Source organism: Harpia harpyja, chromosome 1 (genome assembly GCF_026419915.1).
Source record: "Harpia harpyja isolate bHarHar1 chromosome 1, bHarHar1 primary haplotype, whole genome shotgun sequence".
Taxonomy (NCBI): Eukaryota; Metazoa; Chordata; class Aves; order Accipitriformes; family Accipitridae; genus Harpia; species Harpia harpyja.
The window spans coordinates 72,427,366-72,499,454 of record NC_068940.1 but is presented as its reverse complement, the minus strand read 5'-3'; the positions used below and the strand labels follow the sequence as shown (position 1 = coordinate 72,499,454).

Here is a 72,089-nt window from a genome sequence, read left to right as displayed (position 1 = left end):
TAGTGCTAACAAAATGATGGCTGAAGCAGATTTTAAGTGCCTTGTTCTTTATTGAGCACTGCCCATGATCTCCTGGAAGATGCCAGGGGAGCCCAACCAATTTACACAAACCAGAAATCTGCCTGTGAGAAATTATAAACAGAAGCTGTGGTATAGGAGACTGGTCATATGAAGTTAGGGATGACTGGCAGGATGGGATTACAACTTCCAACAGCACCTTGAATTTGGAACCTGTATCCTGATTTTTCTAAAGATATGTTGGCATTTTTAAAAACAGTACTCCAGAATTTAACTCAGGAAAATAAGCAGCTGTCCTAGCAAGACAGGGAAAAAAATAAAAGGAATTTTTCAATATTCCTCTTTCGCCATTGCTCAATGGCATAAAATTATAAATCATAAAGTGTTGGTATGAGCCATCGTATTTCCTGGTCATTCAGATCACTACAGTATGGAGAAATCTCTTCATTTACCTCCTGTATATCTCCAGTCATTCTAGCTATCACAGAGACCCCCCCACCCCCCGCTTCTGCACGGTTCCTGTGCTGTAACTCCACGTGAGTTACAGCCAAGAGTGCAACTACAGAAACCTAAGTTTAGATCTTTTGTTTCTGAAGCTGTGCTGCTGCCAGCAGAAATCCACTGAAAGAACAGCTTAGAAGGACACATTTCTCCTTATACTACGTATTTTTACCATTTTATAGCTCATTGCCAAATGCAACAGTTGAAGCAAGCTGATGGAGATGGGCCAATTTTTACGACTGAGAATCCTGGCTCTATTTCCACATTCCTGTCCACCCACTTGTTCTGTATTGTTCCACAAAACCACCTCATGCCTGGGCTATTTATTTTCAAATGTGTTACATTTCTCTCCAATTACAGTGAGAAAGTAGATGGACTTGCTAGTTCTAAGTGAAATATGCTAATTGTAGCATCATCTAAATAATTTTGGAAAAAAAGATCAGCTCTATAAAGAACACAGTGAATGAAGGAGTAAAACACAACCATGAAGTAGTCCTGATAATTCAGGAATGTGAGTCAAGTATTTCAGAAAGTTTGAAGATCTGGGAAAATTGGTTTCTGGCAGTGTACAGAAAAAAAAAAAACCAAACCAAAACCCCTCCAGGCTGCTTGCTAATACAGTTGAATGCAATTTGTTTCTTTATATAGCTTGCAGCGTACAAAACTTTACAGAGAGAGTCAAGAGTTGACGAAAGGGATGAGTCAGTGACTTAGAGAAGGAAAGAGGATTGGGTACACGTGGGGTAGCAGGTGTGACGCAGCAGTCCTTTGTTGCAGGACACCGCAAAAGTGCAAAACAAAGGAGACTTAGGGTTTGTCTGCAAGGGGACACTTGGTAAATTAAGCCAATTCATCTGACCATGGGAAACCAACATGCATTAAAGCCCCAAATGGGTGTCCTCATTTAGGATTACAGTGGTCCTAATGAGACTAAAGTGGTCTTTAATCCTCATAGATTTATTCCTTGGTGAAAGACTGCTCTGAATTGATTCAAAGGCATTTTGTAGGATGAATTCTTCAACATGCAGGTTTCTCCCTTTATAAGTTATGCCAACTGACTTCAATACTTCTTCTTGACTCACCATAACGTTGCTGATTTTCCCCACGAAACACAGCCTTAATTTGAAATAAGAGCATGTAGACTGACAGGACAGAACGAGTATTCGGCAAACTGCAGCCAAGCACTGCATTGGGAGCACTGGAGACTGCATAACACCAATCAGAGAACAGGTAAAACCAGAGCAAAAGCACTAACGAATCTTGCCCTGAGATAAAAATTTCCAGGCAAAAGCCCAGAGGTAGCTGCCCTAGACCAACAGCACACAAGCTACTGTTCCCAGGTTAAACCACCTTTGCTAACACAGGAATCACCTTGTGGTTTGGCTGGGGTAAAAATTTCCAGCCAGGGCAGATTTGCCTTAAGAAATTGTGTCACGTTCTTTACGGTGGAAAGTGGGGAGTAGGAGGTAGTTATGGTTTTCCAAAGGTATCTCATCTATGTGTCCATAGCTCAGGGTTAGTTATAAAGCAGTCACGATGGAGCTTTGGGGGAGAAAGCAGTGCCTGCCACGGTCACTTCCCCATCTCATGGTACAAAATACGCTATGGTACTTATAGATGAGGAGAATTACACTCCTCCTGATTTCCCCCCGCAAATCCATCTCTGTGAGGCCTAAGAAGATAAACCCGGAGGAAGTCAGGACATACTGATCTCCAGGGCATATCCAGCTTTCAGCCTTCTGCACTCAGCTTCAAGATGGGATGTCAGCACCAAATGCGTCAGCTTGTGCAGAGCAGCACCCGTCTGCTAGAGCCTGGACATGGCTCAGGTTAATTTTACACAGTCCCAGCAGCTGTTTCAGGCTAGCGGCTTCCTTATGAACTGCCAGCAAATTAAAAATTACGTAATTAAAGGAGGAAAAATGTTGATCCCATCTCAGCTCCCAAGGACACTGGCAGCAGAGACAGTATGGGGATTATTCCTGACACTTGCACAGCACACCTGCTTCACTCTTGTTTTAAAATCTTCCACTGAGGAACATACAAAACTATTTATTTTCTGATGAGGAAAGCCAAAACTGTGACACTAATAGAAACCATACAGTTTGCATCAGACTTTGAATCTTTTGACGTGCTTACCTAATCTTGTAACAAGCACTTACCTGCAGTTTGGGATTGTCTATAGTCTACTTCTGCTATGAGTTACAGCAAATGTTTTCTCCATTCTGACTTCTGCATGAGCTGAAGTGTGGGGAGACGTTTCCACCTCAGCTTCACTCACATTGAAGAATTAGGCCCCAGGCTCTGCAGATTGGCTGTGCTGGCCTCCTCTAACAGAAAGGTGTAGAAGAGTCCTAACAGTGCTCTTATATTCCTATATAGTACCCTCTAAGTGAAAGATATTTGTGTGGCAAGCGCTGGGCTAATTTTGGTGGTAAAACAGGCCAGATGAATGAGCAGGGCTAGCACAACCATCTCTCTGAATGACAGTAAATAGTTAAACATAGTTTGCAGTGCTGAGTCCAGCTACTACTGCCTGCTCAGTCCTAGGACAGATAGCGAGGCAACTCAGGCCAAACACTGAAGAACAGCTTCATTACTGGTAGGGGAATACAACCTCTGCTGATATTTCCAATGCACAGTGCGGCTTATCAGCCACAAATGGCAGATTGTGGGGGATGCTTTGGATCTTGGCTCTCTTTCATGATGTGGAATGTCACTGGACAACTCTAATCATACAGGAATGGAAACTTCTTTCCATCATGGTATAGCCTGCCAGTGTGACAATCAGGCCCAGAGGGATGAGAAACAACAGGTAGGAAGCTATATATGTGTACATGTCTGTGTGTAAGACACACAGAGGGAAAGCAAACAAACTTGATTTTCTCTCTATCAAGATGAATTTGTCTGGTCTGGCAGCAGTGAGACAGGAATCCTTATTGATGCACTTATTTGATCATCCCAGTGGCTGAAGCATGTCTGAAAAGAGTCTCTAGAAAAGAACAGACAGCATGGTCTTTCCCTGGGGAGCTGTTGAGAAATTAGCTGTGTTTCTGCAAAGACAAAACAAAGTGGACGCAGCAGAGTGAAAGTGCAAGAGAGACAGATGAGGCTTGTGCTGCTGCAGCACTCCTTGCACCCTTGCAGCTAGGTCAAATCCACAGCCTGTGAAATCTGGTGAGCTGGCATTTGCATTCAGCCTCTTTAAGGCACAGCTCTCTAATCCAGGTGTCACAGAGGTGTGCAGTCCCACCTGCTCAAGGAGAGGGAGAGGGAGAAGGGTGAAGAAGAGAAATGAAAGTGGGATGAGAGGAAAGAGAATGCAGAAAGAACAGGCTGGAGGAAGAACAGTAAGTTTTAGGTATAAGCTAAAGCCAGCGGAGATGGTGATGTTTCCTACGAGCCTTTCTTTTTCTTAGCAGAATTAGGATGACAAAAGCCCATCTCTCAGGAAAAAGGAAACGAGAGCCCCATTATGTTACAGAGCATTTCAGCAAAAGGTAAAAGTAGGGTCATGTTTGTAAAGCTGGACTCTGAGTGCCAACTTGGCACTTTCAGCATCAGTACCAAAGTGCAAACCCAAACGGTACTTGCCAGAATGGCTAATCTCCTCTTTTTTTTTTTTTCAACAATAAGGTCAATAAGCAACAATAAGATTTCAGGTTTATTGGAGGAATCACTTTGATTTCTTGTTAATGCACTGTTTACTAAACATGATCTCAACAGATTTTAGACAGCATATTCTTTACAGACTAAATACTTTTTTTGCCTTTAGATTTTTCTGACTTTTAAAAATAATTTCACAGAGCAAGCAGAGTTTGACTTTTGCTGCTTAAGACACCTTGGAGTATAGTCCACAAACGCACCACCAGCTCTGCCCTTTTCAAGGGCATTCTGCCCAGAGTGCAGTGCAAAACTGCCCTAAGGAGAGCTGAATCTGGGTCAGAATCTTGCAACAAACAGCTTCAAGAATAAATCACAACCATTTTCATCTCATTATATTTTTGATCATCCCTTAAGAAGCAAATGTCTGGAACACTTGCAGTAATTCTGCAGAGGGCATCACTGAAGGTTAAGGAGAGCTATGTACATTCTGGACAATGAGTTTATGAGACACAAGGATGAAGACATTACTCTTTTTTTGAACTGTCCATTATACCTCTATGTCTAAACATTAATTGCTGTTGTCTAGAGGAAAGTGATTTACCTTAAGATAAATGTTATGGTCTGTGATCAGCAAGCTATTGCTCAGTGTTAAATTAGATTTTCAAGTTTATTTCTGCACTGTAAAACTTGCAGCATCACAGTCATATAATGCCAAAAAGGATTTCTTGTCATTTGGCTAAAGGAAAGTGAGTGTTCCCCAGTAAACAGCTTCATTACTGAGTCCACTGACAGTACGTCCAACACAGTCCTTGTGCTGCTTGAATCGTACCTCATACATAGTTAAATACCCAGTATGGCTCATTTAGCCTTCTTTTATTTGCCTGTAGTTCTAATAAGCTAAGCATTAAGGCTGATTTATAGAACTGCACTCGCTCAGTATGAAATTTGGCAGAATACTTCTTCTCTCTCAGGACAGGCAGGGCCTGGCATAACAACAGATTTCCAGCAATCGAAGAGAAAGATTATATACTGTCCTACTGCATTAGGCCTAGCGAATCCCACGAGCTTTCTGAACAATATGTGGAGGTGCAGTGGATCTTCTGCTGACATTTTTCTAATGCAGCTTTTAGAAGAACTGAGTATTGACTCAGCTTGATGGCAAGAGCATGGAGCAAAATCGATAGCACTGCTCGAGGTGGTGGGCAAAGTGTTGGCTGGAATGACTGCAGAGCCTCCCCAGGCGTTTCCACCAGCACTTGACACATGCTGCTCTGCTTTGGGCCCCCACGCAGCCAGTTGCCTTCGAAAGGAGGGGCAGGATCCTGCTCTGCTCAGGCTGGAGAAAGAAACAAATCAATACCCAGACTGATGTTCCCAGTCAGCCGCTGCCACTCACCTGCCTCTCATCTCATGGAGGAGTTTGGTCAGAAGCCAAAGATGCAAAGGTCTCTCGGCCTCGCTGTGCCACTCATGAGCAACCACGTCTTTTGGAAGGCCACAGGGCCACCACGTGTGTGTGGCCAGCAGGCAGGCTCACCTGGTGAATCACCTGGGGATGCAGTCAGTGCTCTTTCTTGCAGAAACATTGCCCATGTCTCCGCGCCAGAAGACGGTACCTAGCTGTGACGCCTGACCTAGTTAGTATTAAATGAGTAGAGGCATCCAAGCTAGTTTCTCAGCAGGAGAACTTGGCTCTCATGAAGTGCTCTGCTAATGCAGCTCTTATTTCTTTGATAGCAATGCTAGCTCAGTAACAATTAGTCTGGAGATCTTTACATCGCGCTGCATTGTGGAGCACAGGTATACCTAATCCTTAGAGTGAAAAGCCTGAGCAAGCCTAGAGCAGAAGAGAATAGTAGAAGCTCCCATTTCTGCTGTCACTTTGGAGTATGGAAACATTGCTTCCTAAAGGAGTTCTTACTTGGTTGCTGAAACATCCTTTTAACCAGGCCTTCTCCTAAGCACAAATTCAAGAAATAGAGGAAGCTGATCAGAAATGACAATACTATTATCAAAAACCCAGTAATGTGCCTGCCCTGTGAGGCATGAGAACTTCTTTAAAACTTCATTTCCAGTTGAAATTAAACCTGTGCTTCAGATGTTCCTAGACATTTATTTATTATCAGAGGATAGAAACGTTCTATATAAGCAACATTTTGGTTATTACTGAACTGTAGGTCAATATTATTAAAAGGAACACAAATAGAGCTTGGGTAGTAATTTTCCCCACTACATATTTCCAAAGCAACTTTATTCAGAAGATGACACTATAGGACTATCAATTTCAGCAAGGAAAGATGCTTCCAAGAATTGCTGTCATTTTATGAGTTTGCAAATAAGGCTTAGCTCAATGAGTTCTTTAGTGCTGCCAGAGATACTCATTGCTCTGAAATTCCTCCAAAGAAAATGGGATCATGGGTGTTGTCTGTCTTCTACATGAGAACAAATTAAAGAACATAAAGGATTCACATCTTTATGGAAAAATAAGATACAAATCTCAAACCCATATGAAACAGAGGATAATTTGGCTCGGGCATTTTGGTAAATGTGGTTTCAACTGAATAATTTATAATTGTTTCAGTGTGTGTATATGTCCTCCTGCTATATATGTTCTAATCACTAATGAAGTAACTACATAATTAATAATGTGAAGCTTTTCCATAGTTTTCAGTTGTTACCTCAGTTATTGTACCGAATGAGGCCAAAGGCATGTAAAAATGCTCATCTGAAGAGCTGATCAGAGTGAAAATTAGACCTGATTCCTGCAGCTGCTGCCTATGGAGGTACAGTGCTTCACTATTGTAATATTGCTTTTTGCTGTAAGACTACTTTTTTGAATTTTTATGGACTTTCAGCTGCACAAGTGCAAGATCAGTCAGCTTTTCAAAATGAAAAAAAAATGGACTGGTATAGACTGTATTCAAAATAACAGAATCTAGGGAAGGAAACAAGCCATTAGTCACTCATGCATGGAGCAGAATGCTGGATGGGCCAAAGGCTCATTAAAAAAGAGCCAATAACATCCTAGTCCTGCTCTGATTCTTACTTTCTGTTTCTCCAGCATCATCCTTCTATGTCTGGGTGAATTTTCTGCAGCCTTTTTAATTTCTCACACTTTTCATGGAAATTCTTCAGTCCTTTTAAATTGCATTTGCTTTGCTCCTTCCTAAAGTCTTAAGCTTTCCTTATGACTTTGTCTCCCTTCAGCGCGGTCTCCCCAGTAAAGATCATCAGGTCTGCATCCCTAATTTCCATCCGATCACTTCACCAGCTTTCCTTCCCCTTGACTATCTCCAGTCCTTTTGTTCTCTCCTTCCTAAGGAAGGAGTCTTGAGGACCTTTTTTCCCCCCATAAAGTCTCTTTACCTTCCCCTCAGCCCCTTTGATGTTTCCCTTACTCCTTTCCTTTCATCCTTGTATTTCCTTCAGTACCTGTGCATTTCTCCGTCTAGGTGCTGGACATGGAGCACACCAGCTACCCCTGCAATTTGTACTTTCTTTCCTCCACACAGCTTTGCCAAATGTGAATTATGTAGCTGATTTTTCAGTTACTTGAGGAAACTTGGCTTTTCTGGTGACATTGCAGCTCGGTCAGGGGTGCCAAAGCCTGTGTTCAGTAACTGGCAGCAAGGACAGATACATGCATCCAGTGCCGGTAGGCAGCAAGAGGGAACAGCTCCTTGCATTACACGGGCAGTTCTTTAGTGCCACAGGGTGGTCTGTAGTGACTGAGGAAGAGAATACCTTTTCCAGAATACAAGATTTTGTGTATATATGTGGTGGTGTTTGATGGTCCTTATTGTTGAAAACATTGGTAGAAAATTAGATGTGAGCAACAAGGTGAATATTTGAGGCACAAATATTGTGCATTTTCAGTTCCCACTGTTAACTGATGTAGTACCCTCCTCCTTCCCTCAAGGACTTGCTGATTTCTCGTCCCCACTCTTTTCTCTTCACTGTAATCAGCTGAAGAGCAGGCTTGATTTTATTTACTTTACTGCTTTCTTCTCACATTTCTTTAAACTTCATTTTTCATCCCTTTTAGTATGACGACAGTGCCCAGCTCCATCACAGAAGAGGCTATTGGCTCTGTTAGGATGTGGTGACAGCAACACGAGGCTTGCAGAACTTCTCAAACTGTGTGGGAGAGAAGTCTGCTTTATGCCAGCTGCTCCCAAGCCTGAGCACAGTGAAGGCAGGTCCTGGTGGATCTGCAGCACCTCAGGCATCGCAGCTGCTGAGAGGCTTTCCTGGTTTCTAGAACCCCCCTGGGTACTCTAAGCTACGGTGAGGTCTGCTTGGTCTCTGCAGCCACCCAGAACCAGTGAGGACATGGGAACAGCCTGTCTGCCTTTCTCTCCTTTCTCAGGAGGTGCAGGGAAGGCTTGTATTAATTACGTGGTTATGTTCCCTTTCTCTCTGTCAAGTGTCTTACGTGTATGTCTTCCTGCCTGAAGAGGCATATCTGAAACATATAATTGTGGCAAGGCTGGGCAGGGACATCAAACCAGCTGCCTCTCATGCTTTTCTGCAGGATTTGAGTTCAGATTCCTGGTCCACTTTGGATTCATGGACCTGTCTTTCACTCCTCTGCTTTGAAGATCATGCACTCTACCCGCATCTAAATACTCTCCATTTTGCCCACCTTAGTCCCAAATTCTTTCCTCTCTCCCCAATGCTTTTACACCAGTCTACATTTACATCGTGCCTTACATTTATGTCTCATTTGTATCACTGTAAACCAGAAGAGAGTCAAGCCTTACAATTGTAAACAAGAAATCCGTAGAGATACAATAGCATTCCTACCCACTTTGATTTTTTTTCCTGTAAGTAAAAGATAATTGGAAAAGCCTAATTGAAATTGATCCTGATTTTCTGAAACATTGAATGATGCTGTCCTAAATAAAAAATTATAGCAGCTATTCATGTAACAATCATGAGACTGAAGAGAAAAAATATAAATTGTCAAAAGCTAAGAAATACTATCATTATTGTTTTGCTGGCTCAGGAAACAATAGCAGTCTTTGAGCTGCAGTGTGGTATATTCTTATTTCAGATAGGTGGCTTGCAGAAGTCCAAGAAATCTGTCCTGCTGTTCCCAGAATGGATAATGTCACAAAAGCTAAATCTCTGCGTGGCAGCAGCCTAGGAGAGGACTCACTGTTGGCTAGATAGAAATAAGAGATCATCAACAAATCCAGCCAGTGTTGCAGAAAGGACTGATGAGAATTATGTAGGTTTCATGTATAGAGATGAGGATGGAGGAGAAGCAGAAGGAAGCAATCCAACCCCCCTGTCCCAAAATCGAGTCAACTGTAAGCAAAACTGTAAAAGACACGAAGGAGCAAAATTTAAAATATGTTTCTTTCCTACTATGAAGAAAATAGAAGAGTATAAAAGACAATGTTTTTAGAAAGATACTGGGCAACATAATTAGCTAGGAGACATGCCTGTGGTTTTAATTATATATGAATATCAGTATACACTGAGCATTCTGCAAAATGTCTTTTTAAAATGAAAAAAATGAGTGCAATAACAATTCTTCATATTATTCTAAAGAGCACTTCTGTAATCTTAAATGCTTTTAGACCTGCTGCCCTAAACTAGCTGTCTATGCACGCTAGTTGAAATTTTCAAAAAGTTGTTGTCATTCGCTGAAATATGTGCCAAAGTAGAACTTGCCTTCCCGTAAATGATAACTTTTAATGCTGTTAATGAAGTCATGTTCTGCTAATGCACTCAATATTTTTCTTGGAGCAAGAACCACAGCTTTCTGGATTTCAGTCTGTAGTTGTGGTGCCATCCATTTTGATTTTCATAGCTGCTTCTAAGTTATAGAGTAGCCTTTAAACTTAACAGCAATGACAGCTTTGGAAAGATTGTAATACTGTATGCTGGAGATGATTACCAAAGCCTTTATTAGTTGAGTGCTTAGAAATAGAGAAGCACTGTAATGTCTAAATCCCACAAAAGCTGATTATTTTCCTCCTGAGCTTCAGACACAGATCGGAAAAATGCATATGAATAGTAGGAAAGGAGCTGCAAAAACAGGATTGCTGAAAACATTGTTCTGGGCCAGATGTCTTTATCCAACATCCTATTTATCGGTTCTGAACTGCTAGGGACCATTACTTAAAAAAAAAAAAATCACTTAGTGCACTGAGTCTGTAATTATTATTGTAGTAACTTATATTGTGCAGACTTTTAATCTCTAGTTATCTATACATACACTGCAAAGCAGCACAAGAATATAGAACATATATATATTTTTGATGGTACTCAACGAGCAAACAGCAGAGCAATACCAAGACAAGACTTTGTTCAGAAAGAATAGAGAAACCACAACTTTTTCAGAAGGACCTATGGGGGGAGGTTCATCATCCATTCACTGTAGACAAGCTCTTTCCAAATAGACTATTTAATGCTGGACAAATGAAGGATGAAGAGTTGATCCCTCTAGGACATAAATCTGGGATTCCAGGTGTAGGATGTCTTTCTAACCAAAGTTGTTGCTTCGGTCATTAAATTACCTTTTCTTGCTGTAAGGGATTCAAGGCAACAGCAGCAAAACATTAACTTCTTTTTAAGTACTGGACTGCCTCTCCTACATCTTCCATAAAATGGAATTCAAACAAAGAATACAAGTATTGACCTCTGAGTTTTCTGAGGCAAGCTTTGAAGCTAAAGAGAAATAATCCAGGAAAGGACATATTGGCAAGAAACAATCAAAGCTGAAAAACAAAAGCCCAAACCTTCAGGCCTGAGATATAGATACACCAGCTTTGCAAGCCCCTATTGAGATGCTTTAATACGGTGGTCTACACCCAACATTCCCAGCCAATGCAATGCCCAGAAGAGGTTTCTCATTTTGGTCATGGTGACAGGGAACTAAAACCAAGGCAAATATGGAGAGTAAATCCTCTCCAATGAAGTCTGGGTGTAGGAACTAAACTTCAGGCAGACGTGTGTGAGGCATATGGCCACATTAATTTCTAGTTGACACCTGTAATTTTTTAAGGCCTTGAATTTCCTGAGACTGACAAGAAATAAACAGTTAAGTTCACACCTCTGGCATGCTTTGTACACATTGTGTGGACTTACTGGCAGTTGCATTTTCTGTGATTAAAGACATAGTGGCAGGTTCACAGTCTTATATATCCACTAAAGCATAAGAGAAAAACCCTAGCATTTTTGAACTAATCAAACCCTATTCAATACCTAAAAATTGCTTGTAGCTCTATGTAATTACTACAAAGCTTGGCAAGACAGGAAAATTCCACCTACTAGCAAATTGCATATTTGCGCACATTCAGAAAGTTCAAAGCATTTAATTTTACAAGTGGATACCACTCCTGAGAGTAGTGAAAACTCTGCTCCTGTTCATCAGTTAAACCCCCTGCACCACGTAAAACTTGCAAAGAAACATTTTCAGAGACAGGCACAAGAGTGTACAAACTCAGACTGGTTCCACCTACTCAAATACACATTTACTGGAAAAGATGGGCTTAGGCAACAAAATACCAGACCTTCCTTCAAAAGGTGGCTTTACAAAAGGGAGAGGGTCTCCTCCTCTGTGGCTGGAAAGAAACAGTAGCCATGAACAAGTCACAGGAAAAAGTGAAAGTCTCACCTATACGGGGTACATCCACAGCTACGGAAAAGGGCTCTATACAGCGGTCAGAGTGCACTAGCCCCTCTCCCTCCTCTTCCACCCTCAAGGTGTTTGAGAGAGAGACAAGGGCCTCAGTAAAACAAAAATAAAAGAAAAATGAACAAGCTATTGTGTTCATGTAGGAACTCCCTTAAAAATAGCTTAAAACAATCACCTGCTAGCTGAATGTTTTAGCAATCACTACAGCCATATATTTGATTCTCCAGAGACAAGTAATAGCTGAAGACAGCAAAGAAACCAGGATGGGTCACCAGAGGGTCAAACATTTCAGAATTTCATTAATATCTTCTTGTTCTAATATGAAACTCCCAAGTTAAAGATTCTTGTTGTGCTTCTATAAAGCTTTTGTTTAGTCTTATGCACCTGTGCTACTGAAAGCTAAGAAAGCTGCCTTTGAAACCTCTTGATGTTGCGTGCTGTCCTAAAATGTACACTTGATATTTACTACTATTTTCAGTGAAGTTACAAGCTCTCAAATTACATTGGGTCCATAAATGAAGAGAAAGTGAGTATATGATGTGCATCAATAAAGGGAACTTCTGCAGATGAAGTAATAAGAAATTCTTACCCAATAATGGCCCAAGATTTGAAGTCCCTCTGAGTGACCTTCACGCAGTCAGAGAAATAGGATTATAGTATTCTTCTCTCATGAGGAAGGGACTGGCTTGGCCATTCAGAGACTAAATTAAAACCTATTAGTTCTTGCAAAACAAACAAACAAAGCAACAACCAACCAACCAACAAACAAAAACCCCAACCCATAAATACCCCCCACCCCCCAAACTTAGAAGATCTTACAGAAAATGAGAAGCCCAACTCTTTCAGTAAAACAAACAAGGGTGATTGGATTGCCCAAGAAAGACCTGGAGAAATCAAAAGACTAGCTAAGAAAACACTGTTCAGGAGAGCATCCTGTGCTGCTCTTTAAAGTAAGAGCAAAAATCTGTACCCTAAGGTTAGAAAGAAAGGATGTTTGGAAATTGTAACATAGTAGAAAGAAAATCACACCCACCTGGAAGATCAGTGGAGACTGTCCACCTTTTTGAAGTCAAACGTGCCCAAGATCTGGTGGAGGTTACTGCTGCAGCCGTGCAGGAAAAGGAGCTGCAGTGAGGGGAGGTGCGGGGTACCAGAGACGTTAACGGTAATAGGCAGTGAGAAGATCAAGATTAAAGATAACTCTGGGCGGCAAAACATCTCTCACCACACCAGCCCGAACTGGAAACTCTCCCAGACTGAACCCCTACACCACAGTGCACAAACTGGTAACAGTTTCTGTCTCTTACTCCATCCCCTTTTTTAATCCCGGTAGGAGTGGGCATAGACTTGATGTGATTAGATCACAAAAAGGGGACCGGGAAAGGCTTCCCAGAGCCCCAGCTTTGTAGGAGTGTTTCTCAGCCATAACAGAAACACCCAAGCTGCCAGGCACCAAACTGTCATGGGTGTACAACTCATGACGGTGCTGTCTCTGGGCTGTGATGTGAAACCGTTGGAGGGGACTATCCCAGCTCACTGTAGGCAGTGGGAGAAGCCTTCGCTGTGACTTTTCCCCTCTCCTGCTTTCCTGGTGATAGCATCGGTCACATACACAGCGCTGATTTGATTGATATGAGAAAAATAAAATCAACTGCTTTACCAAAGGAACAGTTCTCTTAAAATCTCAATATAATGAAAAAAAGGTTATTGGAAACCATTTTCTGAGAGAAAAACATAAATTTGGCTAACCTGATCAGTCAAAGCATCAGGCTGCACTATCTAGAAGCTGAAAATTGGTGTTAAAGAGCCAGACAGTTAGTCAGTCAGACAGATGGCACTGTAGAAGAAGTGGATTCACTGGGCTTTGGGTCTTTTTATCTTCACTTGTTGATGACTTTCTTGATGACTTGACTTTCAACCAAGTTCTGGATTGGCACAGAGCAGCACAGAGAACTAGCATCCTTAAATTAAAAAAAAATAATCTGCAATGTAAATGTAATTTAGGTCATGCTCCCCATCAATGCTTTTTATATATTCTGGCTAAGGAACAAAGGCTGTTTTTCATGCTGACTACTGCATGACTACTCTCTCCCATGCTAGAGCCCTTCTTGTTGCCCTTTCATCTATATTATGTTCACCACAGCTACTGAAGATTACTGACCTCTACTTTTCAGGTAAGATTTGAAGCTGGAGCAAAATTTAAAGCTATACCATCCACTGCAGTGTAACTCAAGCATGTTGCTTAAGTGGGTACATTAGGCTGTAGTCTTACAGAAGGATCAGAGCTTACAGCCCTGCAAAACATCATTCGATATGTGCACTGAGTAAACATCACACCATTGCTCAGCTGGCTGATTTGCTAATGTGGAATATGTATCACTAAAATCGGTGGAAGCGAAGTACAGACTGCTGGAGCCAGGTAGCATCAATTGGATGACTTCACAGAGCTGCAACAAAATTAAAGGCATCCAACCAAAGGAATATTCACTGAACACACAGAGAGTTGCCAAACCTTCAGCTGAAGGTAGGCAAGTTTGGTTTTTATTGCTTCTGGGTTTCCACTGCTTTTTCCTTTCATACTGCAATACCTGGCATCTACTCAATAGGTTAAAGCACAAGCATAGTCTTTGCAACTGCTGAACATGTGATGAGAATATGTAATATTTCACCCTGTACTAACCTTGTTCCATTTCCACTTTGTTTCCCCTTTCTTTGCTTCATGTGTGTCATCTTGATTTCTATCTTGTGGCCCTGTTCATTTGTAGAAGGCTCCTCTATGTTCTTGATAGATTTTCTGATGTGAAAGTATCTTTCAACTGCAAAGCTCTCCCTTTGGATTGCTTCTTTTTGTGGGGAGTTGTTTCTGATGTGTCATTGCATGGTGGTGTACAGAGAGATGTCATCTTTCTGAGAATTCAGAGTGACAGCAAACACACACATGAGCTAAATTTTTAATGTCTGATCACACTGCTCCTGATAGGCACTGAAAACAAGCTTAACTTCCAACACATATAGACCATGGATTGATATGAAGAAAGGCAACATGGTCTTTTGAAGAGCTGCAAAGGCTTCATGTTCAGGCACGTGCCAGAAAATCCATACTGATAGTTAAATTAACATTGATATCCCCATGAGAAATATCCCAGCTAAGTAAAATTCTGACTCAATGCTACAAGTGTTAGTTTTCCTAGCACCTTAAATAGTAACAGTGTTAGTATTTAGTTATACTTGTATTACAAAACCTATCATGGTTTTTGGAGTAATCTGAGTCTATCAACAAACACCATCCATAAAACAGTACTAAAACCAGAATTAAAGTGCATTTTTACTAACAAAGGTCATCATGTTCCTACCTAACTGCTAGTGGAGAAACTATATTACAATCTGTATATCCATTTCAAGCATAATACGTCAACTGATGATATCAATGTGAGCTCCACAGTAGGAACAAAGCCAGAGTATGCATTAGAGATTGCCACTTTTGATTAAGATTCTTTGAGTAGTCAGAAAGAAACATTTTGCTTTCTAACTGAATCTTTTACCATTTGAATAGGTTGAAATTTAATACTGGCTATTTCAAACTTGAGCTAGCCTGATGAAATATGAAACATGAATCAACTTAAGAATTCAGAAGACCCTAAACTTACTGCAGACATATCAATGCATTCAGCTGTACTAATCACCTCCAGCGCTTTTTGCTGAGCACTTGCAGTAAAACTGCTTTTTGTACAAATGAACTTCGTCTTTCAAACTGAGGTTTGTTCAAAATTACCTTCAAGTGCATGTTGATTTCTTCTGCAGCTTTTTAGTACATTGGCTCCCCCTCCTGTTCATTTGGTGTAAGCAACAAACTGAACAAATGGTGCCAGTTACAGAAGTTTCTCAGCACTTACCATGATTGCTTTTTGAAAGCAAGTGTTTGAGGCTCACAAGAAAAGACTATTTCTCAGGCATCCCTATGAAGGACACAATCCTTGTTCAATACATAATATCTGGGTCCAAACCAGTGGTGTATACAAAATAATACAACGCCATTGTGTGAAGGATAATTAAAAAAAAATAAATCCTTTCCAGTGAATTAAAAAGATTTTAAACAATGAAAAAGACAATAAAAAAGGACTTTCAAATAAAGCCATTACCTGGAAACTTTAAAAACCAGTCCACTACAGAGTTAAGAGATGTGTAAATTAAAGAGTATGTTTGAATACTGAAGTGCAAGAAGCTGCCTGCAGTTCAACCAATACAAAAGAAGTATAAATTGTAATAGGTAAAATGAAGAGAAAGACCAGATGGGTAAAATAACCAATGACATTTTGTACATGTGAAGCAGAATTAAAATCAGTCACTATGGCACAAATCTGTGGAGTTGAAAATGTGGTACCTTTCCTTTAAAAATAGCACTGGGAAGAACTCTAGATCTAATAGGAATAGCGGGTAAACTGACAGAATAATTGGAAATAAAATGACAAGGTCCCATAAGAAACATGGTAAGATATGTAGAAACCTGATTTCCGTTCCTCTCTGTTCTCCGAACAATGAATCAGCAGTAGAAGGAGAAATGGTACAAAGGCTTTCAGGGAAAGGCTGGTTACAGTCAGTATAGGCATATTCCTGCAATGAAACCCAGGTGACAGCACCACGTTCTTGAGGCTACATGTAGGTGACACCAACAATGTTTTTAAAATTCAGTGTATGTGGTGCATTTTTCCTACTTGTCTGGAAGTACTACACATCAGGGAATGCCTACATCATCATGCTGCAGCTCACAGTAAAAAAATCCTGAGATATGTTGCAGGTAAAAGCCACATAAAACTTTCACCTGCTTTAGTTAGCTCTGTTAAAAATTTAGAATTAAACAAGATCAATAAAAGGCAATGTCATACAGATTAAGAACCATCAGACATCTTAAAAAGAAATTGTCACCAGACAGTCACGACTGAATGGGGACATCAGCAGTGAATTTCTGCAGATTATTGTAAGGGTCCGTCAGCAACTTTTGAGGGCTTATGACCAAAAGACCGGCAGCGTGGTAAGACAGGGAGAACACAGTCTTACATACAAAAATATGTTTTAACACATGAAGAATGAGGAAGGGGAAGATGCATCTGGAGAGTGGGTGATTCTGCAAGGAACAAGGCAGGGGCTCACATTGCCTGAGCAAGCTGCAGTGAACTGCGTTAATGAGATGTAAAACCAGCAGAGTAATGACTTCTGATCTCCACTGCCAGGTTCATTGTTATCCAAGACTGTTTAAAATTAAATGCATAAACAACCTGGAAAGAACACACCTTCTCCCCTGCTCCAAGGTATGTGTTTTGAACACTATGCTATAGTTAGCTCATTCTTCACTCATTTTTTTTCTGGCTCTCCTTTTGCATAATGAAAGCTCCAACAGAGGTATAGAGCATCTTCTTCCCAGCACATGCGTTCAATTTGGTGGTTAATGCAGCCTTCTGGAAATTTGGGGATGTGAATCTGTATCCCGTCACAGAAGCAAACATGTCATCCATGTCTCTTACCTCCTGTGAGACCTCTAACCAGAAACTAATTATTCAAAAGGTGACCATGATATTTTCTGTATTTCAGATCAAAAGAACAATCCTGGAAAAAAATATGCAAGTACTTACATGCAAGCTCTGAATCACAAGCAGATGGCGGTAACTACCTGAAGTCCTAACTCAGCCATTACAGCACTGGAAGGGGACAGGATTTCACACCCTTCCCCAGGGTTAACATTTTCTACTGCTAGCTCTGGGCTGCTCCCCTCCCAGAATAACCTGGTTTTCAGGACACCAGCTTGAAACTGTTCAAGTTGTCCTACATGCAGTAACACAGAGACTTCTATTGGCTTTGGCCCTGGAAGAGTTTTTAGGACGCGTTTTAGATAAAAGCAAATGATGAAGGTTACTAAAAAGGTAAATGTGTGCACTTTAATGGCCTTTGATATACATGAGAGACTAGAATATCTAATAGTTCTTAACTATTAGCTATTTAATTTCTGTTCTCCCCCATCAGAGAAGTACAATGTATCACATTTGTTTTGGATCACTGATACTGTATTTTATACCAAAAAAAGGAGAGCATTATATAATCCCACACAAGACTAGGTCTATTAAAATGAACAGATCTTTAACTGAAGTGATTACCTACAATTGTATGGACAGCTACAAATGGAACTTTCCCAAATGTAGCTGTTTGTACACTGATTCGTTGACTTGTCAAAAAACACTTGAATTGTTAAGACCAAATAAAGAAGAGCTTCTGTATCACTACATTTCACTGGGATGCATAAATAATGTCTGTAATTTTGAAAGTATCCTACCTGTTTCATTTTGGTTTTGAAAAGTCATACTGTGAAAAAGTGTACTTTTGAATTTTACCTTTTTTCCAGTCATTATTGACATTGACAATCTTCATGCATTTGCATAACTACAGGTGAAAATATTACAACATCAGTTTTAAAGGCATGCCCCATCAAATCTGTAAACTCATAGCCAAGAAGCATTTTTATGGGATGGTGCAATGTTTGGCAATGGTACCTTGATTCCCTAATTTGGAACTGTAAAGGAAGTATGGAAATATCAAATGTCTAGACTGATAGCACTATCAGAAAGAAAAACACTAAACTTGCTACTTCATGAAAGAAAGGCAAACCCCACTCCTACTCTATAAAAATAGAAACCAAAGAACTAAAGCTTGATTCCACAACCCATCTGGACACCCCGCTCCCACCCTCCAATAAACCACCCAGGCACTTACAGTAACACTTATCTGTGTTATAGTGATAATCTAACCTTCTTCCAATACTCTTACTTCACTGATCCACTAGTAGAAATACCACAGTACTGTGTTTGTCCAATGGTAAATGGCTGCTAGTTATCTACTACAACAAACCTTAGAAGCTGTTGCTGTCTCGGGCTGCATACATAGAGGCAAAATAGAAATTTTAAAGGTCAGAAGGGTCTTTTCCCTAAAACGTAAACAAGGATGCACCCCCAGTCTAGAATTCAAAAGTTCAATTTCCTCCATCTTCAGTGGTATGTGTAAGCGGCACTTGTCTTTGTACCAAGGCCACTGAGGTACACAGACAGAACTAGCCAAGTGAAATTGTGTCCCCTTACTTTGGACAAAGGATCACTCTGCTTTCTCCTGAAGGAGTTTTTCTGATGATGGATAACTTTTTGTAAATTGTTGCCTGTGCAGAATTAAATGCCACCTTACTGCAAAATCCTCTTCTCTACAGTCCGCTTCCTCTCCAGCTCAGCTGGGGAAGAAGAGCAGCCTGGAGGTCACAAAGTTTTTTGTCATCTCATGAAAGTGCTGACAGAACACAGTGACAACTCTCTCCGTGCAATCCACTATAATAATTTCAGAAGACTGCAGAGCTGGGTAAGGTTACACTCTGTATCTACTACTAGACTATCAGGGTTTTGGCACAGTGAAAGCCAAGTCCTGCAACAGTCATAAAGGTGCTATGATGAACATCACTTCTGAAAATTAGAACAGTCATTAACTACCACAACTTGAAGGCATCTCTTAACAAGCTTTTAGTAAAGAAGCTGCTGTTGGGAATATTAAGTCTGCCCTTCCATTTGCAGGAAATGATGCTTGCACATTAGTTTGCAAAAAGTCACAAAACATATGGTACCAACCATTGAGACAACTTGTTAGTAACCTTAATTCTTTTCACTCATTAATTCTGAATAACAGGCCTTTGCAACTCAGTCATTAAGCACACTATTCTACTTGACATAACTCGAACTCAGCCAATCCCACAGCACAGCTACACCTTTCAAGCTACTTTGAATTTTCTCCCATCCTACTTGGGAAATACAGCAAAAGTGCTGTTAAAGAGAACATTGGTGGAAGAGCTTAGCTTTGCTAGTAGTTCTAGTCCAAAATACTTTCTAACTTCACCACACTTGTAAGTATCTCTCAGACCAACTCCATTAGCATTTACTTTTTTCTATGCTGAGCTTTCGCTTGTCATTTCCTCGTGATGTAGAGCTGAACACACAACTTTTCTCTACACTCCCACTGTTTTTCACTTAATTTTAAACACATACAGCAAACAAGACTTTAATTTTTTTTAATTTACAGTATTGACTGCTCCGAGTTATGCCTTACTGTTGGTACACAGTAAATACATTCATCTGAACAATTTGCTTAGTATGAAAAAAATGCAGTTAAAACATTAAAAATACCGCTTTACACCGTGCGAAACAGAACCTTCAGAAGTAATGACATTGGCTACAGGCAGGCACACAGGAAGACTGTTTCCTTTCAGTCTATGAGCACATTCACTCCTGCACCCCTTCATCTGAAATTGCCTGCAACAGTAGATTTTAGGTAAATATTTCTGCTGAATTAAGAAGATTTAATAACTCTCTGCTTGGTCTTTAGCACTTGTATTTGCAGAAGAGGATATTGTTCTGTTCTATTCATTACACTAAGAATGGCTGGTTTTGGAAGATTTACTGAACAAAGGGTTTAAGTAACATTTAAAAAACTGAAGATGTTTCTGAAGGGGAGTTATACTCTATTGGTGCATGCAGCTGTCAAAGTTTGGATAAATTAGGTAACATGCTTCCCCTAGATAAAAGAGAAGTGGCTGGGCACAACTGCCATTTCACAAAGAGAATTTAAGTCAGATGAAATGCATTCTTATCGCAAGCTTTAGACAGATTAATATATACCACAACACCTAGCACTAATTAAATTTAGAAAAATATTATCTTGGGGTTTTTTTTTTTAGCCTTTGTTGTTTTGAGTATTTTTTTTTTTTAAAATCTTTAATGTAGCAGAAGATGTACAGTAAAAGATGCCAAAAACCACCCTGCTTTTTAATCTGGAAGAGTTGGGCTGTCAAAGCTATTATGTTGCTGACAATTACTCATTTGATTACTTATAGATTATTTTTTTTTTTTAAACAATGAAGAGGCCAGAAATGTTTTGGGTGTTTGTTTGGTTTTTTTTTTTTTTTAATTCTATGATGAAGAATGACTGAACATTATAGTAATTTAAATCAACCCAATTACAGTTTCCATTAAGTTAATGGCTGCCAAACAAGCGTGTACTCCAGTGACTCACCGTGAGCAATGTTATCAGATGGGTGAGACAGATTTTAAGGTTAGACACAGTACATGTAAAAATAGAAAGTTTAAAAACCAATCTCATCACAGACATTTCCATTGCCATCTCCTTTGTGAAATAAATAAGGCAGCAGATAACTTTTACTTTGAAGTGGCATCTTTGAGGTATGCTATTAAGTCTGCCCTCTCTGACTTCTTCTTAATACCCGCAAAAATCATCTTTGTTCCTGGGATATACTTCTTTGGATTTTCCAAATACTCCATCAGAGTATCCTCACCCCAGGTGATACCTAGAAAGAAGAAAAAAAAGATAGTTAGTGACTTCAAAATAACAAACACATTTACACTCTTATCCTCCACGTTATTTTACTTTTTGGCAGATTTCAGTACTTCCTAGAACTATCACTGAGAAGCAAGTATTTTTGTCCCTAGTAACTCATAAGAACAGCTTTAAGTTTACCTTTATTCTTATTCGCATCCGTGTAAGAGAAGCCCTCAGCCTGTCCAGTCTTGCGTCCAAATAGGCCATTCAGGTTGGGTCCAGTCTTGTGCTTGCCTCCCTTTTCAACTGTATGGCACTGGGAACATTTCTGGACAAAGATCTTCCTGCCCTTCTCGATATCTCCCATTTTCAGTACTAGATCAAGAACACACACAGAGGTCAGTATCACAATTTCAAGGTCACCTACTCAACAGAAACTTTAAAAGCGCCCTGTTGGTTTACAAAACGGTATATATGGCCCGTCGGTCTACTAATTCTCCAGCACACTTTCTATCTACAAGCTATAGCTCCTGGGTTTGAAAATTAGCATAGAATCACTAGACTACGCAAAAGGTATCAAGGTGATAAACATGCTTGAAAAGCAGGAAAAAAAAAATCTCCCCTCGGGCAAGGTAACTGTCCCACAGCATTTAAACAGTACGGAGATAACTTTTTAAGAGTAAATTGAACACAACCTCCACATACAGCTTGTACATCTGTAACGGGAAAGTTTCCCGGTCGCGAATAACCTTGTGCAAAGGGACAGGACCGTTTGCATGTTTCTCCACTTCAGCCGGAGAAGCGCACCTGCACGCCACCTTGGAAGGAGCCGAGGGCGGCAGGCACGGAGCAGGCCCGCTCCCCTCTCGCCACGAGCCGGGATGCCGCCCGAGCACCCGCCAGCAGCGACGCGGCTTCCACGAGGTGTGGCGAGAGCACCCAAGGGCAGCCGCACCTCCCGGCTCCGGCTCTACCTCCGCGGAGGCTGACCTTGAGGCGAGGAGCCGGCTCCCGGCGCGGGGGGACCCTCCAGGCAAGCGCGGGGTAGGGTGAGGGCAGGACCCCCCGGGCGGCGGCTGGCCCGAGGTGGGTCCACTAGGCCCCGCGGTGACCTTCCGCCGCAGCCCGGACACCTCCTTAGGACGCGGCCCCGGGCTCTTCCGCCCCGGCCCACGGAGGCGGGAATCGCGCCCTCAGGACAGACGAGGGCACCTCCCGCCCTCCCTCCCGCCCGGCTGCCTCGCTGCTACCCTCCGCACTAACGGTCCCGCCAGGCCCGGGCCCGGGCCAGGCCGCGCGCGCGGCTACGCCGCCGGCTGCTGCCCGCACCTGCCTAGCCGGCCGCCCCGCTGACGCTGCGCCCACGGCGGTAACCACAAGGCCGGTAACTCGCGCACCGTCCGCCGTCTGAGCCCAAGGACACGCCGTACTCCGCCCTATGTAAGCCGGTGTTGCCGCAACCAAGCCACGCCGGCGCTCGGCCCGCCCCTCCCGACGTGACGACCAATCAAGCGCCGGGCTGTAGACCTCTGATTGGTTACGACGACTGTCCGCCAAGCTGGACGTCACGGCGCTGGAGGCTAGCGGGGTCGGTTGCGACCGGCAGGTCTCCGGGCTTCCTCCCCCTCCCCCTCCCTGTCCCTGCGGAATGGCGTCAGACGTAACTCTGGTACGTAAGGAACGACGGGGCACGCGGGAGCGGGGCGGGTTCCGGGCGCATGCGCACAGCGGAAGGCGAAGCAAAGGTCGCGCGGCGCCCCGAGCGGGCAGCGACCTCAGCGGGCGGTTGGGGCAGTGGGCGGAGCCTGGGTCGTGACCGTGACGTAGCCGGGAGGCCGCCACCGCCCCCCGCCCCGCCCCGCCCCTCCCGGCGCTGTTGGCGGCCGTTGCCGCCGGCGCTTTCTGGCGCCTTCCAGAGGTGAGGCAAGGGAGCCGTGAGGCGGTCGGGGCTTCTCGTGAGGTGAAGCTGAGCAAAGGGCGGCGCCTCGCCGTGCGTGTCGTTGAGTTTTAAAAGCTTCTTCGAGGTAGCCTAGGGAAAAAAGGGGCGGAAGCGTCGCGGGTAGCAAAAGCGATGCTAAAACCCTCCCGACTTGAGAAGGGCTGGCCGGCAGCGCCAGCCGGTGTGCCGCCACACGGAGCTGGAGGGGGAGCGGGTGGGCGGTTGGACCCTGCGTCTCGTGTGGGATGCTGAAACCATACAGTTGTGAAGAAGATGAGAGTATAACGGAAGGGACCACCACAAGAAAAGAAGAAGATGCCCCAGGCGTCTTCCCAGCAGGCTGGGCAGCGTTGTGGTGCTCGAAGAGGATGTGTCGATACCTATGCGTTGTGGACCTCTAAACAGAATTTATGTGATGCGTTTCAGACACAACTGCCATCTCACTCTCCTTGGCAAGGAGGAATAAGAGCTGTTAAGCCTAGTGTAATAATGTCCAGTGATCCGAAGGCAGTGATCACAAGAGGTGAACTATTTGCCTTAACTAGGGACGTTAAAACTGAGAATTTCCCCCTCTCTGGCATTTGAAAAACTTTTTTTTCTGTGTGTGCTTTTATGCTATGCTGGAACTGGTGTAAGTGTGCTCCTGTAATTGCCCTGGGGAGCAGTGCTCATCTGAAGGCAAGAGGGAACGAGGACAGGGTAAAAATACATCAGAAGTTCCTCTGATGGCAGAATTTTGCAGACAATTTGTAAGAATATTCAGCAAATTATCACTTCCTGGTGTGGAGAGAGTGCATTGTTTTCCAATGCTTGTGGTGTCTAGAGCATGAGACACATGTTTGTGCAGCTTCTAATGTTTTATCACAAGGTATATACAAAATATTAATATGCTCCTAAACTTTCACAATCAATGCTGTAATCTTCTTGGCAGTAGACTTACTACAATAAAACTAATTTGCTTATGATATGCAGCTAAATTCATGTACTTCATGGGGAGGGAGGTAACATATGTGCAATGGAACCACTTTAAATTGGTATCTTGACTTCTCCTGTTGTTGCCCAAGTCAAATCTCAAATCATGTCAGACTACCAGAATTATGAGGTTGACTGGAAAGATACCAATTTAAAAACTAAAGGCGTTCTCTGTTTCTTTTATTTGCCATTTGGTTTTGAACTATCATGGTGCACTTCACTCATGTTTTTAGATTTTTTACCATGATTTTAGGGACTGTAATTTTATTTAGTAAGGCTTCTGTGTCTTATATGATTCCAGGAGCCAGGTGTATGTAACTTAATATCACAAGACTTGTGCTAAGACCTCTGGTCGCTCTTATCTTTAAAAGAGGAAGGAGCTGAAAGTACCTTTTAAGCTGCTTTAAGAAATTACAGTAGTGTAAATTCTTAAGCTTCTTTAAGCAGTTGATGTGGACTGATGCCCACTGACATCCATTGAAAGGTTCTCCCCTTCTTCACAGAATGCAGACTTCAAGCATCTGTAACTCTCTTAATTTCTGTTGGGTTTTGCCTTCTAAATATGTATGCTCCTTACTGAGCATTGCATGTTGAGCTTCACGGTTAACCCTTCTGATGCATGTGGAGGGACATTGTAGCAATGTTACTTTAATTTTTCTCCAGGAAGCTGTTTTTGAAAACTGTGCCTTCATTCAAGAGAGTTGAATCGTTTTTTGTTAAACTTTGAAATAAGAAAATGGTGTTCTCAGGGACAATTCTGAACGTGTGAGGTTTTCAGCGCTGAAGATTAGCGTACTAAAAATCAGTCTCTAAAATGAACTCTTGTCTTCTCTGCCTTACATCTGACCATGCAGATGTCTGCTGTGTGAGTGACTGCCAGTAGTCATGATGTATATACCCTTTCATGAAGGTGTAAATGATAGAAACAGAGTATTTGTGGGTTTGCATACTGTGGTGTTAGTGGAAGCAGAGGTTCTGCCTAATATGAAAATATACGAGTTTAGAAGACATGTTTTCACCAGTAAGAGGAGGTATCTTGAATGGAGAGGACTTGACTTATTTGTTTAAGCCCATTTGGGTGTTACTAAGTGTGAATTTGGACCAACACAGTGGTAAGAACTGGTCTGGAAGTAAAGTAGAAGGTGCAGGAAGGGGCATTGTTTGAGGTGCCCAGTGTTTTACTTTTAGAAACATTCTGCGGTAGGACAGACTAATAGTGAAATTTTACCCTTCTCTGCTAAATATAGCACCTGTAGTGTATGTTATGTGTGAATCCCCAACATGTCGTATGACTTCCTCTGTAGGACAGAATATGTTGTGGGACTTCCAGAGGCAATGCTGAAGACAAAGTCAGGGCTCTTCTGGCTTTGTGGGTTTGAATTGCTGGAGTAAACTAAAATTACTCAGGGTGCATTTTCAATGCATTATTACTTTCCTACATGTATTGGCATTCATTATACTGTTTGCCTTGGTGTGGTTTGCCTAGAAGGTTTGTATTTTAGTCTTTCAGTTATTCACTGTGGTTACACCTGAAATACCTTTGTCTTTTTACTACCTCAGACCATTACACATGGGAACGATAGTTATTTTGCAATCAGAATTATTGCTGTGTAATTCTGTCCTAAAGGAAGGAAGGAAAAGTAAACCAAATGTGTGAAGTCCAATACTAAAGGAAACATGGCGAAAGAGCCAATCAGTTCTCTTTAAGAGGTACACTGCAGATAAAAGAAGAAAGATGGCCTTATGGGCCTAGACTGGAACTTAGGAGAACATGGATTTTTTTTCTCAGTTCTGTGGTAAACTTCTTGTTTGGTCTTTGACAAATACCTTAGAACCCATTTCTTGTGTTGGAATCATCAGGGGTTAGGTGCTGGAGTACCTTGGCCTCTTTTCATCCTCTTCCTGTGTGGAAGTGGGCCAAGCCTGAGCTGCTGCTACTTATCAGCTAACTGTGCCAGTGTTGGTGAGTCCATGATTTGTGCTGCAGTCACGGTGGTGTGAGGTGGTTTTAAGAAATTACCCGAGTCATAAATCTACACTGATGTTTTAGTTGTTGCTAAGCAGTGTTTATGCTAAGTTAAGGACTTTTCAGCTTCTCATACTGCTCTGCCAGCAAAGGCTGGGAGTGCACAAGAAACTGGGAGGGGACACAGCCAGGACAGCTGACCCAAATGAGCCAAAGAGGTATTCCATACCACATGACGTCATGCCCAGTATATAAACTGGGGAAGTTGGCCAGGGGACGCCGCAGCTTGGGTATTGGCTGGGCGTTGGTCAGTGGGTGGTGAGCAATTGCATTGTGCATAGCTTATTTTGTATATTATTATTATTATTATTTTCCCTTCCTTTTCTGTCCTATTAAACTGTCTTTATCTCAACCCACGAGTTTTAATTTTTTTTTTTTTTATTCTCTCCCCCATCCCACTGCAGCGGGGGAGTGGGTGAGCAGCTGTGTGGTGCTTAGTTGCCAGCTGGGGTTAAACCATGGCACTTTGCCTTTGAGATTGTTCAGGAGAAAGGTGTATCTCTCTCATGTTGATAAATCAGGCTTTGAAAAAACTATAAAGAGTGATTCTGGACTGGGCTTGAAAAATTCTTGATGTTACGATCCTTCAAAAATATTCTGCAGTGGCAAACATATGCTTTAGGGTTACTTTTCAACACTGTTACGGTGCAAGTCCTGTCATTTGGAATATACTGATGGCTTTATGTTTATTATGTCTTTTACAGGGCATTTGGATGGAAGACAAGAACCTGTTCACCCAAACAGGTGAGGAACAAAGATGGAAAATATTATAGACTTAAGAATGAATAAAAATCCCTGATGAATGGCGTGCCTCTAATCTTTCCTGCTTGCTGTGTTTTCTAAGACAGAGAGGGCAAATGTGCTACTGCTTGGAACAGCTGGAAAGGCAGAGTGTCTGAGATGCTGCAGTTGCTAAGGGTCACTACATATTAGGCTGCTTCTTAAGACAAAGCTAAATTTGTGCATAGCATCTACTTTTGTGTAACATTTTTATCAAACAAGTCTTGGTTTTATTTTAAGTTCTGTTTATAGTAATTTCTTGTGGCAGGGTATTTATGCTTTGTGCAGTTGTCTCAGACAACATTGTGATTTTTATTTTTTTAAAAATGGCAAGTCTTATGTTGACTTGAATATCTGGATTGCATTCAATGCATATTTTCCATTATTGAAAAGATAAAAGCTAGTCTCAAAAAGAACTGCTGCTGTATTTTCACATGCCTATGTTATAAAATATTTGGGAGTGGGACATAGAAATATTTTCTGGACCTCAGGGTGCAGAGTGGCATTTGAAGGATTTGATCTTAGCAGATGAAGGCAGAACTTAGAGTTCTTTCCGTATCTGCTGTTCCTGTGGTTTTGGAGAGTGAGTTTTGTAGGGCTGTGGTTGCAACTGCTTGGCACTAGGGGAGATAAGGGATATTCTACTATGAGAGGTTTCAGGTGAACAGAGAGGCTGAGAATTCCCTGGCCAGGGTGTTGTTGGACTCCAGTTAGGCGCAGTGTGGGGCAATGCTGCTCACCATTGCAGTAAGCTATCAAAAAAGTGACAGGTAACACAGGTAGAGAGACACCAGCCAATCCAGCCAGAGTGTGAAGCAGAGCGGGCAGCTGGAAGACTGCCAAAATATTTCATAGCTGAATCAATTGCACAACCATTATAATGCCATGACTTGCTGAGTGATAAATTTACTGCTGAGTTTAAAAGGTGTGAAAATACCAAAGTAATTTGTCCATTCTTTGATGCTGTGGATTTATGTCACAGGCATGGAGATTTATTTGGTAGCCATTTATTTTATGATGAAGTGTCCCCTAGGCTGCTGTAGGTAGAGGTCTCTGTCATTCCCAGCATCTGGCCTGTGGGGAGCTGGGTAGATTAAGAAGGTCCAGGGTTCAGAGTCATTCTTTGTCAACTTAAAACAGACACAGACCTCCAGCTGAGAACATTGACTCAATGCCTGTCTTTTCTACGTTGAGATACTGGACTGCCCCGCTCAAGTGTTTGTTCTAGTAGCTGCTTGTAGACTGGTAGATGTCTAGTTATCTGTAGACTCACAGAAGAGTATAATGAGGCCTTGGACCTCCGTATAAGATAGAGAGAAGTGTGGGATACAGCTTCTCTGTAATCGGTTCATGGTTCGATGCAAGTAACACAACAGGGGCATCTTGTTTGGATGAGTATGGAGGAGTAGTGAGTACAAAACATAAATGCATAAAGTGAGGTAATTTGCAACATAGCATGGAGTAGCAAGAAAGGACTTCCAAATGCAAGAGTTGTCCTAGTTGACTGCATCAACTTCTGTTTTACTATCAGAAAACTCATTCTTAATCCTTATAAACCAGTTCCCATAGTAAAAGTAGGCTAAAAAGATAGGTGATTCAAGATAGTAATTTTAAAAAAGAACATTTTTGGACTCAAGGCCAAAGTTAATTAAGTTAACTCACAAGGACATTCACATTTGAAAAATTCAGGACCTAGCAATTTGTCAGAAGTTCAGCTTTTCTTAAAAACATAGTTTTGTTGCTTTTGGAAAAGAACTTAGGGGCTCAAGAATTGAAAGACAAATAAAAGGGTATCCTTTTATTAAGTCCATTATATTTTTAACTTTAAAGCTAGTCTCATGCTATTGTGGCGTCTTCCACAGTTTACTGCAAAGCTTAAAATAATAGATGTATAATAAACATTTTGAGCATTGTCTGAGAGTCTGATTCCATCTGACAAAAAAACCATGGTACAGACCCAGTAATTTCTACTGGCTTCAATTTCTATTTTTAGGTGGCAAGTAATTGGTCAAAGCTACAACATTTTCAATTTTTTAAAAAATTATTTTACTTTCTGATGAATCAAACGGAAGAATTTCAGCCATATCCTGTTTGGAGGGGATGACAATTGCCTACTTTGATAATACATTTGCTTTGTGTATCTGTGGGAGCCAAAGATTACTGTCCTCTCATTTACATGATCAGTTGGGACATTATCTTCTGAATATTCCAAGCTATAGAGTAAGAAGTACTTCTGCAGTAGTTTAAATGAAGATATTGTCAAATTAGTCTCCAAAGCATCAACTTAGCCCTGAGAAAAGCTCCAAATTAAGACTCCTTTTGTAAGGAGATTTGTATGGTTGGGTCTCCTTATGTAATGACGATATGCTAATCTAATGTAGTCTAGTAAAGCCTACACAGTTCTTGTATTTAAGCTTTAGGCCAGACAGGAGGACCTTTCATGAAATAAGAGCAATAGCATGGCCCCACGATTCAGATGAGAGTCTTAAAAAATAAAAGCTTTGCTTACCTTAGGATTTTCAAAGCAGAAACCATTTATAACATAAGTAGAAATAAGGCCATAAACTGGCAAATTTAGCTCTGTTCTCCCATAGAAATAAAACTATTGTGCTATGGTAGGCTTAATGCTTTTAAGTGTATACCCAGTTCTCTGCAGATCTAGGAGGGCTCTACAGCAGCAGGAGGAACTGTTGAATGTGAAGCCTGACGAAGTTACGAGACAACATGTTCATGCTTCATAGATCAACAGGCTGTGTTCTTCACTGAGATGAAATCACTGCTGCGGGTGGTAGCACCCATGGAACGTTTCTGTCAGTGGGAGAGGTGGGATTCCTCCCTGCGGAGATCTTAGGCTAGTTTTGCTGCCTGTTGTGTCAAGTTTTCAAGACTTTTGTAACCAAGTAATTGCCTGGCTGGTAGTTTTAGAATCTGGTTTTAATATCCCAGCTTCATTGTCTGCTTGTTTTCACATATGACTTCAGAACGTGTCAAGTGTTATATTGGGGCAGATTAGTGGTTTAGCACAGTTTCTGGCAATGATCAATGCTGGATGCTTTGCGGACGCTAAAAACTGCCCAGGACAAGCTTATTATCCTAAAGCAGGAAGTCTCAGAGCACTGAGAACACTTAGTCCAAACTACTAGCATTGCAGATGTTTTTCTTATGCTCCTAGGATAAGTCTGTAAGACTTTTTTAAAAATGATATTAGGTTCTTTGCCTTCATCATATTCCAAGCAGAAAACTAAACAATTAGAGTGTACTTTCTAAGTTTCTTTTTTTGTCTGATGAATTTGACCAAACAAAAAGTCCCAGAGCTTTTTCATTCAGGGGCTTACAGATACATGATACCAATGAATTATGAAACTTTTTTGTAGTAAATGTGTTATGTACTCATTGCTAAGTTGTAGCTTATAGTTTGGGGGTTTTGTTTTGTTGGGGATTTTTTTGTTTGTTTATGTGGTCGTGTTTGTTTGGTTTGGTCGGGTTGGGGTTTTTTTTCTAGAAAGAACAAGTTCAGTTTTCACATATCTTTCTTGGGGCATAACTAATCCTGGTTTTAATAATTGTTGCTCTTTTCCAGACTTCTTTACAAATATGCTGAACAAAACTAAATGCAAGATACACGAGGATTATGAAATAACATAATATTCTGTCTTCTCTGTACTTAACATTAATCTCTCCTGAATGGTGCTAGAGGCAGAGCAAAAGGCAGGAGTCTGCACTTATTTTGAAATCGTTCCTCCAGGAGGTAACAACTATTTTAAAACCCATTTGTGCCTGAGTTGTCTTCAACAGTTCTTTGCAGTACATTTCTTCATACTTTGCTTTTAAATTAAATTTCATCTGTTATTATGCTGCTCAGTTACGTTTGTACTAAATCCTTTAGATACTCTCCTGTACTCTTCTTGTGTCCTAATAAATGCATTAATCATCTCTGTTTTAAGAACCAAAAGTCTGATTGTTTCTGAGATGTGTAAAGGTGGGATAGAAAGTGAGCATCCTCTCCTAATGGAAAGTAAGCTCTCTGACTCCTGTCATATCATTTTCCTTATATCCTTTTGGTAGCCACTGAGCCCTTTGTACTCTGAATACCTGCACAGAAAATAGTGCACTGCTGGGGGGCACTGTGTCCTGACTGGCCTCCGGAAGATGTCACACATGAGTAAAGTAATCAGGGATTTATGTTTCTGCCATGATTCTTTCCTAGTATCTCTTCCTGTAAAGGAAAGTCCAGTGGATAATGGCTAGCTGGAAGCATGGTTCTGTTTGAACTGTATATTCAATGTATGATCCTGGCAGTCTCCTGAACTCCAGTGATTTGCTTGAAGGGGGAGGGGAATCTATCTGCGCTCTTAATGGGACAGTTTAGAAGACTGCAATGAAAAAACTCTCAGTGAAAATACAATGGCATTTTGCTTCCTCTTCAGGTCCTCTCTGGGAAACAACTGAATAATCCCTCATTTAATTAAGGAGTTAAAAAAACCCCAATGAATGCCCACGTGCTGTTTGTGCTTCTCTAATCCCGACTTGGCTGCAGCTCCTTAAGATATTAATTGAACCAATATTAGCTATGTTCCTGAATTCTGGGTAGCAGCAATATTAATCTGTCAGCACACAGAAAATAGCAATTTAAGCTTATTCTTCGCGTTCTTTTTGCAAAGCCAGTTGCTAATCCATGAGATAGCTTTCCACTAAAATTTCCTTTGCTGCTTTCTTATTTTCAAAAGTCTTTACAAAAATTATTTAAGATGTTTAAATATATTGCATTTGGGGACTTTTTTGTTTGGTTGAGTTTTGTTCACACTGTTCAGGAATCCTGAACAGCTCAGTAAGCACAACACGGCAGCAGAGCTGTTCTGTCCCTATCTCTTGCTCTTAACTATTTTTATAACCACCAAGTTAATGCCTGCTATTAATCCTTAGCAACTATATTGACCACTTGCAGCCATCTAGGGCTAACCCTAATAACAGATTACATGTTTTCTGTAGCTTACCTGCTTCATTCTAAAGCTCCTTCAAAGCCCTGCAGGGATTGCTGAATCCCATTCTCCCTCTACCAGTCTTCACTGCAGTTTAAATACAGTCTCTGTGGCCTTTCCAGTTCTCTTAAACGTTCCTGTCTTAGACAATGAGTAAAAAAGGAAAGAGAAGAGTCTGAAATACAAGCCACAATAGGTCTGACATAGGAATGTAGGCTTGGAGAGGCCACAGTCAACCTTAGAGCATGGAGGCTTTGGGAATGTGCTGTGCTCGTGGGCATCATGTTTGTCCCTGTGTGTGCGTGGTAGTGCTGACATTATTGGCATTTGGTTCCCTGCAGAGTAGCAGAGGGTCCTTTTGACCTGGAAGCTTGGTGCTTGTGAGGGCCTGCAAAGGGCCTTATTGGGTCAGTAAGTGTGATCCCCAGCTGTTGCTGGCAACTGTGTCATAGCTCCTTGTTGACGCAGAAGTCACGGACACTGCACACAATCAATATGATCAAGCAGATGCCACTTTATTGCCAAGATAGCTCGGTTTATATGTTCATTCTAGTTACTGTTCACGCATAAACAAATTAGAGATTGGTTAGCATGAGCTGTCCACGCGCCTAGTTACACCTAATGATTGGTTATATCAACACAGTACACGCGCATAAACATAAGGCATAATTGGTTGTATTAACTAAAACATGCGAAACTTGTCTCAGTCTAATTGGTCAAGATAAGCTGCCGAATTGAGGTTCTTTGTGCCAAGTTCCCTTTATCGTGGAATGCGCACCTGTGTTCTTCTAATTGGTATCTTTCTTTTTTTGTCTTCTTGTTTATTCTGTTCAAGGCCTTCTAAAGGCGTCTGGAATGCTCTTACTACCGTTAGCTAAATATGTGTCCACAAGCAAAGCGTCCTTGAAGCCTGCTGCCTACAAAACATCCTTGGCTCACAAATTGATCAATTCTATCGAGTCTGGATTGTTCACTATGTGCCCATTACTTTCCAAGTATCCCACAGCTCCTTTCATAAACTTGTCAGGTTCATTCTGAAGCAGCCTGTTTTCTGATCCTCTCTGCATCTATTGAAGAGCTATTCTTGAACCTCCCCGCTGTGACCATTAAAAATCATCTTGTGATTCACAGCCTAAGTTTATTCCCAGACTGTAATGCTCATTTGTGAATCCATTTGGGCTTTAATGAACCAGCTCTTTCTGTAACCAGTGTTTATCCCACTAATGTGTTTCTGAAGAAAAGTCATGTTTTCACAGCCTTTAGACCAAGACAAGCTCTTCTAGTCTTCTCAAACAGGCAGCACATGTCCTGGGCTACCCTAGCTGCCCTTCTCTTTACTGTTTGAATTTATTATGGTTCTCTAGGAAAGGACAGACAGTTTGTATTGAGGTACTTTTTATTTGTTACTCTATTTTTAGAGGACCAAGGAATGTGTCAATTAAAGAAATAAAAAGCATTGAAACCATAGAATTTGTGTCTTTTCCCCTCAGTAATGTTACTTCGGAGGTCTTTTGTCTCTCCTCTTATGGAATCATGAAGATGTTTTTGTGCTGCTGTCTTACAGAAGGAATGCTGCAGCTCCAGCAGTGCTGTCTGGTTCTGAGGAACCTTACAGCTAGGGAGAGGAACCTTACAGCTAGGTATCCATTCAGGCAGTGCTGTCTTTCTTGGCCCATCCTCTGGTCTCCACGAAGGCTGACATGCTTCTTGATGCCAAAGCTTGTGCAACAAAATTCTGCTTTCCTCACTCTTTACATCCAGTGGTAAGCCTGGCTTATTTAGACTAACTGGGTTTTCCCATAATTGTATGTTGATCCAAATGTCTGGGCTTGAAGTCTTCGTAGGAAAGGGAACATGCAGATTTTGGAAGGGATTCAAGTTCAGGCCTTCCTGAAAGCTGCCCCCTGTACAATGCTTCTGTTTGCAATGTGTCACTGATTTTCTGAAGTTTGTATATTGGCGGCCTTGTATCCAAATAATGAACTTTCTGGTAGCATGTCTGAGACAGAGAGTGGCCTGCTCTTGGCTCACATCCCATTTCTGGTCTGTGTTTTCTGTCACTTTACGCTGCTGACCTAGACTGGCCACCGTTTTTTATTTTACTCAGCATTGTGCCTGAATAGCTGGCTATCACAGTAGGAACTGTGAATAAAGGCAGAGGAATCTGAATACTGGAGGAGTACTGTTCTTGCAGAATTGATTCATAGGGATGTTGACCTTGAAGTAAACATGTAGTGTACCCTTCAAGAGGTCTCACTTGTGAGAGACTAGGCAGAAAATTCTGTTTCTATATGGAGGAAGTAACAGGTTTTACACTGTCATCTAAGTCTCTTATTTTAGCAGGGACTGCTTATTTTAGCAGACCATTGCCTGAGACTAGTGAAATGGCTCAGTTAGGGGTCTCCCAGGCAAAGGGAAGCAGCCCAGACATTCATTACTGCCCTGCCACATAGGGAGCTTAGAATCAGTCTTTATGCTTTGGAAAAGAAAATATTCTGCTCTACCCCAGTGCATAAGATATAAATGGGTGTAGATGTCCTGTGCTATCTTCTTCTTTCTTCTATAAGCATCTGTCTTCCATTTGTGGTCTCATAAGCAATGTGACAGTATAAGCAGTGACTTGCATTAGTGTGTTTTTAACTTCTTTTAGGAACGGTTGCAAGTGGGACTGAGGATGCTCACTGGCATGTGGCTTTTTAGCTTTCTCAATCACAGTTTGATCCACTGCTTGAATACTGTTACCCTGTATTAATTGTTTGTACTGTTGAAGCTTCAGGTACTGGTGCAGAGTCAAAGCTGCTTTGTATAGGAACTGTTCAAACATAAAGTACATTTGAGTCCTATAGCCGAAGAATGGACTTCAGCAGTTACTGTGCTGAACAATCTGAGTGTTTGATATTTACCGTATGTATGCTTTAGGTGGAATAATATGCAGATAAATCAGCATGGCTTAGGTTAGGCCTCTGCCAGTCACACTTTGGAAGCCAGAGGGCAATAAAACTGCTCAGTTTTGAATTAATGTAAGCTTCTAGTTTGGATTTTCATTTCCAGAGACAAGCTGTTGAAAGTCATCATAAAGCGAAACATTTGTTTCTTCATCACACTGGAGAAAAAGCTAGACAGCTTTTCCATTTCTGATACAGGGGTTCAATTATCAGAAACTTGTAAATGCCATTTCAAAAGGAATTTCCTTACTTGGATTTTTTTAATCCAATAGAAAAAAAGCAGGACAATTTGGGGAGTTTTTATCCAGGGCCATTTTTGGACTATAACTAAGAAAATGACAGCATCTTACTTAGTTGCCCTGCTTCTTGTATGTCTGTGCAGTTTGAACCCGGAAGTGCTGTAAAGCCAGCAGAGCAGGAATCCATTCCTTCTGTTTTACCTGCAGAATTGCTTAGTCAGTTACCATCAATTAGATCTGTGTATGTACTCTGCATGACAGTGTGCAGGTGTCACTGAATGGCTTAATCCATTATAGGTAATGATGCATTAACAAAACACAGCTTAAATTGATTTGCTGTGCTTATATACCATGTTATGCTTTGTTTGCATGAATAGCATTTAATACAAATAGTATCTTTTCACTTTTATACAGGCCACACAGAATATAAAAATTGTTGAAGACAATAAACGTGGAATATTCCAATATAGTTTCATACATTCTTTAGAGTAAATCTTTGGGTTACAATAGAATCTGATAAAGTTACTGATGCACCCTTAAGGAAGAAAGGCAAATTACTCATGTAGATGGAGGAGGATGAATCATAGAAACTCTGCTAAATTTAAACTGGTGTAGTTAGTAAGGAGGCAATAGTCTGCAATGGTAATAGGTCACTTATCAAATACACAATGTGCAATAAAGACAGTAAGTTGATGAGTTCAGTGGAGTTGTCCTGATTAACACCAGCTGAACATCTAGCCAATATGTTTCAGTCTCTGCAGTGCTGCACCATTCATATGAGAGCTGCCAACTCATTTTATGGAGATTGTTACTTATACTTCTCAAGGCAAACGGTCATTTGAATTGCTGTTATGTGATGGTGGAAACTTTAAATGATAAGATAAAAATTAAGCAGATAATCACAATAACTTTCCCCCCAGAAACCCTGAACAAGTCATTAATCCATTACAGAAGTTCTGTCAAGCAGCTGTGTCAGGAATGATTTACTATACTTGCCCCTGTTTTATAGTGAGCCTTGCCCTGCGCTTAAGTATTATCAAAGGGAAGGCTTAATTCTGCTGCCTGAATCTGGTAATACTCTTGCCAGTATTATTTGTGGTGGAAGCTTGAGATTCTTAGTAAATGCAGTACTTGCTAGTTCCACATCTTCACTTAGTTCTCCAGTTAATCTGCCAACTGCTTTCATGTAATAGTTACCCAGGATAAAGGGACTTGTGGGACCGCTTCCTTAATGGTGATGTATTTTATTGTCACACACTTTTATTGGTTAGGAAAATCAAAATCAATGCACAGACCCCCAGAAAAACCTCAGATGATTTACAGTTTGTGTGGCCTTTGTTACTAAATGACAAAAAATGAATTTCTTTGAGAAATTTGGAGGCTAACACTTTGTGATCTTTCATTGCTATCCCAAGTAAATTAATTTAATGAAAAATGCTTACCTCTGAAGTCTGAACTCTATGTTGTGATGCCCAGAACTCTTTCAGTGTTTCATAGCATATTGGTTGTTCTTGGAGAGAGGTTATATTCTAGCTCTTTAAAAGTGGAGTTGGGGGCCACTATCTTTGGTGGATTTGAATAGCATATTTGACCCTTTTCTTCAGCAAACTTAGGAAGCTGAAGGGTAAGAAGAAATAGGTAAGGTATAAACCAAATATGTGTGCTGGATAGAAAAGACTATTTTAAAGGTTTGAAATAACACGTGTCACGTCACCCTCCCCTCCCCCAATTATCTGTTTAGTAAACGCTAATAAAAGTAAAAATGTGGTGGAAGAATGTCTTCAGTAGTCAGTACAGTATTACTACTGAAGTGGAAGATTCAACAGGTACATAATTCAGCTGAACTCAATTCAAATAACTTAGAATTAAGTTCTCCATGGTAGCCACACCTAGACAGAACATTACATGCTATATAAGCTTTCTTTTGTAGTCACAATTATAGACTGCCTTAAAATGGACTGCCACTTAGTGTTTCCCTTGTCACGTCTGTAAGACTGTGTGTCTACAAAGGCTGTATCTTTCTTTGTTCACTGCTATTTTTTTCTACACTATTCATGACTTTTATCTGTCATGAAACTTCAGGCTACATCCCTTTGGGAAGAGAAGTAGTGTTTAGCCAAGGTGAAGAATAGTAGAAACGTGATCATTCATGAACAAATTCGCTCTTCCGTTTTATGGACCAGCCCAGTCTCCATCATTACACTGGGGAAGGCAAGGTTGGAGTCAAAGACCATCCACAAAGAGGACATCTGTTTTCTTGAAGACATGGAAATAGAGACACCAGCCTGTTGGTATGTTGGCAGGACTTGTGGAGAGGTAAGGAGGAGCAAAGGTCTACTGCTGCCCAAACTCATTTCTTTGAAGGGCTGCAGAGCGTAATCTGGGCTTCTGAATCAAGCCCTACCCCCACCAAATGTATGGTCAGCAGCTATTATTGCTGCTTCTTGTTGTTGTTCTTATCTCCAGAGCTACTTGGCTAGGTCCTATGAGAGCTAGTTAGTACTTAAAGGACTTCAGTGACAGGACAGCTTGCTAGCTTCTGATCTTGTGTATGTATTGCTGAGGTGGTTGAAAACTGCCTCTAAAGCTTTTCACTCTTTGTATGCATGATGCCTAATTCATAGCCTGCAAGTGTTTGGAACAGTACAGGAGCTCTCGGTGTAGAAATGTCTCCCATGAAAGAGATGCAGAGAAGTTTGATTAAAAAAAAAAAAAAAAAAAGGGCATTTTGCTCTTTTTCCATATGAACTACGTCCTTGGAAGTATGTGTGCTGTCCCGGCCAGTGTACAGCCTTCTTCTGGGAGTCAGAGGGAATACGGACAACTTCATGCCTGTATGGATTACCTACAGGGGAAATATTTAACATGTTGTAATGGAACACCATTGATCAGAATGACAGGAGGATCTGCATTTTAAGCTGTAGACATATGCTCACTATACAGGCAGCTGTGCTGGTGGAAGAGGTTCTGTGAGCTGCTGCTGCTGTTTCTTCTACCTTGGGAGACTGACCTCATAGATTTGCAGACAGAACTCGTCTTCATTCTTTCGGTACAAAATCAGCAGAGTTAGATCAGATCACCCATTTAATCAGTGTAAGTTAACCCAGCTGTCTTTTTAGAAGCACTCAATGTGATTATCTGCACCACCAGATTTGCAAGGCTAGTTGTCTTGGGCAGAGAGGTGGTGACAAGCAGCTGAGGGCGGGATCTTATACCAGATAAAGCTGCCTCTGCAGAAGGTCATCTGCCCATGGCCAATTGCAGGAGCTCTAGATGGTTTCACCCACCAGCAGGGAAGATTCTTATTGCATTTTCTGTGCATGATTTTTACGAACAGCAACAACAAACAATAACTGTGCTCATAATGTCACCATCAGAGGAATAACTGAATGCTACTAGATGTCTTGCACAAGTGAAACTGCAGTGCATGCTTGGAAGAGCTTAATTTCCAAACCTGGTTCTATCACTGCTTTTTCTCTCCAATCTTTCTGCCTCAGTTTCCCTATTTACCTCACAGAGATAGTGTCAGCATTAACTACATAATAGCTACTCTGAGTTTTGTAAAGGTGAGATGTAGAAAAGGCACAAAGCTTTTAAATACAACCTTCCAGTGGTAAAAGTCACCTGAGTGTGGTCTGGGTTATCAGTAGTTAACCAGAGATTTCTCCTTCAGTCACTGAGAACTGGCGTGTCCTGATCTCAGAGGAAGTCAAAACATATGGAGGGAACAGCAAATGAAGTTAAAGTATTTTCTAAGTGCCAGTGGTAGCTGGCCCCTTAGTTAGTAATTCTGAACCTGCTAAGCTTTGCTGGAAATAGGTCTTGGCCTCCGATGATCCTCCTGTTGTAGAAAAATAGGCTTTGTAAGCCCACTTCCATACGTGATTAGTGTTTCTTAAATTGACCAATGATCAATCAAAACTGACTAAAAATGACTACTCCTAGCATTACATATTCTGTGGAAAGATTTGGGGTTTGGATGATCAAATACTTCACTAAAAATGGCTCATGTACCCAATTATATACATGACTGTACAGCACTGTGCTGATGACTGGGAATGGCAGCTAATTAATGCAAATGGACCTCTTACTTAACATTATCAGCTTTTACTCTGCTGAAAAGCTTCTTATCCATGCCAGTGTATGCTTTTTCTGTTTCACACAGTTATTGCCAAACCCTTCCTGGCAGGCACTGCCATGGCACACAGAGGTGCTGGCTTTCTTCTATCCCAAATTCCCCATAACCCTGTGTGGTCAGCAGCTGCCAAGGACTCATCATCAGTTCATGCAAGTGATCTTTAAAGTCTTCCAAAACGAAGAACCTGTCAAAATCCCAATGTAGTACAACGCCTCCAGGGAAGTGCAGAATAAAACAAAAATTTCATGCCCTTTTCCTCCAACACATTATGTAAAAAACTCTCAGGGTAAAATGCTGCTGGGGTTAAAAACAAATACCTCATGATGGCTTACACGGTTTTCTGTAAATAATGTCTAGGGCTTCATCGCAGTCTTCGTAAGGGGTAAGAAGAATTACTTTTTCTCACTGGACTTTGTTCCACCATCTGTGTAGTGATAAAATCTTTTAAATCATTCAGCTCTTATTTCAGGGGTATCTCTGTAGTCCTTAGCAAAGGTATAGCAGGCATGACTTTGGTCCCCAAATTGCTAGGTTTTGATCCCACTGATGATTTTTTTCCTTTCTCTTCCACCATTTTGGACTGTGAAGAATTATTTGTCTGACAGAAGATACCAGATACACTAAATGATCCATCTTGCTTTTGTGGGGATTAGCAGCTATGTTAATAGCTCTGTTGGTTTCTGAGGCTACAAGGTGTTCACATGAGTCAGGTTTATTCATCATTCTCAATGCTGAGGTATCCTCCACGGAGGCTGCAACTATCAGCACATAGAGCTCTAATTTAAGCCAAGATGCTTAGCTTGACCAGTGATATATTCAGACTGTGGCTCTGTTAAGCTTCAGTAGGAAAGAGTCATGACTTCAGTAGTGTTTCTAAGTAAGTTTCAAGAATAAATGGTAAACCAACAGAGTGCTGTCTTAACCTCTGGTCTTTCTCAGAACAATCACATCAAAAGCCTTGGTAGGGATATGGGGATGGAAAGGCTGATGACTGCTTGCATCAATCGCAGTGTCTAAATCCTCATGTGATCTGAAGTTTGGGATCATGGCATACGTAGAGATGTGTGTCTGGTAGGGATGAGAGGTGGGAAATGGCAGGCACAGTAGCCTTGGGTTGGTTTGAGTTGTCAGGAAGAAGGAAAGAAAGAAAGAAAATTTCCTTATTTCGCATTTCACAGAGTTTTAGCATTAAATATAACTTTGCAAGAACTGGGAGAGATGTGAGAATCAGAAAGGCAGTATCTTAGTTCTTTAATCCCCTCTTGCTTGCACCATGCAAAGAATTCACAATGAAGATTCCCTTGCAGCTTTTGTACATAACCAGTCATACCAATTCACATTTACTTTTATGTGGCTTAAGGGAAGGAAAATGTGGACTTCTGATTCTTGCACAGCTCCAGTTAATAGTAACTGAGTTTGTGCTTGTGAAATCAAAATTTGCCGCTAAGAAGATGTTTATTTCTGGGAGGAAGGAGGGTAAAGCTAAACTGGAGAGTTTTATGGGATACTGAGAACCAGGATTTCATGGAGTGCCCATGTTCCTGTAGCTGGTCTTTTCAGCTTTCAGTTTTTCATGATAGAATAATTAAAAAAACTTATTAAAATCAGGGGAGTCCTGAAATCTTCTGAGGAAAATGAAAGCAGTGGTTTATTCCAGTAAGAGAGACTAGCACCCTGTTCGGATTCTTCTAAACTTTACCACAGCTGCATGCAGCAGCTTACTGAGAGCAAACACTTTTCCCCAGTTGCTGTATAAAGCAATGTCACAACCTTATACAGGAGCCAAATTCATTCCATTCCTGAGGCTGTGCATCATGACATAACGAGATGTCTTGTCAAGCTGGGCTTTTCTGAGGCTTCTCTCTCATAAATCTGCTTTATACATACTCTAGATCCCTTAGCTGTGCTTGGTAGATGCTCCCAAACACTTTAGTTCACATTGGGTAAAGAGGCCATGAACAACACAGTCAAGAAAACCCAATTAGCCCATAGGCAAGTCAGCAAGATCAGTATTTGTTAGCAGAGTGGGTGTGCTAGGCAAATACTGCTAACCTGCTAAACCTATCATTACATGCTTCATTCGAGAGAGATTTTTTGCCTAGGAGCGTTGCTGCTGCTTATTGCCAAGGAACCTGCACTGTGCAGTTACGGCTGTAAGAGGAACAACCTGCCTTTTTGTTTCATTAAGGAAAGATAAGATACAATATAGGTGAAATGTACTTACTTAGCCAAACTATCTGGTGGTTTATGAAGCCTATATTGGGGAAGAAAAATAATAAGTTACCTGAAGTGACCCATGTTCATTTGCACCTCCCACACTTTATCTCAATCAGTGCAATCAATATACATTGGGGACAAATCAATGTGTAAGCAGTGCAGATAATATTCTTACTGATACCACTCACTACATGAGGAATGTTTTGTGTTGCCAGGTGCCCAAGACTGAAAAGACACTGGGAACAAGTGATGTGTAGAATGTCTTTTTAAAAGGAGTGAGGAAAAAATCTAGCCTCTAACCCTTTTGTGTAATAAGCTCTGTATTAATTAACAATGGTATGTGCTATTAGTAAAAATAAATCCTTTTATCAGTAATGCAAAACAAAAAACATATCCTGTTTATGCTTGCAGAGAAAATACTTCTTCATTCCATGCTGATAAATTATCTATATATTACCATGGAGACTTATTTTATACTTCAAATAAGTTTTTTTTAAAAAAGCAATCAAAAGAAAACACTAACTTTAAAGGGCAAGAATTTCATCACTGAGTCTAGCTACGAGTCTCTTGGCTATTGTGCCAAGTCAGAAAGATATCTGATTAAAAAAATGATTAATTTGCTTAATGGTTCTTTGTGGTATAATGAAAAAAAAAAAAGCCTAAAATATACAGTATTACTGGACTAATCTAAGTGGTTGACCTGGAGCTCCAAAATCCCATGTATTTCATGAGAAAGGCTTACTTACCAGGTCTTGCTTGAAAGTCTTCACTGTATATGGGTAGGAGATGTTATATGATGATAGTCGTTTTTAAAGCTTTATTGTTTGCACAGTGATCACACAAAGTTTCTTGATTCTACAAGCCATACACCAAAATCTTCATATAGCTAAACCCCCTTGTTTTTCTCAGTGAGGAGAGGGATGTCCCAGATTTATTCCCATGCAGGAGATAGTGATAACTTCTCAGGGCTCCTCTCCTTGATCAGCTTGAGGACAGAGCCCTGTGGGATGTTAATAGGCCCCATGGGGACACCATCATTTCAGCCTTAGCAGTTCCTGTGGGAACTCTCTTCCTCCCACAGCTGGGGATTGCTCAGTAGCCTGGTTAATGACATAGCCATGGCATAGGAGCTGCACCCAAGCTCTTTTCAAGTCCCCTGTGACTCAAGAGCTGCAACTTGGCCACTCCATCATTGAATAAGTCTCCATAAAAGTAGGTGTTGCACAGTTACAAAGAGGAAATATGCCCCCTTTCTCAAAGAATTTAAATACAGCCCTGTGCTTATTTCTTTCCATACTGACATGGGTGTTTTGAGATAAACTTCAAGTGCCAGGTCAATTTTGTTCACACATTCTGATACAACATACAGAAGTCATGCATTTCATTGTGAAATCTGTGCTGTGATGCTATGGGACTCAGTGCAATCAACATGAAGTGTGATATGTCACAAATTACTGTGCCAGCATAACTCATGCTTCAACTGAGCTGAACAAAAGATCTACTTTTAATGTGTGATGCTACACGGATAACAGGACTTAAAGTGTTGGATTCTGACAACCATTTGTATATTGTTACAATCATAATGACCTGGGACTCTGATTCAAACTTTGTGTCGGTCTCGAAAATGGAAAACTTTTACAGAAATAGCCATACTTACAGAACAGCAATCTTTAAAAGTTTATTCCACAGATACTTCTAATTGATTTTCCATTTCTGCGGTGAGAATTGGTGCTGTATGTCTACTGGTGCTGTAGACATGAAGGAGAATACTTCTTAGTGTTTATTACAGTTGCAGTTGCATATTACAATTACAATTGTAACACAATATGAATTGAAAATAAACACTAAGAAGTATTTTCAATTTCCATTTCCATTCACATTGTGTTACATGTGAATTGTTACGTTCTTCGTTGCATTCATTGGACATATTCCCGATACAAACATGCATAAATAAGGAGAGTCATTCTGCTTTGTGCTGTGGCTGGCAGAACTACTTAAGTACCTTTGTAGAGCACTTTTCATTATAACATCTAAACTTCAGGCAGTGATAAAATAAGGATGAACATGCATTTTCATGACTACCATGATTTAGAGAAGCTTTGTGAGCTCAGGTTGTAACAGCCAGCAAAACTTTGCGTTTTCAAAGGTGGAAAGTTGTTTAGAGTGTTCCTCACTCAAACTGTATAATCAAGCCTGAAGCCACCCAGAATGGATGGCAGTATAGAAAGGTAGATCTCTGGCTGGAAAGGAAAAAAGGAATAGCAGCTTTTCCAAATTTGTCACTGAGATGCTTTCACTGCAGTTCTAGTAGGCTTTTGCTGGCATCTGCCAGTATCACACAAGAAACAGTTGCTCAGTATTGTTATCTGCCCCTTTATGTTCAGTCCACAGAAAATATGGAGTCTATCAGTATCTTGAAAAGACGTCAGACTCAAGCTGGAGGGACTTATGCTCCCAGTTTGGAAAGCCCCAGAACAAATCCAGGGAGTGGTCCATATGGACATCCTCCCATTTCCCTAACAATGAGTGCACTGCGGGCACTCTTCAAACACGTTTTGATAAAATAGTCATAAACCAAGTTTCATGTGAGAGAGAGTATCCTTATGGAGGCACTGGCTTCGCCTGCAGAGCACTAGGTGCAGAGACGCACTTGTTCAGTAATGGTAATAAAAGACATATTGGAATCTGTGTGACACTCATGAGGCTCCCACTTTTTTTCTACTCTCCGACACATGGTAGGAGCCTCTGAAGAGCTGCTTCTTCTCTCAGGTGTGGTGTTGGCCTGAGAGTGATGCGGTGGGGGGGGGGGGCTGATGACCTTCAGCTTCTTTTCTAGATCAGGCCAGAGAAGTTTTTGCTGCTCTTTCCTGTTAATTTCCCACATACTCAGTAAATTATTAAGAGAATAAAATGTATCACTCTGCCAATTTTAATAGGAAAGAAATTATGACTGGAGAATAAAACGTTTCACATGTCTAAATTGGCTTTCTCTGCAGCTTTTTATTCTTGCAAAGGGAGGCAATCACTTATCTTGCCTAACCTTAAAACCTGCTTGGTCAGGGAGCTGCAGGTCAGGGAACCACCAGGGGTTGAGGAGCTGGGGGATAGCCAGAGGAATGTAAGTCTGTGTGGCGTGATAAACAGTGAAAGCAGATTAAAACCCACATGGAAAAAAGCCAGTTTTCATTCATTCTGTGCTGTCACTGAACCCACTGAAAACCTCATTGGTGTGACTTGTCTTTGGAAAGACAGCTGCAAATGCTCTAGCCTGATGTAGTGTGTGTGTGCATGTGCGTGTGTGTGTATAACTAGGGTTCTTGGCAATGGCTGAAGGGTGTTTTTCAAGGCGTTTCAGGCTTTTGCAGTCTTGTTTGATGTAAACTTATTACACCTTTAGATGGGAGGAGACAACTACTTTTCTCCAGTACATTTAACTGGGAGGGCATATGTATGTAGTCCACTGCTAATGCACTTATAAAAGCACATCTGCACAAACCCAGTGATTCATTCTAGTGCAAAACAGCACAAGGATACGTAGTGTACATACTCAAGGCAAAGGCGTAGTTGTCCCACGAAAGTGTACAGAGTTATTGCAAATGCCTGGTAATTCATTTCCCACAAAGACAGTAATGGCTCAAAGGAGCCCTCACAGGCTATAAGGTAAATAAACTGCCTGTTAATAGCTCCCAGGTAGGCCTGCAGAGCACCACTTGGAGGGTATTTTTCAGGAAAGGTTCCATGTGGCTGTCACTGCTTAATAGTCCCTGGCAGGAGGAAGAAATTTGCCCTGAAGGACTTTGGACTATGAATGTGGAAGATTTTTTTTGGTGTGTTTCACTTTTTGTTTTAAAGGATATAGACTTTCCTTCAATTTAAAAGGCTTTCAAAGACCAAGAAAATGCAACCTTATGGGAAAAGAAAATGCTCAAACTAGGACAGAGCATAAAGACCCAGCATGTTTCAGGTTAAGGTGTGACTGCAAAATAATGGAGAAAGTACATCAATGTGCTGTTGATCGAATATTCAGAGTCCAAGGTCATGTACTTTTCAGTACGTACAGGGGCAGAGTTTGATCTACTCTTGTGTAAAACCTCCTTCCTCCTTACAAAGCTAGCACAAGGGCAGAGTCCCAGCAGTCCCTGGTTGCTTCCTCTTAAGGAAGCAAATCCCCAGGAAGGTGCCACAATCTCCACCTCAGCCTGTGTACATGGATGATCCATTCTGGTAAGGAGCTGGCACAAGGAACGCTCTTGCTGTGAAGTGAATGGGTCCCAGAGCATCCTTAACCAAGAAGCATTTGAGATTGACCAGTTTAGGGATTACTGAAAACACAGCAGGCTTGCTACCCCATGCAAAGGGCAGTTTTTAATTTTTCTCCACAACCTGTCTGTGTTTCTGCTGTTTCAGGGATACCAACATAAATATCACATAACAGGACACTTACTTGACTAGCAAGTCACAGTGGACCAAATTGTTCCCCAGCATCATTCCACTGCAGTCAGTGGAGTTTTGTTGGGGATGGATTAGGTAATAAAACAGAACCACCCAGCTTGACCGACCAACATAAGAGTGCCCACTTTGCATGGATGTTAGTTTTAAAACAATTTTAATAGTGCTCCGTTATCTTTCAAAAGTGCATGGGCCAGTTCTTGTCACTTAGTGCTTAGGCAACTTGTAGGAAGAAACTCGCAGGGAAACTTGCTATTCCTTGTAGCTTGTAATCAAATTCTGCAGAAGCAGCACAGCCAATGCCTCTAATGTGCATTGCTAGTCAAAGGCCATAACGTGTCCCAGTAAAAATTAGTTTTGGCTTGTACACTCTGGTAGGTTAACCACACTCACTCCTGCTTGTGCTGCATGCTGTAATGAGGTAATAAAGAGAGAAGCCTGCAAAAAGCAGTGGATTACAAAGAGCAGGGTTGCAGGTTGCCTTGTGTAGCTTCTGTGGCCTGTTTACAATTACCTCTCCTGCTTTTCTAGAGTGTCTGAGTTTACACAAAATGTGGAGAAGGTACCTCACCTGCAGGGAGGCTAAAGGGAGAGTGGTGGGGTCAAACAATGTGCCTCACAGCCCTGTAAAGATAGCTGAGAAATCGTTGCAGAATTATTCTCAGGTTTCTAATATGCTCTAGTTATCAATGCTAGTATGAGAGGTGTAACTTGTTCATTTTCTGCTTTTGAAGAATTTACATTTACACTTTAAATTATCTTAATCTAGAATCTCGGTAGTTTGATCAAATTTAAGCGTTTTGCTGGTGCCATCAAGTGGCAAAATGTTGGATTGCAGAACTCCAGCAGCATCCAAATTCAGTCTGCTACTATCTCTTGAACAGCAGCAGTGAGGAAAATAATCCCTGCCAAGTCTCCTCCAAAAATACATCTGTATATATATACACACCAGAAAAATGGACTGAAATACACGTGGTGTCATGGTTACTTCAGTTACTTCAGTTTAATCTGGATTCTAACTGGTAGAAAGGCTAATATTTTTTAGTATTACAAGTTGATAAATATGGACAACCTCTAAAGCAAACTCAGAGACCCTTGTTGAAGAGGTACTAAACTGAAGGGGCACAATGCCATATTCTGAATTTCCTTCCCAATTGTGTTTGTTCTCCTTTGTTACTAGCTAATCCCTTTTTACATAACTTGGCCCTTTGGATTTCATATCAGATCTGCACTTCATATCATATGTGCATAATATCACCAGAGTGGAATGAATATTCAATTTGCTGTTATAGTCACTAAATTCACAATCTGGTTAATGCACAATTTAAACTTAGAGTTCATTATTCATATGCAGATCACTTAAGCTGAGTGACATCATAGTACTGCTCAGTGAAAAGGCCTCTGTGCAAAGAGAAAGCATAAATGTATAAAGCTTATGCTCTATTTGCTTATAAAAATCCAAATAAATCGTTATGTTTTTGTCTTGATTTCTCAGATAACCCTTAATATCAAAACTCATACATGCTGCCAGTGTGGAAATCTATCCTGGGTTTCAAAACTGCAGTCAGTCATGCAGGGCTGGATTTTGAGAGGTGCTGAGCACTCGTGCCCGAATCCAAAGTTCCTGAGAACCCCTTTGGAAGCCTGGTCCTTACAGCCCCTCACCATGCACACCTAACAGTAGGAGCTGTGGGAATGCCTTGAATGGGTGCAGGTTCCAACTTTTGACCCTACAAGGAGTTAAGTTATTCCTATATTATGGGGATCACTTTCAGCTCCTTCTGATGCCAAAGGGTTCCCAGAATCCAGCCAAACTGCATGGTGCTTTTCACTGAAAAGAATCTGAATGGAAGACAACACCATACCTGTCTTTGAGTTTAAACAATGGAAAACAAAGCAGTTGTTCATATGGGACATCAGGTAAAAAACCCCCCAAAAACACAACAGAAGAGAGGGCAAATGGAAGTGCTAAAATGAAGGAAATGCAGTTGGAAAAATCAGCCATAATCAGTAATATTTTCCTGTTATTAGAAATAGCCTTATAGTTCTGACTTGGCCTTGCTAAAGCTGAGCTTCACCCAAACTGTCTAATAAACTAACTGTTGCTAAAAGGAATGGGTGGCCTTAATTGCATGGCCGAAGAAGAGATGTTGGCTGCAAGAAAGGGAGAGAAATAATGCTGAATCAGAAAGGAGTTATTTGACCTTTATGGCTGGCTCAGTGGGCTCCCAAGGCTTGAGGGTTATAGCACAGTCCAACCAAATGTGCTCACAATACTCTGGGTCTAACCACAAGTTCAGAATGGTTATTGTCTTCTCTTTTCTTTTAAGCACTTTCCCACATTAACACTGTCCAGTGTAATTCATGCTTCTGTGCCACAGGTGCTGTCAGTTGAGCAACGCAGGCACCTATGGTCAGACTTAGCCTTCCAGCTCTCGTGCAAGGCTGTGTGTTCAGAAGTGCTGAGCACCTCCACCTTAAACTAAAGTCACTGAGACTCCCCTCCTGCCCTCTCAGCCGCATCACACCACAGTAGTACCCGACTTCCATCCCAGAGGCCAGGTCCTGTGCACCCTTCTGACAGGACAGCTGGTGCTGAGGATGCTCCCTTATGACAGACTGTGCCACAGGAGGGTGCTACTATGGAGCAGCAACGCTCACTTTAGAGCCAAATTCAGGGATTTAAGGGGTCTGAATGCTGATTTGGAATGATCAATGCACATGTAGGATTGCCATGACAAAAATTCTCTTTCCAGCATTAAAATGGAAACCTACTAAGCTGGAAATGCTTAGCTTTTGCCTAGTTCAACTACTGCGCTTGTGAAGAAGCACTTTTTATTATTTCTGTGTTTGATGCTTGTGGGTGGCATAGCTCAATAAGTAATACATTGTATTTGAAGTCTTTTGGAGCAGTGCCTCTGCAAAGTGGCAGTAGTTGTATCTGTAGAAGGATGTCTTATGTTCCTTGTACTTACTTTGAATCAAGGTGGATGACTTTTGCATTGGAAACTGCCTCTCCCACTCAGAAGAGCGTGTGTAGTTGTAGTAGTTTGGCTGTAACTTGGAGAAGGGCCTGACTGTGGGTGGGTTAGAACTAGGTGATCTCCAGAGGTCCCTTCCAACCTGAACCTGGCTGTGACTCCACTGCTTGGAAAAAGAAGATCTCATGAGCTGTTCTCCCTGTGCTCTCCCTGCACCCTGGAATCTGCTGGGTAGCACTGGGCATCACTTCATTTAATTTTCTTCTAAAAGCAAGCTTTGCCAGCCCCTTGTTTCTCATGTAACAAAAATTCTGTTGGATTCTGTGGCTTTATACATAGGAAATTTGCCAGCATGTGTAAAAGCCACAAATAAGTTATGTAGAGGTGCACTGGAAAATATATTCTTCACTTTTTTCTCATAAAATTTCATAGACATCTTACAAAATGATTTAAAAAATGAAGTACAAGCAAACACACCCCTCTTACCACTAGTTTTAGAACCACAGAGTCTATGACTCTTGTGCTTGCCCTGTGTACTATACTTTCACAGCCCAAAGTCCTGCACATATATAGAAAATACCAATAGCAACGTAACCTAATAATGTCTTATTTACTAGAAAGTTATATTTAAATAAACCCTAACAGTGGAATTTTATTTAGGTATTTTTATATGGTTCTTATGAAAAAGCAATATTTGCTCCATAAAAATAAAATAATTCTCACTGTGGATATTTACTGAAGTTTTATTTACAAGCTGTATTAAAAACATATTTATTTAAGCTTCTCATACTTCCCCTGCTGAAATTTGTGCCAGTCCTATCAGAGGCACAGCCATGAAAATACTTCATTTGTATCTTGCCCACTTCAGCTTTCTTCTCTGTAATTGTTTGCACTAGAATAAGTTTCTAATTAATTTCTAGCCTGTATCTCTGGTAGGTTTCATTGAGATCAGTGAAGGTGGTGCTGTTGAGGATACTGTAGCTCTGCTACTTACTTGGAAGCTAGTCTGTGTAATACAGAAACTTAGTGTGGAGGAAAGGCTACTCTATTTTGCCCCTAAAATAGCACTATCAGGATTGTGGGTACCTGGGTATGCTCTGAACAACTCTTCTGCAGTATCACTTTACTGTGAGAGTTGCCCAAGACAAACAACAAATGAACATGGTTTGATAAAGTAGCTTGCAAACCTCTTCTCCCTTTCTGACTGCTAAATTGGTTTTCTGAGATGGGGCATGTAGTCACTGTGACTCATCTACCTTCTCATCTGGTACTATGCTGGAGTTGGCCAAAACCTTTGCTTGCTCTCGATGTGAGGGTAGGAATGCAAAGACAGCAACACAGAATATATGCCACCTAGGCATTTTCCACCTTGTGGAAGAGGGAAGGCTTGTTTCTGGACCTCCTTTTCTCTTCAGAGTAGGATTCACTTGGATGGGTCAGGGGCTCTACGCTAGTGTGCCTGAACAACAAATAATCCAAGGGATTGCATATTCAGAAAAGAAAAACACAAGAGCAATGAAAATTCTTGTTTCAAGCTCATTATACATTCTTGCGCAGATACTGTCACTGTGGGATCACAGCACCTTGCTGTGCTCCTGGGATGGAAGTCCCATCAGCATCATTTAACAAGAGCAAGTGCTGGATTCTGCACCTGGGATGGGGTAATCCTGGTTATATGTACAAATTAGGGGACAAGAGGCTGGAGAGGAGCCCTGTGGAAAGGGATCTGGGGTTTGGGTTGATGGCAAGTTGAATATGAGTCAACAGTGTGCCCTGGCAGCCAAAAGGGCCAACCGTGTCCTGGGGTGCATCAAGCACAGCATAGCTAGCCAGTCGAGGGAGGTGATTGTCCCACTCTACACCGCACTGGTGCAGCCCCACCTTGAGTACTGTGTGCAGTTTTGGGCACCTCAGTATAAGAAGGACATCAAACTGTTAGAGCGTGTCTAGAGGAGGGTGACCAAGATGGTCAAAAGTCTCAAGGGCAAGACTTAGGAGGAACAGCTGAGGTCACTTGTCTTGTTCATCTTGGAGAAGAGAAGGCTGAGAGGTGACCCCACTGCAGCCTACAGCTTCCTCAAGGGAGGCAGCGGAGGGAGAGGTGCTGATCTCCTCTCTCTGGTGACCAGCGATAAGACACATGGAAATGGTATGAAACTGCGTCAGGGGAAGTTCAGATTAGACATTAGGAAAAGGTTCTTCCCCGAGAGGGTGGTCAGTCACTGGAACAGCCTCCCTGGGGAATTGGTCATGGCACTAAGCCTGTCAGAGTTCAAGGAGCATCTGGACGATGCTCTTAGTCATATGATTTAGTTTTAGGTAGCCCTGCAAGGAGCAGGGAGTTGGACTCAATGATCCTTATGGGTCCCTTCAAACTCGAGATAGTCTGTGATTCTATGATCATTTTACAGAAAGGCTAGTTCATGATAATGCAGAGGAGAGCAAGGACAGGAAGGCATGTTTCCAGTCTTTGAGTCATGTTTTAACCCTTGGACAGCCATGCAGATGCCCAGTCTGCATCTTCCATTCCTATTCTCCAGGGAAGGCTGCAGGGCTGAAAGCTGTCTTTGAACTTCTCCAAGTGAGCCCTAAGCAGCAGCATGTTCTGCCTCCAAAGCTTTTCTGTAAGTCAGTAATGGTGATTTGAAACCTACCTGAATGTCTGAACAATGGAGATTTGGCATCATCGTTTATCTATTTATAAGCTAGTCAGTCTCCTTTCTTTCTTTCTTGTATTTTTTTTGACTAATGCTATCATGATGAACAAGAAGTTTTGGAACTGGTTTCACCAGAAGTGGCACCAACCTCAATGTATTCTAAAGAAGAAACTGGTTGTGGTAAGAGGCTAGGAGAAGAAGTCCTGACTCAGAAAGCATACTCCAGAGCTCTTCCCCTCAGCTGTTGTCTAGACAGATCTCTTCTTTTACAACAGCTTTCTGAAAAAGCTGAGCACCAACTTTTCATGTTTATGCCTATGGGATTTGTAGATGCTGTAAATTAGGCCAGTAGTGACATTTTTAACAGCCAACAGTAAATAATTATCAAATGATAGGCAAAAAATAAATATGGAAATTTGGAACTTTAAGTGTTTCAGCAAAACACTGTGTGGAGATTTGTGGGCACCAATATATTCCCACATTAATATTTAGGGTATTGTGAAAAGAGTAGAAGCTTAAATTGCCCATTTTTGGAATGCAGATATTTGCATATCTGTCTACATTGTTCTCTAACCTGTTAGCTGTCTGTTGCTATTCTTGTTAAAAACACTTCACTTAAACATTTTGACTGTGAGAAGTATGTCTAGCCTACCTTGGCCAAGGGTCTACACCACTACCATAAGTTTGATGTCCTTTAACAAATGTACATGGAGACTTACCCTTTGCCCTGTTGTCTTCTGGCAGTACAGGTAGTGCAATTCCTCCATGCTCCCTTTCTGCTCCCCAGGGAAGCTTGCAGCAGTGAAGGGATTCCGTGAACTCTTTATATCTGAAAGAAAAAAAACACAAAACAAAATGTCCTTTAATGGCAGCAACAGTGATGGTTACTTGAAATCTTTTAAACAATGACAACTTGGCTTTATTTTCTTGGCTCTGAGTTACTCAGCCTTATTCTAGGTAATGCTATTAAGGTGAACTGTCACTAGAAGTAAGTACAAAGGTGATTGCCAATTGTTTAATGAAGGTTGAATCAAGTTGTCTGTTTTGATCAGTGAGATGAAGAAAGAAGGTGATAGATACATGCAGCATGTACATCTTGCAGTGTAATTGAGTCTTAGCTGCCAGCACGTAGATACCTGCACTGTCCCTTCAGTACTACGTAAGTGGCATATGGACAGCAAATATATGCAATGGCACAGATGGAAGCTTTAGCACGTAATTCCTACTGATTTGAGAATTTGTTATTTGTGCCTTTGAAAACCTCGCTTCTCCATCTCTAGAGACGGGTGAGAAATGTTACTGTTTAGTAGGTGTAATTCACACTGAATGCAAGCTGTGTCAGGCATTTCACATGGATGTGCTAGTGTCTGAGGATATCCAGTACATTTCCATACATCTGTGTCGTTTGAAATCAAGCAGTCCAATGTGTTTAGATGCATGTTCACCTCACATAGTTTTGGTTTACAGTGTTGTAAAGATGGACACCAAGCTCACAGAAAATTTAAAGCTTCCTTTTCTTTTGGGTGGCAGCAGTCTTCCAGTCAGGAGAACACATGCACAGCCAACCATTTTATTAAGGAGAGGTAGGTCCTGCGAGGATGTTGTGGTTTAACCCCAGCCAGCAACTAAGCACCACACAGCTGCTCGCTCACTCCCCACAGTGGGATGGGGGAGAGAATCGGAAGAGTAAAAGTGAGAAAACTCGTGGGTTGAGATAAAGACAGTTTAATAGGTAAAGCAAAAGCCACGCACACAAGTAAAGCAAAATAAGGAATTCATTCACCACTTCCCATTGGCAGGCAAGTGTTCAGCCATCTCCAAGAAAGCAGGGCTCCATCACATGGAACAGTTAGTTGGGAGGACAAACACCATCACTCCAAACATCCTCCCCTCTTTCTTCTTCTTCCCCCAGCTTTATATGGTGAGCATGATGTCATATGGTCTGGAATATCCCTGGGGTCAGCTGGGGTCAGCTGTCCCAGCTGTGTCCCCTCCCAATTTCTTGTGCACCCCCAGCCTCCTCGCCGGTGGGGTGGTGCGAGAAGCAGAAAAGGCCTTCGACGCTGTGGAAGCACTGCTCAGCAGTAACGAAAACATCCCTGAATTATCAACACTGTTTTCAGCACAAATCCAAACCATAGCCCCATACTCGCTACTATGAAGAAAATTAACTCTATCCCAGCCAAAACCAGCACAGAGGAGCAGGGACTTGGATTCAATCATCCTTATGGATCCCTCCCAACTTGAAACATTCTATGATTCTATAAGAGCCAAAGTGAGTAATCTAAATTTGACTTAGTTGTCCAGGATTTTCTGAAAACCTTATCAAGGAAGTAATGAACTGTTGTGGTATGTGATGAGGATGGTCATCCTTGGGATGTTTTACTGGTGCGCCGTCTTCATTCATATGAAACCAGAGAGGGTGATGTTTAGGTGAATGGGTTGGGAACCAGCAGCCATATCTGTGTTTGTTGTCAGCCCTTCCATCACTGAGCGGCCCCGATTCTTACTTTAGCTAGACCTCATCTGTACTACCATCTTTGTCTGATATTGGGTATTTCTTTACTGATGAGTGAAGCAGCTGGACAAGGCTGCAGACCAGTAGGAGTGGCTTTGTTGACTGTGGTGTAGCCACTTGTCGTGGTTTAACCCCAGCCAGCAACTAAGCACCACGCAGCCGCTCACTCACTCCCCCCCCACCCCACCCAGTGGGATGGGGGAGAAAATCGGGAAAAGAAGTAAAACTCATGGGTTGAGATAAGAACAGTTTAATAGAACAGAAAAGAAGAAACTAATAATGATAATGATAACACTAATAAAATGACAACAGCAATAATAAAAGGATTGGAATGTACAAATGATGCACAGTGCAATTGCTCACCACCCGCCGATCAACACCCAGCTAGTCCCTGAGCGGCGATCCCCCGCCCCCACTCCCCCCAGTTTATAAACTAGATGTGACATCACATGGTATGGAATACCCCTTTGGCCAGTTTGGGTCAGGTGCCTTGGCTGTTTCCCGTACCAGCTTCTTGTGCCCCTCCAGCCTTCTTGTTGGCTGGGCATGAGAAGCTGAGAAATCCTTGACTTGAGACTAAACACTACTTAGCAACAGCTGAAAACATCAGTGTTATCAACATTCTTCACATACTGAACTCAAAACATAGCACCATACCAGCTACTAGGAAGACAGTTAACTCTATCCCAGCTGAAACTAGGACACCACTGTACTGCTATCACAGCACAGGCTGTAGTGAATCATGCAGATATTCCAACTTGCTCCCAATTACCTTGGGTTTCTTTGCCCTGTGCTCTGAAGTACGGTGTTGCTCTAGGTTTCTGGACGAGTGACTCCTGATGGAGCAAAGCACATCAGCTAAAGAAATCCTTGCTTAACGTTATTAATCTTTGCTAGCATTGATCATTACTTTGGAGATGGAGGGAGAAAGTGTTTTTTATTAAGCTATACTGGGAAAAAGTGCCACTTTGTAGGTACTATCTGGATTCAGGCTTAGGGTGTTTTTCAGGTGTAAGGTTCCCCTAATTCTGACTTCATCTTACATTGATGCAGAGGTAGAATAACATCCCTGAGGCCACATCTCCTAAAATGTGAGGGGAAATAGGCTCATTATTATGTGGCTACGAGCATTTCAATGAGCATTACAATCCTGACATTTGTTATGAGTATAGGCTTTTAAGGAAGAAAAAACTGTGAAAAACTGTGTCAGAGTCCTAGATATCTAAATAGATCTTAGGGAAATCTATGGCAGGGATCATGATCTACAAGACAGACACTGCTGCTGTGTTGTGTTTTGTTCTCTCTGGTTTCTTGGCAGTGCCCTCCTATCATGTAGTTCCTTTTGTGTGGTTCAGCACCACTCTGCTGCTGCCGCCTGATGTTGTTCCTTTATCCATTTTGCCAGGGTGCAAAGGGCAATATGTTTGTATCGTACGATGAACCAAAATAAGAATTTGATGTGCCAAAGATTATCAGAAAGCTTTTCTGTGTTTAAGTTTCTGAAGGAACTCAAGCATCCATTTCTTAAGTTCTGTCTAAAGCCTTGTTTCCCATTTCTGAAAGTAGGCAGGCAGATGCCAAGTGACCTGCATGGCTGTGGTGTTTGTGTTCATTAAGCTGACTCTTACTGGAAACATTAATAAATCATTCCTGTTGACTGCTATCTATAAGTTACTAAGTTGCAGAACAACCACTTTACCTTAGAAAAGAGAGGCATTGCACACAAAGGTCTGATCACCCATTCAGCCCAAACAGGACTTTCTTAAGCTTAAAATGTTTCCAAGTCTCCTTCTCACAAAGAAACATTTGTAGCTGATATTGATCCAGTGATATTGAAGATCTCAAGGACACATAAAAAAATGTCTCTGCTCAGAGAATATAAAAAGAGGGCTAGGGTGAACAAAGTTTTAAAGAATGTATCATGAATAATCCTTAAGAGTCTCAGCAATATAGTCAATGATTTAATAGAGACTATTACCATTTCTAACTTCCACAATTGTAGATTTATTCTGAATTTTGACAGTCAATTTTTGGCTTTCTGTCTCTTTTGTTCTGACCAAAAAGCTGCCACCCGAGAGCTAATGTTCTGGGATCAAAACATCAGTTTGCTAGTGCCTCCTTTATTTTTAAAAAGTTAAATTTTTCCCTTCAAATTTGTTTTGTTGTGGGGAGCTCAAACCAGACTGTATGAATACAGTGTCTTAGACTGTGAGCTTGTGAAGGGCTCCAGTAACTGATCTGATCAGTGCATGAAGCCAACACATCTGAGGGGGTGTGTTGCCAACAGCTTCCAGAACGTCTGTGGAAAGAGAATTCTTAAACGGATAGGATTAGGACCTGCCTCTGTGTGAGTTCACATAGGATGCATTCACACTGGCATTTTAATTTGGATCAGGACTGCACTTTTGACATAAATCTTCCAATGGTCTCTATTTTGCAGTGCCTTGGTTTTGGAGAACATGAACTGGATTCCTTCTGGATGAAATTAACTGAAAGACGTGCTCCAGGAATGCACCAGGAGGGCACCGCAGCCACAAATGGACCCTCAGTCCCTGGCATCACGCTAGAGGTAATCCAAAGTAAAGAGCACCTGAAATGCATTTTTTCTGGACCTCAGATCCTCAGCACCGACTGTTTCACTCTACTCATCTCCTGTATTCCACAATACTTGCCAACAAAGACATAGTCACTGAGCAACATACTGACTTGGAATTCAGTGAAATTTTTTGGGTGGTGGGAACGGCTGAAGGTTTTTTTAATTAACTCTTGCCCAATAAACATATAAATAACCATATACATCATCTTACTGTATCAACATGGAATTTGACTATCTGATCATAGGGTAAAATTCTTAGGGTACCTTCTTTTTATACATATAACCTCACATTATACAAATCCACATATGTGCCTCTGGTTATTCAGGGGCACTGTTTATCAATGCAAATATTGGTAACAAATACTCTAGTCCAAGATGATAATGTAAGAAAATTCATGGATGCATTATTTTTAAAAGCTAAGGACAACTGTGTTCTATTTATTTATTTGCTTGTGATTATGTGACTAGAAAAAAAATGCACCATTTTAAAAACATGCAGTCACCTTCTTTTCAGGTATAAATTGGTGAGTTCATGTGAGTGTGTGTTTACATTAGCAGAAAAATGTAGCTTACTGCCTGTGTTACAATACAGATTTTCCTTTTCACAGAGAAAAGAAATGTTATGACCTGGCCATGCTTACTTCTTGTTTGTGTTTCAGAGTTGAGTCTAACATAGTTGTCATCTGAAAGATGCTTTGCTGGTGTGTTCAGATCCTGACATCGCAACGCATCCTGAGCTTAATGTTTGCTTTTGCTGGGTATCCTGTGTAGCCAACATGAATCTTTCCAGTATATTCAGTAGGATTTAGATCAGGCCTATAATTCAGTAAACTTTCAAGTCTGTCAATAGTTAAAACAGTTCAGATGGAAATTCACCCAAATTCCTGTAATGCAAAGAATACAACAAAAACTTGCCTCAGGGGAGATATGTAAGTGGGAGGCATCAAGACACAGTTTGACAAGTGTGATGATCCAATAATATCAAAATACTCTGACTGGAATTCAGATGTTGGGTATGAGATATCACAAATAATGGAAGAAGTTAGCAGTAGTAGTAAACCAGAAGGCCATCAGTAAGATGAAAACTAAGAATTGATTTTACTAACAAAAGAGATAAAATCTCACGTGAAAGAACAGTGAAGGACTTGAGGCTAACTCTGGAATCTGTTATGGATGTAAAAAATAGAAATTTAGATCCAAAAAAAATTTGTCATGAGTACTAAGCAGCATGGAGGTTCAGCTTTCCAGAACTTTAAATACTGCAGGAGTTCTGCCATATCCTGCCCCCTAGCTAACAGTATAATTAGGCCTGTAAAACACAGTAAAAATGCATTGATTCCTGAAACCTCCTGATTATACATTGATGACTACGAAAGCAAAATGCAGGCTTCCTGTAACTTTAAATTTGAGTTTTAAAGTTTATCTCAGTAATTCTAGGTCAACCTGTAATCTAGGGGAAAAAAAGAAAGGTTCAGAGCAGGAGTAGATCAAAGAATAACATTACAAATGTTGGTGATCAGTTTGTGAAATATGCTCATTTTTTCCAAATTAGAAATACTATATACATGTTGTTTTTATTCTTTATGAAAATTATTTCTGGAGATTTTGAGCCCTAAAGCCACAGTATAACGTATTTTAGCAGTCCTCTTTTCAGCTGTAATCAACGTATTTCCCAGGGAACTGACAGACTATTGCACAAAGTAGAAAATGTTTTATTTCATTAAAACAAAAAGAAAAAATTTTGTCGTGCCAGAAAAACATAACCATTAGAAAATACTTTCAGTAATGGAATCATTTACCTTTCCAAATTCTGTTGTTACCTGTCTTGTGAGATGGTTGGACAAGAAGGAATTTGAAGTGGAGTTAGTACTTCATTGGACTCAAAGGTTCTTGACAGGATTCAGTTCCCTCAATTTCTCTATAGTAGTGGGGCAGGGCATGCAGCAGCATCATGTTTCATATTTGAGCTTCTAGGGGAAGATATAGGGATAAAATACCAAATCATCAAAGGTTTTGTTAGTGCATCTGGTTGCTAAAGAGGAAACATAGATGAGTTCTGCCTAATTCTGGCAAGTGTTGACAGGAAACAATGGTTGCTTTTACTACTGCTGTTGGTTTTGTGTACCAGCTTACAAAATAAAACAAAAAGAGGCAGATTAAAGAGGTGCGATACTGTTGCTTAGTGTTACTGATGAACAGAAGCTAGAAATAAACTTTCGAGTAATGGGAGGAGAAAGTGTGGACTTGCACTCAGAAAGTCTCGCTTGTGAAAGTCTCACTTATTGAGTTTAGATTCACTGTAAAGTTCCAGTCCCACTCTGAAAAGGATGATATTAAACCCATGATACTTTTCATAGAAAAGAATTTTTTCCTTAATTGCCATGATTTTTGTCTTTCTACCTCTGTGCTGAGAGGAAATGCTTTAGTCCTCCTTCCACTCGAGCAAAGTTATGTTTCAACACTGGTTGATGAGCTCTGTGTGAGGAGAGGTGCTGTATTAGGTCAGCATAAACCCCTCTGCTCTCTAGAATGCCATGCAGGCATTTATATCTGAACAAGTTGCCTCTGTTCTGAGCTGCTCTGTTGTGCAAGAGAAAAGCATCAGGACTTGTACTTTCTACCCAGTGAAGCTCTGGTTCACAGCATCGAGAGTCTCCTCTCAAAAAACACCAGCAACTTCTTAGATGAAGTATATGAAGAAGCACTACTGCTTCCTCCCCCGTCCACCAGGAGCCAGCAGAGCATTCCCTTGTATCTGTGCCCTGCTTTTTCTGGGAGAATCCTTGGTTTTCCTGAGGAAGCCCTCAGGACCCCATTTCTCTATGACAAGCCCAGTAGGGGTGTGTAATAACATTTAGTAGAAGCTCACAGGTACAAAGGGAAGCACTGAATTCACTCTGCTCTCCACAAGCTGTGACAAGGCTCCTTTTGACTAAAAACTAATGGCTCATCACATGAAGAAGGCTGAGAGGCCTTTGTCTTACCTCCTTACATCTTGAGTTGTACCTTGAAGCCACTTCTGCATTGCTCTACACTTAATAGTCTGCTAGCTTTTGGATATGAATCTTACAGTGGAAAGAGGAGTCTGAGGAGAGTCTCAAGGAGAAAGCAGCAATATATATTCATCTCACTGGTGCACGTTTGCTATCCTGACTTTGGCAAAGCTCTGACTTTGGCAAAGCTTTGACTTTGTCAAAAAAGTGTATTTTGATCAGGCCTTCTTCTTCTCAGGCATATGTCAGTGAAATGCAAAAGATTTTGCTTTGCCTTATTAAAAAAGGAAACTAATTTGAAAATATTTGAAATATGTTATTCTTCTAGGATGTCTGGGGTTTTCGCCATATGTATTTTAAGAAAAGAAGCTGATGTAGCATGTTCCAGCGAAAAAAATTCAAATGAATTCTGTCATGCTGGCAGTTTCCAGTGTGTTGGGTGGTCTGCTATGGTATCTGCATGAGCACTATGGGAATCTTATACTGATGACTCAGATTCAAGTGCTACTGGCTCTGTCTTCAGAAGAAAATGTTAATAGGAAACTGTGTAGGACAGAACTATGAACTAAGCCTACCTTCTTTTTCAGTGCAGTGTGCTGTGAGTATGCTTTACCTGGGTTCTGGTAGTATTTAACGTCACAGCGAGAAGGTGTTGGGGATCTTTTAGAGTGATACACAGAATGAGGCAGCTGGTGATGCCAGCAGATGGTAACCTAGTGTGTGAGGGAGGAGGATGTTAGAGCACACTTGGGAGCTGGGATCCAAGACACAATAAGGTGATGTGCTGTTTCACCTCTCCTGAATAAAGCAGTAAATATAGCCACAAGCCAAGCCAAAAGCCAGTTCATTACAGAAAATTTGATTGGGAAGAATTGAGTGAAGTCATGTAGGTGTCAGTTCAATTCTTGACAAATTGACTAAGCCTAGAACATTTTAAATAAGGCAGGCAGCAGAGCAGCAGGACTTCTGTGAATTGCCACTTCTTATTCCCATTCTTGGAGATACCAATATTCTTTGCTTAGGTCTTGTGTGGGATTTTCACACCATCCTTCTTTGAAACAGTTGGACCTGTCCACTGGTGGAGTTTGGATACTGGTTAATTGGCTTGCTGAATGTTTCTGCCTTCCTGTGTTTGACAGACATGGTGATAGATTTTGATCTGTTTTACTTCTCTTTTCTCTCAATGTGGTTTTTGTTTGAGTTGACTTGGCATCAAAATAAATGGATGAGTTTGAAAGGAGTGTTTTTGTTCTGTTGTTTCTTTCACCAGACAGGGCAAAATTAGCTGGAGGTCCTACTTTTCTTGGAAAAGCAGTGTGAAAAAAGCTGGAAGCAAGTCTTTTGGCAAGTGATAATACATAACTAGCTTTTCTGAATACCTATTAAATGCACTGTCATGTTATTATTATCCAGTAGAGACGATAATTGGTTTATTATGATTTTGGACCACTGGTTTGTTTTTAACATGGATGGCTTGGCCATCACATTAAAGTGAACTACACTTTAATGTTTGTGCCATGTACAAGTAATGTAGCTGTATCAGTAATTCCCAGAGTTCACAAGTTTAATATATTCTGAAAAAAAATATTTTCAGTGTTTCTTTTTCATGCTTCATCTTAGTCTAGAGCTGAATGTATGGAAAGGCTCAGCAGAATCTTTTCCTTCATTTCATTAATTACTCAGCTGTTGAAAAACTCTGTTATTTCCTTCCAAGAAATACTATGGAAGATTTGGAGTTGTGGTTTTAAGATACTATGGGAATGACCTGCCTTAGCTGTTATTATAGAGGGTGTGCTGACTGGAGGAAAAAAGGCTTAGGACATCACTTCTACCCTCTAAATCTTAACACAGAAGAGGTCACCCCACATGTAAATCTATCAGTACCTAAGTTGGATGTATCTCTGCCGCCTGTATCTCCAGGTTAGCAAGTTTCTTTGGGAAACAACTAATTGGGAGGACTAAGGTCCCTGATACTTCTCTGTATAGGTCCCTTACCAGGCTACCATGGCTGTTCTGTGCTGATGTGACGAAGGGGTCAGGGAAAGATGGATATCACAAAATCGTGGAATCACGGAATGGTTGAGGTTGGAAGGGACCTCTGGGGGTCATCTAGTCCAATCCCTGCTCAGGCAAGACCACCTAAAGCAGGCTGCCTAGGACCATGTTTCCAAGGAAGGAGACTTCACAGCCTCTCTGGGCAACCTGTGCCAGTGTTCAGTCATCCTCACAGTCAAAAGTGCTTCCTTATGTTCAGGCAGACCCTCCTGTGTTTCAGTTGGTGCCCATTGCCTCTGGTCCCATCACTGGGCACCACTGAAAAGAGCCTGACTTCATCTTCTTTGCACCCTCCCTTCAGATATTTGTACACATTGGTGAGATCCCCTCTGAGCCTTTTCTTCTCTAGGCTGAACAGTTCCAACTCTTTCAGCCTTTCATCATATGAGAGATGTTCCAGACCCTTCATCATCTTAGTGGCATTTCACTGGACTCTCTCCAGTAGCTCCATCTCTCCCTTGTACTGGGCAGCCCAGAACTGGACACAGTGCTCCAGGTGTGGCCTCACCAGTGCTGAGTAGAGGGGAAGGATCACTTCCCTCAACCTGCTGGCACACTCCTCCTCATGCAGCCCAGGCTACCATTGGTCTTCTTTATGGTGAGGGCACATGGTTGGCTCAAGTCCAACTTGGTGTCCACCAGGAGCCCAGGTCCTTTTCTGCAAAGCTGCTTTCCAGCTGGTCAGCCCACAGCATGTACTGGTGCCTGGGGTTGTTCCACGTGCAGAGCTTTGCACTTCCCTTTGTTGAACTGCATGAGGTTCCCACCAGACCAGCCTGTTGAGGTCCCTCTGGATGGCAGCACAATCCTCTGGGTGTATTAGCCACTCCTCCCAGTTTTGTGTCATCGGCAAACTTGCTGAGGGTACACTCATCAACCCCACCACCAAGATACTAATGAAGATGTTAAACAGGACTCGATCCAGTATTGTCCCCTGGGGTACACCATTAGTCACTGGCCTCCGACTAGACTTTGTACCACTGATCACTACCCTCTGGGCCCAGCCATTCAGCCAGTTTTCAGTCTCCTCATCCAGACCATAATTCATCAGCTTCAGTATGAGGATTTTATGGGGAACAGTGTCAAAAGCATTACTGAAGTCAAGGTAGACAATATCCATTGCTCTCTCCTTGTCTACCAAGTCAGTCATTTCATTGTAGAATGTCATTGGGTCGGACAAGCATGACTTCCCCATGGTGAATCAATGCTGACTACTCCCAAATACCTTCTTGTCCTTCATGTGCCTGGAAGTGGTTTCCAGGATGAGTTGTTCCATCACCTTCCCAGGGATGGAGGTGAGGCTGACCAGCCTGTAGTTCCCAGGGTCCTCCTTCCTGCCCTTTTTGAAGATACAAAAGGCATTTGCTTCCTTCCAATCCTCAGACACCTCTCCCATTTGCCATGATTGTTCAGGGTTTAGAGTGGCTTCGAGATGTTATCAGCCAGCTCCTTCAGCACTTATCCCATCAGGGCCCATAGACTTGCGTATGTGTATTTTAAAGGCTTTTCAAAGACTGCTAGGTAAAACACTCCTGTGCTTTTGGTCCCATCTTGTATCATGAAGAATATAGAGAATAAGCTTGTCACAACCAGTTCTACTTCTAAAATGCTGTGGAAGTCAGAAGGAAAAAGCAGAAATGGGGTGGCATAAAGAAGCATGATCATTTAAGAATTCTTCCCAGGCTATTCAGGAGACAGTTGTGGTTTAACCCCACCCAGCAACTAAGCACCACACAGCTGCTCATTCACTCTCCCCAGGTGGGATGGGGGAGAGAATCAGAAGAGTAAAAGTGAGAAAACTCAGGGGCTGGGATAAAGACAGTTTAATAGGTAAAGCAAAAGCCGCGCACACAAGTAAAGCAAAGCAAGGAATTCATTCACCACTTCCCATTGGCAGGCAAGTGTTCAGCCATCTCCAAGAAAGCAGGGCTCCATCACATGGAACAGTTAGTTGGGAGGACAAACACCATCACTCCAAACATCCTCCCCTCTTTCTTCTTCTTCCCCCAGCTTTATACGGTGAGCATGATGTCATATGGTCTGGAATATCCCTGGGGTCAGCTGGGGTCAGCTGTCCCAGCTGTGTCCCCTCCCAATTTCTTGTGCACCCCCAGCCTCCTCGCTGGTGGGGTGGTGCGAGAGGCAGAAAAGGCCTTCAATGCTGTGGAAGCACTGCTCAGCAATCACAAAAACATCCCTGAATTATCAACACTGTTTTCAGCACAAATCCAAACCATAGCTCCATACTCGCTACTATGAAGAAAATTAACTCTATCCCAGCCAAAACCAGCACAGAGACCTAAGAAAAGGTGACCTCAACCCAATCCTAAAAATGACAATTACAAGCCTGACAACTTTACTAATCCATCTGCTCAAGCATATTAAGAATGTTCTGCAGTGAGTTCCCCATGTAGTCCTTCCATTTCTACCTCTCTATGGCTTTTCTTGAGAGCTTGCCCATAGTTTTCTTCTCTTATCCCAGTGCCCTATTGACTGCTTGCTCCTACAGTCCCAAAATCAAGGGCTGTTGTAGGTGTCCCCATGCTGTGGCAGTTATGTGGAAAGTGGGAAAAAGAAAACTATCCCTTTTGTTGGGGCAAAGAGAGGAAGGAGCCTTGCAACAATGCACCTCTTGAATTGGAAGCATAATCTGCCTTCTTAAGCAAAATATTCAGCTCCCAGGGAATAAAGTCACTTGATGGCTCTGACAGACATAAAATAGTAATTTGCTTTTGGTTCTGGTAGACGTATCATCTCAGATCAGAGCTCTTTTAACCTTCCCATTGACTGATGCAGAAAAGGTGAAGATTTGCATGGGCAGTTAGTAAACCAGTACCCCCTCCATGCTGAAACTGAATATGCTTCAGGTGGTGTAATGTGAAGTAGCTAGTGGAAAGAGAAAATAGAAAGATCATTTCTAACTGATTAAAGCTGTGTTTCTGTTACCTACATGGTGGTGGGCTGAGAGAAGGTGAGGCCAGCTCAGCTAAATAGGGAGAAAAGTAATTTCTCTAATTCATATTTTTCTCCTAATTGTGGTGGAGAAAATAGAGGGATGTGAGCATTTCAGTGGACTGAGATGTCATTCTCTGGACTTCTCACTGATTTTGATAGCAACCGTGTTGAGAGAACTACACATGCATTCTGATCCAAAAAGAGCCAAAGCAAGCTGTTTATTGAAGTGAGAAATGATACATATACTTATCCTTAAGCCGGTGCTGAAAGGCAAAAGTTACAAAGCATTGATAGACAGTTTAACACACACTTCAAGAAATGCTCTTTTCAGCCTTTATGTCAAATGCCATTGTGATTTTTTTTAATTTACTTGTTCTAGGAATACTTATTTAAAGGTGGAAAGTTGAGTATGACCAGACTTTGTTAACGTTGAAAGTTCATGAGATAGCGTTTGTAAAGCTAACTGTGTAGTTTGCATTTTCCTAAATCCTCCAGCAGCCTCCTACGGCAATTTACAGCCCAGGTTCTGTAAGGGAATACGTGGTTCTCCCAAAATCAAGCTTCACAAGGACTGTTCTTGCTGCCCTCTCGTGGCCACAGGCCAGTTTTGCAGTTTTCCAGTTTCGCAACGACGGGAATTTCAAAGACTTGCAATGCATTTCGATAATGCCAAATGTTTTGCTTTTATTTTAGAGAACACACCTTAAAATTTGTATCTCCGAGCCAGTTTTTCTGTATACAATGTATTTATGTATATCTTTCATTTGAGTAAAGCAGTTGACTATTTAGATTGTCAAATGAATTACACACTATTTTCTTAGTTTTACCTCGTAAGCCGGAATGTGAAGATGTGACTTGCATGTTAGAAGAAAAAGGTAGGGATCATTTCTTTTCTAGCCATTAAGGTAATTTTAGTTGAAGGGCCTGTGCCTCACTTTTGGCCTGTTCACGTGAAAAATGTTGCATAATTGCACACAGCAGCTTTTTCATGCCTCCAGTGATTCTTTGACTTATAAATAAGTTAAATGCACTCAGTTTCCATGTCATGTCAATCAATCAATCAATACATTGATTCCAGTGGACTTACTTTAGATTTATCCCAGACTGAGAGGAGGGTCAGGCCACAATGCCAATTTACATTTTGCAAAGATCCTATACAGTTTAAGGGTTACCATGTATCCCTTGTATGAATAATGCTATCAAATACAGGCTTATAGAGGGTTGTATTGTTTCAGTTAAGACTGCTGCTTATCACATTTTCTGGTGATCAGGTATACAGGGACAGAATAGGTATACATGCATGCATAGTGACATTTCTAGTGCTTGTTAGATGGTGAGGATCTGAACAAGAAATTTTGTAGCAGACGTGACAGAATATAATGCAATAGTGATTTAAGAGCACAGTGTTATACAAAACAAGAACAGATTATTCACTGTCAAAATAATACTAATGAATGAGAGTATTTTGCTGTTATATGTTGGAAAACGGAAGAAAAGCCATTACTTTATACATTACCTGCAAACTTTCTCCTATGTGCTCCTTTTCACAGTCAGCCTGAGTTACCATATCCTCATCTCTGTGATTCCTGGAGTAACTAGGAAAATCACCCTGCAAAGCACAGCCTGCGCTGCTGTTATGCCAGTGCCAAACTGCACCATCTGCACTTAGCATAAGATAGAAATAAGACCCAGAAAGAATTTATCACTAGTTATACATTTGCGATGGGGGTGGGCTCTGCAATCCTCCAGGCCACCCCTGGGGATCCATAAATTCATATGCAGTATAAATATGTGCAAAAAATACATTTGTTAGGAAATGTCTTGAAATATGGAACTTCAAGAAGCATACGGTGGTGACTGAGCCAGCACAGGAAGTACTTTCTGAAGATGGTCTGCTCTCTTCCCCTCCCCTGCTCTTTCCACACAAGACTGACACTTCTAGTTCAAGAGCAATTCAGAATCACCTGCGTTCACACCTCTTTCAAGATTCCATAAGCTGTATGTGATCTCAGTATAACTACACCATAGGTACCCCAGTGTACCCTCACTGGTATTTAGTTTCTTCACAGGCATCTAAATTAAACTTCTGTCTTCTCTTTCATAGCTGCCAGAAGAAATCAGCTGCTGAATTAGGCTGTACCATTTAATTTGAAATGCCTCTTGAGGGAGAGGCAAACTTGCAGGTCTCAAAATTGATGATGGTCTCTAAGGGCAAGTAGGTACTTAGTCAAAAAGGTAACCACACTCAAAGACAAGCTCAGCACCCAACATTTACTTTTATTTTTATCTTGAGTCTCTCTCTTCAACAGCTGGGTTCAAAGAAAGTTTGTCTCCATTCTTTTACAAATAAAATTCTCTATATTGGTCTTATAACATAGTTAATTCTAAACACTTTTATTACCCCAAGATGCAGATGTATTTTATGTACCCACAGAGCTGAGCAGCTAAAAGAAGCAGCTGTTTTTAAAAAGTTCCTCTGTTCTCCTTCACTAATTCATGCAAATGGACCAGCTAAGCCCTGCTGGGAATGAACAGCACATGGAGCTCATCAGACCTTACTGTCTCTGTTCAGCATTGTATTGGGTTTGCATGGCAAGGTTTTTGTACCGGGGGGGGCTACAGGGGTGGCTTCTGTGAGAAGCTGCTAGAAGCTTCCCCTATGTCTGACAGAGCCAATACCAGCCAGCTCCAAGACAGACCCACTGCTGGCCAGGGCTGAGCCCATCAGAGACAGTGGTAGCACCTCTGGGATAACATATTTAAAGAGGGGGGGGGGGGGGGGGGGGAAGCCCTGAGCAATTGCAGCCGGGAGAGAGGAGTGAGAATATGCAACAGAAACAACTGCAGACACCAAGGTCAGTGAAGAAGGAGGGGGAGGAGGTGCTCCAGGCGCCGGAGCAGAGATTCCCCTGCAGCCCGTGGTGAAGACCGTGGTGAGGCAGGCTGTCCCCCTGCAGTCCATGGAGGTCCATGGTGGAGCAGATATCCACCTGCAGCCCGTGGAGGACCCCACGCCAGAGCAGGTGGATGCCCGAAGGAGACTGTGACCCCGTGTGAAACCCACGCTGGAGCAGGCTCCTGGCAGGACCTGTGGACTCGTGGAGAGAGGAGCTTATGCTGGAGCAGGTTTTCTGGCAGGACTTGTGACCCCATGGGGGACCCACGCTGGAGCAGTCTGTGTCTGAAGGACTGCACACTGTGGAAGGGACCCATGCTAGAGCGGTTCATGAAGGACTGCAGCTCATGAGAAGGACTCACATTGGAGCAGTTCATGGAGGAGTGTCTCCCATGGGAGGGACCCCACGCTGGAGCAGGGGAAGAGTGTGAGGAGTCCTGCCTCTGAAGAGGAAGGAGCAGCAGAGACAACATGTGATGAACTGACCCCAACCCCCATTCCCTGTCCCCCTGCGCTGCTGGCGAGGAGGAGGTAGAGCAAATCGGGAGTAAAGTTGAGTCTGGGAAGAAGGGAGGGGTGGGGGGAACGTGTTTTAGGATTTAGTTTTTATTTCTCATTACCCTACTCTGATTTGATTGGTAATAAATTAAATTAATTTTCCCCAAGTCAAGTCTGTTTTGCCTGTGACAGTAATTGCTGAGTGATCTCCCTGTCCTTATCTTGACTCACAAGACTTTCATTATATTTTCTCTTCCCTGTCCTGCTGAGGAGGGGAGTGATAGAGCAGCTTTGGTGGGCACCTGGCATTCAGCCAGGGTCAACCCACTACAAGCATCTCCACAAATTGTAAATCTATTTTTTTTCAACTGAAAAATTTAGTATAAAGCTCCTCAGAGGTATAAGGTGATCTATTGTATACTTTGAATCTCAGTGATGCAAAGTAATTGAATATGTTTTCTTTGATGTGAGGCAGGGTGGCTTTCAGAACTAAGAGTCAAAACCCAAGCAGAGGTTTGAGTTAGGATATGCCTAATAGTGGCCTCTGGTTTTGAACCATTGCTCATCTATCACTTGTTACCAGTATGTGCACAAATGTGGTATTTGCAAAGACAGATATGATGACTTAATGTGGCCTACAATATATGTAGACACAATATATGTGGCCTACATTGCATTGTGCATGTCTGTGCTACGGTATGTAGTGTGTGAAATTTAGCTCTTGTTTCTAATATTTAACCATTTCTTTCATTATGGCTGAAGTATCAAATATATGTGAGGAGAAAGGAGAATAAATGTTTTGCAATAGGTAGAATGTGAAGCTGTAATTGAAAGGATTGAAAATATTCCTCATTTGGTTATTGGCTGCCTCTAGCTATATATGTAAGATCAACCCTCTGGGTCCATCTGAATTGCAGGAATTCTGAGAGAAGTGAAAGAGGGAAGTTTCTGATACATGCTTTGCTTTCAACTCTTTTTGTTGAGCCGTAAACTGACTTATATTTGTTTTCTGGCTTGTGCCTATAATTTTCAATGTGTTGCAAGAGACAAAGTAGCTGGATGTCACACTAAGGACAATGAACATGGTAATTGATAAGTGTGGTAGAAGTCAATTGTTATGAGCATCACAGATGAGATAAATATATTAAGCGCAAAAGGTCCAAAACCAGAACAGGTGTCCTAAATATGACAAAATAGGGGGAAATTGCCAAGTGGTCAGCAAGTTCCAGAAGATGGGAACAGTTAAAGGCTCCTACCTACCTGCACCATTACTGCTATTGACTTAGGAAACCTTCTGCTGTGTCAAGTGACCTACACTTGGTGAGGGACTTGAGGTCAAAGTTATAAAGGTATATAAGAAAGTAAAAATAAAGATTCCTTTGTGAAGTAATAGTTTTGTCCTAGCTTCATACCTCCCAAACTTGACGAATTGTAGAATCACAAAAAGTCTGGGTTGGTAGGGTCCTCTGGAGATCATCTGGTCCAACATCCTGTTGAAAGCAGGGCCTTAAAAGAAATAATTATCTGCTGAGGTGCTGCTGTGTGAGACAAAGCACTACTTGGGTGCCTCTGAAAATCTGGCATGTAGCAAGGTGAATCTTCCTGTGCAAGGTTTTTCTGACCTATGTCTGTCTCAAACACCTGACTCCTTTTTTAAGACTTGCAAACAATAGAAGCAACCTTCTTGTTTTTTTCTTACTTTATGCACGATCAGCAGGTGGGAGGATGGTCATAAAGGGATGGAATGAACCTGAATAGCATTTAATACCTTCTGTTTTTAGAAAACTATTATAACCATTTACTTTTCTTATAATGCAAGTAGAATGGTAGCCTACAATTATATATCAGTTTTCAGAAAACCTATCTAGAATATTTCTTCCACAAGTTAACTCTAGGACTCTAAGTGGATAATTGGGATGACATCTGTAAGAGAAACCCATTTTTTGCTGGTTTTGACCAAAATTTTAATTGGATATGGTTCCAGGTAAGGCTATAGGACCAAACTTCTGGCTAGTCACTTCATAGGATCCGCATACATAGGTATGAAAAGAAGAAAAAAATGTATCATCTTACACTGTCCATCATTCTTTGAGATAAAATAGACATAAGGATACCTTAAGCCTCTTTTTCCCTTCCTAATAGCACAGATTTTTCTCACCCATATTCTGTGCTACAAAAGATCTGAGTGGCACTAGCCAAGGCCCTTCTACACCTTATGTCATCAGGAGAGCAGCACAAGTGCAAATTGGATATCTATGGGTGTCCATGCATCTGTGCTAGATGTACTTTAGTGGGTGTCACTAATGAAAACATTTCCAATTCCGGCTAATAGGTTCAAGCTAATGTTCAAGATGGGGCAATTTTTAAAATATCTTGTTTAGGGTTTGGATATTTTTAGTGGTCTGTGACGAACCAAGGCTAGCCCAGTTGTCATCTTCTGAAGAAAATGCAAAAGGCAGTTGCAAAAGCAGTTGAAGTGAATCTAAGACTGACAGATTTCACATGCCAGATGCCCAAGTCTTTGGCTCCTTCTGAGGGTAAAACAACAGTGTCTCTTTACATTCCACTAAATCTGTCCAAATGATGTATTGAAATCAACAACTTGATGAGCCCTCGGACTTATAAATTAGTCAGTAGATTGTCAGCTGTCCTCTCTATAATCTTAAGGCAGAATCTAAAATAAGCCTGGCGTTGTTTTTGCATGGAGGCTTTAATAACAGACATAAATATTATGTGTATGGCAAGGAAGGCTGGGAGCTCCTGAACCCTACTAGAATTCATGCCAGTAAGCCTCGATAGTGTGCCACTTGATTTACTTGAGTCCTTTCCTTGCTTTTTCCCAATTCATGAATAATATCTGTATATGGATAATAAATAATCTGGTGAGTAATAGCTGTAGCAATGTATGTCGCCTGTTGTGCCCCTTCTCCTCCCGTTGCACTATCCGGTGATTGTTTTCTTGGCTCACATGCTCTCAAGCCAAACAGAAATTTCGCACAGCATAGCATAATTCCTCCTTTATGTACTTTTCACCTAGTTCTTCCTCTGCTGAGGGAAAATAAATCAACAGCCATCTGCTGCATCCGTGCTGTGGAGCTTGCAATAAGAGGGCAACCTAATTGTACTTGCTGCTGGGCCAATGTTTGGGCTTCTGCTTTCCTCCCATAGCAGCCATCATTAATGCCAATTGATGTGTACCCTTTCCCTGTTGCTAGGTGATATGTGCCTTAAAAAAGCAGCTTCTATTGCTGCTCAGGGATTCTCACAAATCTTGGTTCACATGACGTGCAGTGAGGTTTGCAGGACCAGAACACAACTCAAAGTTCAGGGCATTTCCTTCTACTGTTCATTTGACTGTAAATCACTTAAAGATCCCAGTTTTCCTGGCTAAAGAAAGAATGACATCTTGTTCTGGTGGCAGGCAATGACAAGACATCTACTTCATAGGCTGGGTCTTGGACTTTTCCCCACACAATTTGTTGACCAGTGTCCTTCAGCATGGACTTGGCTGCAGTATCCAAGTGTTACGCTGCAAAACTGGTCTTTCACCAGCACTTGTTAGGTAAAGTGTTTTCTGAGACTCAGAGAGAAGGTCAAAGATTGGTCTGGGACTTCTACTTTCAAAAGGTACAATCTCATTGTTTATAATCCGTTTAGAAGTCCCTATCTCTTTGATATTTCAAGTCTGAGTGAGTAGAGAGACTAGATATTCTCAGGACTGTGGTCTCACTACTTCGAATTGAATTAGATTCACCAGCCACAGGTTGAAAAGTGTTGCATTTCAAGTAGCCTCATTAACTTTGTAGAGGAACGGCAACTAAGGCTCTGTCCCAACTATGAATTTATCTGATAAAAAGGATCAATTTGATTAGGGTTTTTTTCTAGGTTCCTCTAAAGATATGTGGAATGTAAGGATATCTGGTTACTAGTTATTCAGCATAAAAGACTAAGACAAGAGACAGAAGAAGTAATAAATTAAACTCTCAGATGCCCAAACCCTGAGGAAGAGGAGATAACAAGACAGTAACAAAGAACAGAACTCTTAGATCACTGATTGATGGGACCCTAAAGAAATCACTGAGCGCCTTGAGGAGGTTCAGCCAGAGCTCTGTAACTGGTTATCATG

General features: G+C 41.5%; 2 protein-coding genes across 3 annotated transcripts; both read right to left on the bottom strand.

Annotated features, from left to right (window-relative positions):
* Nucleotides 1–19,849: 19,849 nt before the first annotated feature.
* Nucleotides 19,850–22,705, bottom strand: LOC128147288 (cytochrome c). Of its 2 annotated transcripts, none has more exons than XM_052799748.1 (3): nt 22,460–22,705; nt 21,329–21,505; nt 19,850–21,158 (listed from the first exon to the last, which is right to left on the bottom strand). In XM_052799748.1, exons 2-3 carry the CDS (start codon nt 21,495–21,497, stop codon nt 21,010–21,012), a joined length of 318 nt encoding a protein of 105 aa, XP_052655708.1. In that variant the 5' UTR covers nt 21,498–21,505; nt 22,460–22,705; the 3' UTR covers nt 19,850–21,009. The 2 variants fall into 2 exon arrangements, with proteins under 2 accessions (XP_052655708.1, XP_052655715.1); XM_052799755.1 differs by lacking the exon at nt 22,460–22,705 and adding an exon at nt 22,121–22,252.
* Nucleotides 22,706–33,260: 10,555 nt separating this feature from the next.
* On the bottom strand, nt 33,261–58,534 carry C1H7orf31 (chromosome 1 C7orf31 homolog). The gene is given in 13 exon segments (XM_052799738.1): nt 33,261–33,529; nt 33,681–33,723; nt 33,970–34,113; nt 36,146–36,237; nt 36,453–36,632; nt 37,772–37,855; nt 40,072–40,256; nt 41,373–41,402; nt 43,842–43,870; nt 47,167–47,215; nt 52,105–52,281; nt 58,387–58,465; nt 58,468–58,534. Coding segments are annotated over 13 exon segments (1,413 nt in total). The 5' UTR covers nt 58,520–58,534.
* Between the last annotated feature and the right edge of the window lie 13,555 nt (nt 58,535–72,089).

Coding starts and splice junctions, on each gene's coding strand:
- LOC128147288 (XM_052799748.1), bottom strand. CDS start 21,497: ATGGGAGATATCGAGAAGGGCAGGAAGATCTTTGTCCAGAAATGTTCC. Junction 21,159..21,328: donor GGATGCGAATAAGAATAAAG/GTAAACTTAAAG, acceptor TCTTCTTTCTAG/GTATCACCTGGGGTGAGGAT.